Genomic DNA, 70,196 nt, shown 5'->3' with positions numbered 1-70,196 from the left:
ACTGAGACCTGGAAATTTTAAGTCATTTGCCCATGACTCAAGCAGAAACATAGGTGGCCAAGACAAGATCTCATGTGTACTTTAGAAAACCACCTTGGGATAAGGAGTGGAAGATGGATTGGAGAGGGAAATAGCATCACCAGGAGCTTACTTAGAAAGCTGTCAAAAGACTTTGAAAACAGGGGAGGAAAACTGAGCACCTGTGTATTCTGTCCCGTGTCCCAACTTCTAAGATGTATGGTATGTATGTTCTGAGGAAGCTCCTTATAAGAAAACATCTGTAAGAGGGTAAGGCTAAGGACATGTCTGTCTCTTTGATCTTTGAGCTTTATTTATTTTTTTAAGTAATCTCTATGGCCAATGTGGGGCTCAAACTGACAACCCCAAGATCAAGAGTCTCATCAATCAGCCAGGTGCTCCTCCCTGAGCTTTTAGGGAGTTCCTTCTATTCCCTCTTATCTCTCATCTCCTTTAGCTTCTGGAATGCCTTCTCTCCCAGTCTCACCTAAATTTTGTGAGGAAGAAAATGGTAGAAGGGAAGAGGTGATAAACTTATTTGCTTTAGAATATTATAAACTTAAAAGAGAACCCCCAGTAGGTGGGGGGAAAGGAGTGGTACCATCAATCAGCGGTTCAACCTGTTGTTCATTACTCAGTACAGGCCTTTGAGGGGCCATCTGAATTCTTTAACCAGAGCACTCAGAGTGGGAAGTGCCCTCTTATCTGTTAGAAGAGGTAGGGTAACAGGCTAAAGGTCACAGAGTAAGTAAAAAAAAAGACTGGAAACTCATACTTTTTTTTTCTTTTTTAAAGAGTTTATTTATTTGAGAGAGAGAGAACGATCATGAGCAGAATAGAGGCATAGAGGGGGAACCGGACTTCCCACTAAGCAAGGAGCCTGATGGGGGACTCAACCCCAGGACACTGGGGTCATGACCTGAGCCGAAGGCAGACGTTTAACCTACTGAGCCACCCAGGTGTCTCAGCTCATACTCTTTTCACCATCACATTTGCTACCTAGACAAATAATGGAACCCGATGTTTTTTTTGTTTTGTTTTGTTTTGTTTTTAAAGATTTTATTTTATTTTTTTATTTGAGAGAGAGAGACAGTGAGAGAGAGAATGAGCGAGGAGAAGGTCAGAGAGCGAAGCAGACTCCCCATGGAGCTGGGAGCCTGATGTGGGACTCGATCCCGGGACTCCAGGATCACGCCCTGAGCCGGAGGCAGTCGTTTAACCAACTGCGCCACCCAGGCGTCCCATGGAACCCGATGTTAACTCAAATCAAAGTAAAATGTTTTGGAAGGATATAGGCAAGCTCACAGAACTAAGCCGAGGCTAACCAGGCAGGCAGTGTCGGCTTTCTGACTCAGGCACACTACTTAGAGAAGGAATACATTGACGGGGTTGAAAGGATATTTCAGAAGAGGCTTGGCAGTTAGGCAACCAGGAATAATACCCCAAATTCATGCCACAGAACCAGTCTGTTGAACTCACCACTGCCCCTAGCATCTGGGCACACACAGCAAAGCTTGCACGGCAAACACCCTTGAACATGGACAGTGCTGAGCACGATTGTCACAACTGTTTCTAGAAACTGGACTCACGAGCCACCATCTTCCAGAACCACACTTCTGCTGGGCCTGGGTTTTTTGCATGACATTTCCCATTCACAGTTTGAGTGTGTTCAATTAGTGGATCCCTTTCGTGTACATAGCTCTAGCAGCAAGGAGTTCTGGAAAAGTGAGTATTTGGTATTTTCAGCTTCTTCATGGAGAGGTGGGCCTTGCTTCATAAGGAAGGAAACTAGTTAAAAATAAGAAAGTAGTTGGGCACCTGCGTGACTCTGTCGGTTAAGCAACCAACTTTTGATCTCAGCTCGGGCCTTGATCTCAGGATTGTGAGTTCAAGGCCTGTGCTGGACTCCATGCTGGGTGTGGAGCCTACCTAGATAAATAGATAGATAAATACATAGATAAATAAACAAAATTAAGTAGTTCAGGTACTGGACAATCAAAAAGAAGGACAAATGTAGGTGGAACAGTTGCAGGTAAAGGACAGGAACCAAAGAGTTTTGTAAAAGCCTTTTAAAATAATGCTTACTTTGTTCCCACTATTGCAGCTGGAGATTAAGGGAGAAAAGAGAGTGGGAGATTAAGGATTACATAAGATTATATTCTCAAATATGAAGAGTTCTTATGAATATATTATATTGCAAAGTGGCTCCTCACTGGATGACCAGTCTCCAAGCAGGGGCACAGCAAGAGGCAGAAGCACAGTGAGACCCCCTTCCCTCCCCTGGGAGGAGTGGCACAGGTGCACACCACAGGAGTCCGTAAAGTTCGGAATTACATGCCTGAGATAAAAACGCTCTATCATGGGATGCCTGGGTGGCTTAGTTGGTTGGGCATCTGCCTTCAGCTCAGGTCATGATCCCGGGGTCCTGGGATCGAGCCCTGCATTGGGCTCCCTGTCGGGCAGGAGGCCTCTCCCACTCCCCCCGATTGTATTCCCTCTCTCACTGTCTCTCCACTGTCAAATACATAAAATCATTAAAAAAACAAAAACAAACAAACAAAAACAAAACTGCCGTATCATGGGCTGGCTAAATACAATCTAGACAGAAACCAAGGAGATAAGAGTGATTGACTGCCTTTCTGTGAGGGCACACTGAAGGGTGGGGGGGGGTGAACTTTCAGCTCTGAGGCTAGAGATTGGGCGCTGCTGATTTCATCCCTCACATGGGCTCTGGAGCAGTTTAACCTGAGTCTGACCCCCTACAAGGGGTGGTACAACTCCACCCAGGCAAAAACACCTGAGAATCAGTGCAACGGTCCCCTCTCCCAGAAGACCAGCTGGAAATTCCAGTGAATATCAAGTTTCCTGATCAAAAAGAACAAAAGAACTATAAAACTCCAGATCTTGTAGAAAGAAGTATATAGGATTCATGGTCTTTTTTTTATTATTCTTTAGTCCTTCAATTTTATATTTTATTTTCCTTTTCAGCTATTTTCTTACTCTATCTGTTCTTTTTTTAAGTCTCTTTTAATTTTCATTTTTACACTTATGGTTTTATTTTTCATTTTGGCTTCCTTTCATTATATTCAATTTCATTTTTGTGTGTGTGTGTATATATATATATATATATATATATATGTATATAAAGTTTTTCTTTCTTTCCTATTTTGGGATCTAGTTTCTTCTAACAAACAGACCAAAATATACCCAGAATCTAGTTTATTGTTCTGTTCAACTTCTTTTTTTTTTCCAATTTATTTATTTTCAGAAAAACAGTATTCATTATTTTTTCACCACACCCAGTGCTCCATGAAAGCCATGCCCTCTATAATACCCACCACCTGGTACCCCAACCTCCCACCCCTCCGCCACTTCAAACTCAACTTCTTTTTTGATGTTATTCTCATTTTTCTTTTCTTTTGTTTTCTGTTCTCTTCTGATTTGTGTAGTGTGTATTTTTTGTCATTTTTCCTATTTCTCTCTCTCTCTCTTTTAAAGATTTTATTTATTTATTTGACAGACAGAGATCACAAGTAGGCAGAGAGGCGGGCAGAGAGAGAGAGGGGGAAGTAGTCTTCCCACTAAGCAGAGAGCCTGACTTGGATCAATCCCAGGACCCTGGGATAATGACCTGTGCCAAAGGCAGAGGCTTTAACCCACTGATCCACCCAGGCTCCCCTCTCTCTCTCTTTTTAAAGATCTTATTTATTTATTGGACAGAAAGAGAGCACACAAGCACAAGCAGAGGGAGCACCAGAGGGAGAGGAAGAAGCAGGTTCCCCACTGTGCAGGGAGCCTGACACAGGGCTTGATCCCAGGACCCTGAGATCATGACCTGAGCCAAAGGCAGATGCTAAACTGACTGAACCACCCAGGCACCCCTCCCTCTCATTCATCAATTCTTTTCTGGATATAGTGAAAAGATGGAAGAACTTATCTCAAAAAAGGGAACAAGAGGCAGTATTCACTGGAGGGATTTAATCAATATGAATATAAGTAAGATACTGGAACTAGAATTCAAAACAATAATTATAAAGATAATAGATGGGCTTGAAAAATCATAGAAGACACCAGAAAATCCCTTTCTGGAGAAATAAAAGAACTGAAATCTAATCAGGTCAAAATCAGAAAGCCTATTTCTGATATACAATAAAAAATGAAGGCTCTAACCACTAGAATAAACAAGGCAGAAGAGAGAATCAGTGATATAGAAGACAAAATGATGGAGAATAAGGAAGCTGAGAAAAAGAGAGATTAACTACAGATCATAAGGAGAGGATTCGAGAGATCAGCAATACCATAAAGCAAAACAATAATAGAATAATTGGGGTCCTATGGGAAGAGAAAAGACAGAGAGGGGTAGAAGATTTATTTGAACAAATTATAGCAGAGAACTTCCCTAATCTGGGGAAGGAAATAGGGATTCAAGTCCAGGAGGCACAGAGAACCCCCCTCAAAATCAATAAAAACAGGTCAACAACTTGACATATAATGCTGAAGCCTGCAAACTTCAGGGATAAAGAGAAAATCTTGAAAGCAGCTTGGGACTTAGCCTACAAGGGTAGAAACATAAGGCCGGCAACAGAACAGTCCACAGAGATGTGGCAGGCCAGAAAGGACTTCCATGATATATTCAGGGTCCTAAATGAGAAAAATGTGCAGCCAAGAATGCTTTGTCCAGCAAGCCTTTCATTCATAATAGAAGGAGAGATAAAGAGCTTCCAGGACAAACAGAAACTAAAAGAATTTGTGATCACCATATCAGCCCTGCAAGAAATATTAACAGGATCCTTTGATTGAAGAGAGAGTCCCAAAGTACAAAGACCAGAAAGTAGCAGAGACAATAAACAGAAACAGTGATTTTACAGTTAATGCAATGGCACTAAAGTCATATCTTTCAATAATTACTGTGAATGTAAATGGACTATATGCTCCAATAAGGGGCACCTGGGTGGCTCTGTTGGTTATGCATCTGCCTTCAGCCAGATCAAAATCCCAGAGTACTGGAACTGAGGCCCATGTCAGGCTCCCTGCTTAGTGGAGAGCCTGCTTCTCCCTTTCCCTCTGCAGTTCCCCCTGCTTGGGCTCTCTCACTAGCTCTCTCTCTCTCAAATAAATAAATAAAATATTTTTTAAAAAATAAATAAATGCTCCAAAAGGTCAGGAATATGACAGGAATGTCCAGTCTCTATGTTCAACACAGAAAGAAATAAAAAAGAAATAAATGGCTTCCACATTGGCAAAGAAGAGGTGATACTCTCACTCTTCACAGCTGACATGATACTCTTCAAGGATAACCCAAAAGTCTCCATCCGAAAATTGTTAGAATTCATACAGGAATTCAGCAAAGTGGCAGGATATAAAATCAGTCCACAGAAATCAGTTGCTAATAACTATACATTATTATATAATGATAACTATATATTATTATATACATTATAATAATATAATAATATAATACATTAATAACTATACATTATTATATAGTATTATTATTATATCAGTTGCTAATAACTATACATTAGTTATATATTATCTCATATACATGAGATAGAAGAAAGATAAGCAAGGAATCAATCCATTTACAACTGCACCAAAATATCATAAAACATCTAGGAATAAACCTAACCAAATAGACAAAGCATCTGTATTCTGAAAACTATGGAACACTTATAAAAGAAATTGAGGAAAAGACAAAGAAATGGAAAAACATTCCATTCTAATGGCTTGGAAGAACAAATATTGTTAAAATGTCTATGCTACCAGCGCAATCTACACATTCAATGTAGTCCCTACCAAAATACCATCTACATTTTTCACAGAGCTGGAACAAATAACCCTAAAATTTGTATGGAACCAGAAAAGACTCTGAATAGTCAAAGGAATGTTGAAAAGGAAAACCAAAGCTGGTGGCATCACAATTCCGGACTTCCAAGTGATATTACAAAGCTGCAGTCATCATGACAATATGGTACTGGCACAAAACAGACACACAGATCAGTGGAATAGAACAGACAGCCCATAAATGGCCCCTCAACTGTATGGTCAACTAATCTTCGACAAAGCAGGAAAGAATATCCAGTAGAAAAAAGACCGTCTCTTCAACAAATGGTGTTGGGAAAATTAGACAGCCACATGCAGAAGAATGAAACTGGACCACTTTCTTATACCACACACAAAAGCAAACTCAAAATGGGTGAATGATATAAATGTGAGACAAGAATCCATCAAAAACCTAGAGAAGGAGAGAGGCAGCAAACTTTTTGACCTTGGCCCCAGCAACTTTTTATTGGACACGCTGCCAAAGACAAGGGAAACAAAGGCGAAAATGAACTTTTGTTTGGGCACTCAGGTGGTGCAGTTGATTAAGAGTCTGCCTTCAGCTCAAGCTGTGGATCTCAGGGTCCTGGGATCAGGTCCCGCACTGGGTCTCGCATTGGGTCCCGCATCGGGTCCCGCATCAGGCTCCCTTCTCTGTGAAGAGTCTGCTTCTCCCTCTTCCCTCTGCCCCTCCCTTCTGCTGGTGCTTGCACACCCTCTCTCTCAAATAAATAAAATCTTTTAAAAAATGAACTATTGAGACTTAATCAAGATAAAAACTTCTGCACAGCAAAGGAAACAGTTGAAAAACCACAAGGCAACTTACTGAATGGGAAAAGGTATTTGCAAATGTCCTATCAGATACAGGGCTAGTATCCCAAGAAGGTATTTGCAAATGTCTTATCAGATAAAGGGCTAGTATCTGAGAGCTATAGAAAACTTATCAAACTCGATACCCAAAAACCAAATAATTCAGTCAAGAAATGGGCAGAAGACGTGAACAAACATTTCTCCAAAGAAGACGTACAAATGCCAATGCACACATGAAAAAATGATAAACAGCAGTAGGCATCATGAAAATACAAATCAAAACCACAATGATTTATAACCTTACATTCTCACTGCAGTCAGAATAGCTAAAATTAACAACTCAGGAAACAACAGATGTTGGTGAGGATATGGAGAAAGGGGAACCCTCTTACACTGTTGGTGGGAATAGAGGATGGTACAGTCACTCTGGAAAACAGTATGGAGATTCCTCAAAAAGTTAAAAATCAGCTACCTTACCACCCAGCAATTGCACTACTAGGTATTTACCCAAAGGATACAAATATTGGGACCAAAATAGGAACCTGTACCCCAATGTTCATAGCGGCAGTGGCCACAATAGCCAAACTATGGAAAGAGCCCAGACGTCCATCAACAGATGAATGGATAAAGAAGATGTGGTATATATATATATGATGGAATATTACTCAGCCATCAAAAAAATGAAATCTTACCATTTGCAATTATGTGGATGGAACTAAAGAATATTAGACTAAGCAAGATAAGTCAATCAGAGAAAGACAATTATCATATGATTTCGCTCATATGTGGAATTTAAGAAACAAAACGGGATCATGGGGAAAGGAGTGACAAATAAGTCAAAATCAGAGAGAGAGAGAAATCATAAGGGAGTCTTAACTACAGGAAACAAACTGAGGGTTGCTGGAGGGGAGGTGGGTAGGGGAATGGGGTAACTGGGTGATGGGCATTAAGGAAGACACTTGATATACCGAGCACTGATGAATCACTAAGTCTATCTCTGAAAGTAATATTACACTCTATGTTAATTAGTTGAAATAAAATAAAATAAAAATTTTTAAAAAGTCAAAGATGCAATAACAAAAAAAAAAAAGTTCTATTTCTTCAGGTGTACAAAATAGTGAATCGCCGTGTAAGCCAATAATTCCAGTCTTGGGTATTTACCCAAAGAAAATGAAAACACTAATTTTTAAATTATTTTCTGGATAAGATGTAGCTATTTTAAAATATGGAATTTAAAGGGTGTCTGAGTGGATCAGTAGGTTAAGCATCCGACTCTTGATTTCAGGTTGGGACCTGATCTTAGGGTCAGAGATCGAGCCCTCTGTTAGACTCTTCACTCTCATGGAAACTCCTCGAGAACTTCTCCCTGTCCCTCTGCCCTTCCTCCTGCTCTCTCTATCTCTTTCAAATAAATAAATGAATAAAATCTTTAAAATATGGAATTTAAAGGAGAAGAAACAGCAGCCTCCAACATCAGGAACTGGTCTGACACTGACATCTGGACCTCAATGTGGACAGAAGCTGGCTAATGCCCACCACTTGGCCATATTCTTCTCCTGTGGAACATAAGCCAGTCATCTCACAGAACATCAGCATCAGACAAGGACACTCTGAAACCATGACATCGCTTTGTGTCATTAGAGACAAAACAAGGCACTGAACACATAAAATACTAAATATCTCCCTCTGTTGGCAAATGTGAGCAATTGCTGCTTCTTTACCATGACTGCTTGAGATGCTCAACCATGGAATTGCCCACACATCCTGACAACATGCAATCAGGAGTGAGTCCCAGCTTCCACAGATCTTCTTCAAAAACACCCACCCAAAATGGAACTAGAGGGTATTATGCTAAGCAAAATAAGTCAATCGGAGAAAGACAATTATCATATGATCTCACTGATACGTGGAATTTAAGAAACAAAACAGAGGATCATAGGGCAAGAGAGTAAAAAGTAAAATGAAGAAATCAGAGAGGAAGACAAAGCATAAGCAACTCTTAATCATAGGAAACAAACTGAGGGTTGCTGGAGGGGAGGGGGGCGGAGGGATGGGATAACTGGGTGTTAGACATTAAGGCGGGCACGTGATGTAATAAGCAATGGGTATTATAGGAGACTAATGAGTCACTGACTTCTACTCTGAAACCAATAATACATTATAGGTTAATTAATTGAATTTAAATTTTAAAAACGGAAAAAATAAAATAAGCTGCCAAAATAAACCCCAAAACAAAAACAAAAATACACCCATCCAAAGCCCATATCCTTATAGGTTCCAACACCTTCACGTTAAGATGCCCCATGGATCCCAAAGTTCTCCCTCACTGCAACAAGTAATAGATCCAACTTAAGTGCCCACAGGTGTTACTGGTGGTCTTGAGCTAAAGAACTCTGAAGCATGTTACCCCTTTTCTCTCAAAATTGTTTTTGTGTCTTTTAGTTTGATCATGACACATGTTTGTATATTTGTGAGTGTGTGGTTGACATGCCGAAATCTCGTGTTTTTCTTTATATGTTTTCATCATTGGGCCATGCTTAGGGAATTCTTCATCCCACACTTATAAACATTTCATGTATATTTTCTCCTCATAGAAATGAGGAGCAGAGGTTTTGAAGGTGAAGGGAAACACAGAGAACAGTCTGAATTTGGGCAAAATTATGGGGAGGTGAAAGAGGTAAAAGTTTCTGGGCAGGTGAACTCTAAGATGTCCATCTTCTGCTTTATGATTTCCGCAAGTAGGTACAGGGCCTCCAAGGTATCTGATATATGTTGTGCTCAATAAATGTTTTCAGGGGCACCTGGGTGGCTCAGATGGTTAAGCATCTGCCTTCGGCTCAGGTCATGATCCCAGGGTCCAGGGATTGAGTTCCACATCAGGCTCCCTGCTCAGTGCAGAGCCTGCTTCTCCCTCTGCCTCTGCCTTTCCCTCTGCTTGTGCTCTTTGGTTCTATCTCTCTGTCAAATAAATAAATAAGTAAAATCTTAAATAAATAAATATTCTCACTTGGGCTCAGTGAAGACTTACATGCCTCCTATATTAACCACGTAGACACAGGCACCAACAAGACACCTGAACTAATAGAATGTCAGTTAGCTCCAGTGATGGGCATTTTTGAACATTGATGACCTTGATGTGATACATCGTGTTCTGGTTAATGTCTGTACATGTCAGCTGTTATAATGCATATTAGTTATACTTTCATGCTGTATTATAAGCATATGTCTCAGACCCACATAGACAAACCCAGGACTTCCATTTGAAGATAAATTTCATATACATATACCTATGAGTCTCACAGTATCTTTTTTGAGAAGAATCCTGAAAACGATGAGTGTTCTAGATGTATACTGTCTGCATGGTAGCTACGAGCCACATATGGCTACTTCAATTCCTCTCTATTTGAAACAATTAAAAATGCAGCTGTTCAGCACACCAGACACATTTAAAGAGTCACCTGTATCTCTAGAGCCCCATGAAGCTCGTGGCCACCATACTGGACAGCACAGATACAGAACAATTCCTTCCACACAGAATGTTGTCTTGGACGGTACTGCTCTCCACGCTTTCCAGACCTTGGATTATTTAGACTAGAATATTTGGCCACCAGTTTCTTAAAAATAAACATCAACCTACCCCTTCATTAAAATCAACTCACATATGACAGCAGTTCTTGTTGCCTTGACCAAATGTAAACTCTAGAGAGAAAATCAGAATTTTGGAAAACTTTTGATCCACCAAAGATAGCTTCTCACTACTGACAAACTTTCCTGTCGGCTCTGTGGTAATATTAAAACAAATGTGACATCTTGATAATTTGATTCCAGCCTAGTAAACACAGGAATACCTATAATACCTAGTGAAACAACATATTACTTTAAAACAAATCAAGCATTAGTACAAGATCCATTCGCTGTACAAGTTGGGCCTACAGATTTTAATCTAACAGAGGCGACATAGTCAATGAGATACTGTTTCAGGTGCTATTTTGCAAATAACCCTACAGGAAGTATAACTTGTGTAGTTATAGTATCAAGCATGACTATGTATGATTATCTGAAGAGATTATGAAACATACTATTCTCCCATATTTATGCAAGGCTGTAAATATTTTCATATACTTCAACCAAAACAACACAATTAGTGCAGAAGCAAATCTGAATGTCCAAGGGTCTTCTAATGAGACAGACAAGAACAAGAAAGAGACTTGCAAAACTGGAAAATATAACAGAAATCCATTCTTGGGCTAAATGCCCCAATCAAAAGACACAGGGTATCAGAATGGATAAAAAAACAAAATCCATCTATATGTTGCCTACAAGAAACTCATTTTAAACCCGAAGACACCTCCATATTTAAAGTGAGGGGGTGGAAAACAATTTACCATGCTAATGGACATCAGAAGAAAGCAGGAGTGGCAATCCTTATATCAGATCAATTAGATTTTAAGCCAAAGACTATAATAAGAGATGAGGAAGGACACTATATCATACTCAAAGGGTCTGTCCAACAAGAAGATCTAACAATTTTAAATATCTATGCCCCTAATGTGGGAGCAGCCAACTATATTTTGTTATATTAATAACAAAATCAAAGAAACACATCAACAATAATACAATAATAGTAGGGGACTTTAACACTCCCCTCACTGAAATGGACAGATCATCCAAGCAAAAGATCAACAAGGAAATAAAGGCCTTAAATGACACACTGGACCAGATGGACATCACAGATATATTCAGAACATTTCATCCCAAAGCAACAGAATACACATTCTTCTCTAGTGCACATGGAACATTCTCCAGAATAGATCACATCCTCGGTTCTAAATCAGGTCTCAACCGGTATCAAAAGATTAGGGTCATTTCCTGCACATTTTCAGACCACAATGCTCTGAAACTAGAACTCAATCACAAGAGGAAATTTGGAAAGAACCCAAATACATGGAGACTAAACAGCATCCTTCTAACGAATGAATGGGTCAACCAGGAAATTAAAGAAGAATTGAAAAAATTCAAGGGACAAATGATAATGAAAACACAATGGTTCAAAATCTGTGGGACACAACAAAGGCAGTCCTGAGAGGAAAATATATAGCGGTACAAGCCTTTCTCAAGAAACAAGAAAGGTCTCAGGTACACAACCTAACCCTACACCTAAAGGAGCTGGAGAAAGAACAAGAAAGAAACCCTAAACCCAGCAGAAGAAGAGAAATCATAAAGATCAGAGCAGAAATCAATGAAATAGAAATCAAAAAAGCAATAGAACAAATCAACGAAACTAGGAGCTGGTTCTTTGAAAGAATTAGTAAGATTGATAAACCCCTGGCTAGACTTATCAAAGATAAAAGAGAAAGGACCCAAATAAATAAAATCATGAATGAAAGAGGAGAGATCACAACTAATACCAAAGAAATACAGACAATTAAAAGAACATACTATGAGCAACTCTATGCCAACAAATTTGACAATCTGGAAGAAATGAATGCATTCCTAGAGACATATAAACTACCACAACTGAACCAGGAAGAAATAGAAAACCTGAACAGACCCATAACCAGTAAGGAGATTGAAGCAGTCATCAAAAATCTCCAAACAAACAAAAGCCCAGGGCCAGACGGCTTCCTGGGGGAATTCTACCAAACATTTAAAGAAGAACTAATTCCTATTCTCCTGAAACTGTTCCAAAAAATAGAAATGGAAGGAAAGTTTCCAAACTCATTTTATGAGGCCAGCATAAACCTTGATCCCAAAACCAGACAAAGATCCCATCAAAAAAGAGAACTACAGACCAATATCCTTGATGAACACAGATGCGAAAATTCTCACCAAAATACTAGCCAACAGTATTTTTCGCTCAAATACTGAGCGAAAATTCTCACCAAAATACTAGCCAATTGAACAGTACATTAAAAGGATTATTCACCATGACCAAGTGGGATTTATTACAGGGCTGCAAGTTTGGTTCAATATCCTCAAATCAATCAATGTGATACAACACATTAATAAATGAAAGAACAAGAACTATATGATACTCTCAATAGATGCTGAAAAAGCATTTGACAAAGTACAGCATCCCTTCCTGATCAAAACTCTTCAAAGTGTAGGGATAAAGGGCACATACCTCAATATCATCAAAGCCATCTATGAAAAACCCACCGCAAATATCATTCTCAATGGAGAAAAACTGAAAGCTTTTCCGCTAAGGTCAGGAACATGGAAGGGATGTCCATTATCACCACTGCTATTCAACATAGTACTAGAAGTCCTAGCCTCAGCAATCAGACAACAAAAGGAAATTAAAGGCATCCAAATCAGCAAAGAAGAAGTCAAACTATCACTCTTCGCAGATGATATAATACTCTATTTGGAAAACCCAAAAGACTCCACTCCAAAACTGCTAGAACTTGTACAGGAATTCAGTAAAGTGTCAGGATATAAAATCAATGCACAGAAATCAGTTGCATTTCTCTACACCAACAACAAGACAGAAGAAAGAGAAATTAAGGAGTCAATCCCATTTACAATTGCACCCAAAACTATAAGATACCTAGGAATAAACCTAACCAAAGAGGCTAAGAATCTATACTCAGAAAACTATAAAGTACTCATGAAAGAAATTGAGGAAGACACAAAGAAATGGAAAAATGTTCCACACTCCTGGATTGGAAGAATAAATATTGTGAAAATGTCTATGCTACCTAAAGCAGTCTACACATTTAATGCAATTCCTATCAAAATACCATCCATTTTTTCCAAAGAAATGGAACAAATAATCCTAAAATTTATATGGAACTAGAAAAGACCTCGAATAGCCAAAGGAATATTGAAAAAGAAAGCCAAAGTGGGTGGCATCACAATTCTGGACTTCAAGCTCTATTACAAAGCTGTCATCATCAAGACAGCATGGTACTGGCACAAAAACAGACACATAGATCAATGGAACAGAATAGAGAGCCCAGAAATAGACCTTCAGCTCTATGGTCAACTCATCTTTGACAAAGCAGGAAAGAATGTCCAATGGAAAAATGACAGCCTCTTCAATTGTTGGGAAAATTGGACAGCCACATGCAGAAAAATGAAATTGGACCATTTCCTTACTCCATACACGAAAATAGACTCCAAATGGATGAAGGACCTCAATATGAGAAAGGAATCCATCAAAATCCTTGAGAAGAACACAGGCAGCAACCTCTTTGACCTCAGCCGCAGCAACATCTTCCTAGGAACATCGCCAAAGGCAAGGGAAGCAAGGGCAAAAATGAACTATTGGGATTTTATCAAGATCAAAAGCTTTTGCACAACAAAGGAAACAGTTACAAAACCAAAAGACAACTGACAGAATGGGAGAAGATATTTGCAAACGACATATCAGATCAAGGGCTAGTGTCCAAAATCTATAAAGAACTTAGCAAACTCAACACCCAAAGAACAAATAATCCAATCAAGAAATGGGCAGAAGACATGAACAGACATTTCTGCAAAGACATCCAGATGGCCAACAGACACATGAAAAAGTGCTCCATATCACTCAGCATCAGGGAAATACAAATCAAAACCACAATGAGATATCACCTCACACCAGTCAGAATGGCTAAAATTAACAAGTCAGGAAATGACAGATGCTGGCAAGGATGTGGAGAAAGGGCAATCCTCCTACACTGTTGGTGGGAATGCAAGCTGGTGCAACCACTCTGGAAAAGAGCATGGAGGTTCCTCAAAATGTTGAAAATAGAACTACGATTTGCACTACCAGCAATTGCACTACTGGGTATTTACCCTAAAGACACAAACGTAGTGATCCGAAGGGGCACGTGCACCCGAATGTTTATAGCAGCAATGTCTACAATAGCCAAACTATGGAAAGAACCTAGATGTCCATCAACAGATGAATGGATAAAGAAGATGTGGTATATATACACAATGGAATACTATGCAGCCATCAAAAGAAATGAAATCTTGCCATTTGCAACAACGTGGATGGAACTAGAGCGTATCATGCTTAGCGAAATAAGTCAAGCGGAGAAAGACAACTATCATATGATCTCCCTGATATGAGGAAGTGGTGATGCAACATGGGGGCTTAAGTGGGTAGGAGAAGAATAAATGAAACAAGATGGGATTGGGAAGGAGACAAACCATAAGTGACTCTTTTTTTTTTTTTTAAGGTTTATTTATTTATTTATTTATTTATTTGACAGAGAGAGATCACAAGTAGAAAGAGAGGCAGGCAGAGAGAGAGAGGAAGGGAAGCAGGCTCCCTGCTGAACAGAGAGCCCGATGCGGGACTCGATCCCAGGACCCTGAGATCATGACCTGAGCCGAAGGCAGGGGCCCAACCCACTGAGCCACCCAGGCACCCCATAAGTGACTCTTAATCTCACAAAACAAACTGAGGGTTGCTGGGGGGAGGAGGGTTGGGAGAAGGGGAGTGGAGTTATGGACATTGGGGAGGGTATCTGCTATGGTGAGTGCTGTGAAATGTATAAACCTGGCGATTCACAGACCTGTACCCCTGGGGATAAAAATATATTATATGTTTATAAAAAATTTTTAAAAATTAAATTAAATTAAAAAGAAAAAGAAATCCATTCTTCTCACTGCCCTGTTTACTTGGGGAAATAGTTATTTTTCATAAAAGCAATATTTTTGTTCATGTCATGGGTCATTAATATGATTCTAAATGAATTAGTGAATGTTTAACAGTGTTTTATCCCTACTATGGTAAACATTGATAGATAAAACCCATAGATGCAAAATTATCCTTGGGATCCTCAGTAATTTGTAAGGCCATATAGACTGTGATCAAAATGTTTGAGAAAAACTGACTCAGCCACGACTCAGGGAGACTGGGTGATAAAGAGCGCTCTGTGCAGTAAGAGAGGAGTCAGGGCAAAGTCGCAGGTCCCAGGGGAGGCCTGCCTCTCAAGTCTGGTGTCTAGGGCGTGGAAGCCTAGTGTTGGAGAGTTCCCCTCTCCCTGGGTTTCACTTATCCCTCGCACCACGTGTCTGGTCCTCCTGGCGACTGCAGTTCGCAGTTCCATTGGGTGTCGGGGATCTGGCGAAGCCAATCAGCAGCACGGCGGTTCCGGGTTCTAAAGTGCTCACCAGACCCACAGGGACGCACCTACCTCAGATCCTGAAGGTCTGGACCATGGGGCCCCGAGCCCTCCTCCTGCTGCTGAAGGGGGCACTGGCCGTGGAAAAGACCTGGCCGGGTGAGTGCTGGACGGGAGGAAAGGGCCTCTGCCAGGCGGGAGCGAGGGGACCGGGGAGGGAGGAGGGACCCCCCACCAAGGCGCCTCTCCGCAGCCCCCGCCCCAGACCCCCAGCCGCCCCCCGGCCCCGCCCGGGCCTTTGCTCCCCTGTCCCTCCCTGCTCTCCCCCATTCGGTGCCCCCTCCTTTGCCCTCCCGGCAGTCTCCACCTGGTCCCTCGGAAAGGCGCCGGGAGGAGCGTTGGGCGGGGTCTCAGCCCTTCCTTTCCCGCAGGCTTCCCCTCCCTGAGGTATTTCTCTGCCGCGGTGTCCCGGCCCGGACGCGGGGAGCCCCAGTACTGGGAAGTCGGCAACGTGGACAACACGCAGTTCGTGAGGTTCGACTCTGCCAGTGGGAGGATGGAGCCGCTGGCGCCGTGGATGGAGCAGGAGGGACCGAAGTATTGGGACCAGCAGACCCAGAACGCCAGGCACCACGCACAGACTTTCCAAGTGAACCTGCAGACCGCCCTGGGCTACTACAACCAGAGCGAGGCCGGTGAGCAACACGGCCCGGGTCCAGGTCACGACCCCCATCCCCACCGACGGGCTGGGGTCTCCCCGGGTGTCCGGGTACGAGCGCCACGCCGAATCTGTGGAAATCCCAGTTCCCCGACCTTAGGAGAGCACCCCGAACTTTCAAGAGGTTTTACTTTATGTTTGGACTTAGTCGCTAGTCCACCAGCAGGGGTGGAGACAATCTGAAAGCTGACCGCGGGGGCGGGGCCAGGGTCTCACACCCTCCAGGGGATGTTTGGCTGAGACCTGGGGCCAGACGGGCTCCTCCTCCACGGGTATGAGCAGTTGGCCTACGACGGCGTGGATTACATCGCCCTGAACAAGGACCTGCGCTCCTGGACCGCTGCGGACACGGCGGGGCAAATGACCCGGCACAAGTGGGAGGCGGCAGGTGCTGCAGAGCACTACAGAAGCTACTTGGAAGGCATGTGCGGGGAGTCGCTCCGCAAGTACCTGGAGAAAGGGAAAGAGACGCTGCTGCACACAGGCACCGGGGCTGCGGGGCCTCCCTAATCTCCCACCACTGGGGCTGGCTTCCCAACGGAAAGGGAAAACGGACTCAAGGTCAGAATACCAACCACCCAATGGGTGAGGAGAGGGAGATCCGCCTTGGTGTTCATATTCCTACTGAGTGACTCACCCAGAGTCACTTTTCTCTAAAGGACAATTGAGGAATCCAGTCTCTCCAGGGAGGCAGGTGGAGACCGTTCCTGAAATAACACATCAGTGGTTCCCTTTGACCCTGGCAGCCACCTTGGGAACCATGATAACCTCCATCTGAGAATATCTCCAGATATTCTCCATCTGAGAACATCTTTGGAGATCTGGCTCTGGGTTTTCTGAGTCAATCACCAGCCACACATTGTCAGGACCAATAGTGTGTTTTCTCACTTAGACCTACAGTGTCCTACCCTGGGCCATCCCTCTGTTCTAGAACTTTGCAGGATTAAAAGATCCCAAAGACTGGCCCAAAGGTCAGTCAAAGGTGACTGGACTTTGTACTTCTTCCATCCAAACCAATTGCCTGGTCCACTTCAGGATGGTCACATGAATGCCATTTCAGTGGCCCATAAAGGTAAACCCAAGTGTGGATTTTCTGATTTTTCTTCCTCAGAACCATCCAACACACACATGACCCAATACCCCATCTCTGACAAAGAAGTCACCCTGAGGTGCTGGGCCTTGGGCTTCTACCCTGCGGAGATCACCCTGACCTGGCAGCGTTATGGGGAGGACCTGACCCAGAACACAGAGCTTGTGGAGACCAGGCCTGCAGGAGATGGGACCTTCCAGAAGTGGGCATAGTGGTGCTTTCTGGAGAGGAGCAGAAATACATGTGCCACGTGCAGCATGAGAGGCTGCGTGAGCCCATCACCCTGAGATGGGAATCTCAGGTTTGGGGGTAGAGCCTCTTCTCAGGGAAAGCAGAGACCTTCTGGAGAATTTTGGCAAAGTAAGGACTCCTACTACAGGTCTTGGCCCCTCACGTTCCTTTCCCTTTCCAGACCCTCCTCCTCTCACCATCCCCATCACCTGGATCATTGCTGGTCTGGCACTCCCTGTGGTCATTGTGTGATTGGAGCTGTGATCTGGAGGAAGAAGTGTTCAAGTAGGGAATGGAGTGGGGGGATCTGAGTTTTCTTTCCCACTGGGGGTTTCCTAGGTAGCAGATTGTCCTGCCTTGTTACTGTCAAGTACCATCCACACATAGGTACTTGCCCGGTCTGGAGCTGATTACTAACATTCACTCTATAGCAAGACATTTATGAAAAGGAAGACAAATTTTTCATTTTGGTAATTCTGGTGATGGGACCTGATCCCCAGCAGTCATAGGGCAGGGAGGAAGGTCCCTGCTGAGCACAGACCTTCAGCAAGTCTTTTGGTCCAGTGACCCCACACTTCTTGTCATGTTTCCTCATCCTGTTCTGGATCTTCAGTCACAATTCTGCAAACTTCCTTTTGGATCAGGACTAGGGAGCTTGGACTAGGATCTCATGGCCCAGCCTTCTCCGGGCTTTCGACAAGATGTTTTCTTCCCACAGATGAAAGAAGAAACCACTCTCATACTGGATGTAAGTATGGAGGGGGTGATTCCTAAGACCCCAGGGTAGTGTAGACAAGACCCCATGGGGAGCTCACCTACTCCATAGCTCCTCCTTTAGTCTCATCTCCTATGGACTCTGACCATGTCCTCTTTGTTCTCCCCTAGATGATGACAGAGGCCAGGGCTCTGGTGTGTCTCTCATGATAACTGGAGGTGAGACCTCGGAGGGCCTGAGGTGGGGAAGGTTGGGCCACTAGAAACACTTTGAGCATGCAGGGGGCTGTTGAGAATGTCAGCTCTTATGTGATTTACCTAAATTTGTACATGATCGTTTATCACAGTATGAGACCAGCTTCCTTGTGGGGACTGAGCATTGCAAGATTTATTCACACTCCCACTTGGTGACACCAACAATCCCTTTATGCAAAAGGTATCAGAACGTGTCTGTGTTCATATGAGTATAATGTGAGGAGGTGGGGAGGCTGGTCAACCCTGCCCACCATGGCCCCTTCCCTTCTCTTCTCTGACGTGCTTTCCTGTTCCAGCAGAGGCTGGGCTGGACCATCTCCATCCCTGTCTTTATTTCATGTTGGGCTAGTACAAATGACTTCCCTATTGAAAATGAGAATCCAGATATGAGTTTATGTTTTTTAACACTTGGCATGTGTGGCTGATGAGGTAATAAAAGAAATTTGTAAAGTTGAGACAGCAAATAAATGGAAGCACTGAGAACCTTCCAGAATCCGTGTGTTTTTTGTGCTGAGTCTGTGGCAGGTGGGGGTAGGAGTAGGCTGTGAGGAGTCAAGCAGAGATGGGGCCTGTGCCCAGTCTGTGCTCAGTGCATCATGGGCATGACATTCTCTCTTCAGCTGAGTCATCTCTCTGCTCTCTGTCCTGCCCCTTCTGTGGAAGCTTGTCCTACCAGGACCTGTGATCACAGGGACTTGGACATCACCTGTCACCAGGAACTTCTGCAGTCAGAGCTTGCTGTCACTGGGTCAGCCTCACCTCAGGCCTGGGTCACAACATAGCTCCCATTTGGGGGTGTTTGTTTCATGGTTTCTGTAGTATCAGGCCTGTTCTTGCTCTTGTATACTTGTCCCATTCTCCCTTGGGTGACCCTGTCAGTTACAGCAGCAGGTGTCCTTTGGCCTGTCATTCCCATAGGCCTAGGTCAGCCCCTGCACACAGGAGTCTCTGTGGTATGGAGGAATGAACTTTCAGATTCATCTATCTCTTCTCCTTCCCCTAGGGCTGTTTTCTGGATTACTATTTAGAGTCTGGAGCTAGAGAGAAGAAGAATCTGAGAGATTCTCATCCTTACTAAGCTTCAGTTATTTTCTGCCTTCCCTGCTACTCTGGCCTCTCTCCCCACCCTTAGTTTAGTGATCCTAGTGCTGGCTCAGTTCCAAGTTCACAGATTTATAAGGCAGAGTCAAACATAGATTTCTGTGTGGTTGGAGAAAAGGATACAAAAAGCCCAAGTACGGTGTTTCTGAAGAGAGAACTCTGTGTGCTGTGCTGTGCACGAGAGATGGTGTAGGGGGGGAGGGCCTAAGCAGAGAGTGGGAGGGGAGGGCAGCCCTGTGAGAAAAGAGAGGCAGCCCGGATGGTGAGGTGGGTGCACATGGGGTGGGAGCTGCCTTGGAAGAGCTGTGCCTGAGACTCATCTAGAAGAGGGAGTCCTCTATCTTCTCATTCATTCCACTGGTAATTGTCATGTGCCTCATACAGGACACACTATGTTTACATCTAGGACAGCTCAGTGAGACTAAGAAGAGGCAAAATGTGCTGGTCTTGGGAAGACTACATTCTAGTGGTAAGGGGCAGACTCCCACTTGTCTCTCAATGTGGGGATTGGGGCAGTGGCCTGCTTGTAGTCAGGAATCCAGGTAAAATTTTGACTCCCCAAAAACTTGAGTACGAAGAGCCTACTCTTGACTGGAAGGCTTAGTAATAAAATACACAGTTGCTTAACACATATTTTATATGCTACATATATTATATACTGTATTCTTCTAATAATTAAGCTAGAGAAAATAGTAAAAAATAGTAAGGAAGAAAAATGCATGGATGGTATTTACTGTATAAAAGTCCACATGGAAGTGGTGGTGCCCAGTACAAACCAGGGTCATTCAGAGGTGAACGGTGTCTTGTGTAAGCACAGTCCATAAGGGAAGGGTTTAATTAGGAAGTTGGCAGGAGCTGTGAGGAAGGTGACCCAGAGAGCACCTGTGCTGGGACGGGGACGATGGCTTCTTTACTCCAGGGATCAGGGGAGTCTCACTGAGAAGGTGACCTCTGAGAGATTTGAAGGACATGAAGGAATTGTGTAAGAAGAGGTCTGGGGGGAGTTCTTTCCAGGCAGGGAGCCTCCCGGGGCACACACACTAGGGCAGGAGCATGTCCTGCGTTCAAGGAAGGGTGAAGAGGCCACTGAGGCTGCAGCAGAGAGCAGGTGAGATGAGGTCAGAGGTCAGTCTCATCATGGAGGTCTGAGGACATTAGAAGGTTTTTGAGTTTTCTCTGAGTGAAATGTGGTTAAAAGAATGAACAGATCAACATGACTGATGTTTCTTTAGCAGCACCTATTTGCTGCTGTGCAGAATCGAGAGAGGCAAGGTAAGCAACCAGCAGAGAAACTGTAGGAAACCAGTGCAGTGTCCCAGGAGGGGGGTGTGGGCTGTACATCATGGTTGAGAGGAGGGAAGTTTCTAAGAAGTGATTGGCTGCTGGAGATATTTACAGATGGATTTTGCAGCATTTCCTAGTGGAGTCATTCTGGGTGGTGAGAAAGGAATCAAGGAGGGCATCTAGTAGTTCAGACTGCAAGTAGAAATGTGGAGTGCCTTCCTTGGAAACAGGGAAGACTCTGAAAGAAGCACATTTGGGGAAGCAGCATCGCAGTCATCCACTTTAGAAATGGTGAAACTGACTATGTCTATTAGAAATCCAAGCCAGGTTGGCGGGCGGATACAGAGTGCAGGGGAGATTTGGGAGGTGATAGCATATAAATGATGTTTAGAGTCTTCAGCAGAGATGAGGTCACCAGGGGGGCGAGGGCCATAGAAGAGAAAGCAAAAGGACCAAACCCTGGACTCCTCAGGGCTAAGCAGGCTGATCAGAGTGCATCCCCAGAGTGCACTGCACAGGCTGGTTGTGCGTCTAGAAGGCACGAAGACCAGGGAGACCCAGCCTTCAGTGAGCACAGGAATTTCCCGGACTATGAAGATCTAAACAGGCTGGAGTAAAGCGTGAGATCCTGGGTTGATAACAAGGTTGGTGCTGCAGCTGCTGGTCTTCAGATCCCACATGGAGTAGTGAGCACATGAAGCAGGATCCCCACATGGCCACGCATCAGCCCCTCCTGTAGGGCTCATTACGTAAGTGATTCCTGGGCCCTTGTCAAGCATTCTAAGATGATGGGTCTGGGGAAAGGCATGAGTATTTTGTAACAAAGCCACAAGCAATCCCGGGGCTCCTACAGGTAGGGAAGCACTGAAGTCATTGGTGAGAGCGCTCATTGTGGGAAGAGTTCTTATAGACACATTTAAATGCTTTTTGGGGTACACCTGGGTGGCTCAGCCAGTTGGGTATCCAACTCTTGGTTTTGGCTCAAGTCATGATCTGAGAGTCATGAGATTGAGCCCTGAGTCAGGTTTCCCACTCAGCGTGGAGTCTGGTTGAAATTCTCTTCCTCTCCCTCTGCCCCTCCCTCACATGGGCATGCACTCTCTCTCTCTCAAATAAATAAATAAATAAATAAATAAATAAAATCTTTAGATGTTCTTTTTGTAGAAAGAAAAATGCAAGACATGCTGGGAGAAACATATCTTCTCTCCCATGGGGCAAAGCAAGGCAGACTGAGGAAGTGCTTATCAGCTCAACATAAAATTTTGGGGTTACTAAGAATGTAGGTCTTAAATGTTCACACCTCATCAAAGGAAATGGTAAGTATGTGACATGATACAGGTATTAGCTAATGCTATGATTGTAATTGTTATCATTTTGCGGTATAGAAATAGATCAATCAACAGGTTTTTATCCTTAAACTTACTTATATGATGCTGTATGTCAATCATATCTCTATAAAGCTGGAAAAAAAATATGCCTGAATTCTTGCTCTTGGAAACTCTTCCTTGCATGGGTTTCTGACTCCTTATGATACATATGTACAGTTACAGAGAGACTTAGGAAAGAGAGAGGGTATACAGGATCTTGTTTTATTTCCAGGAAAGCCACAATAAAGGCTTGAGGCTACACAGCCAGGAACGGAATCCACACTGGACCCTAGAGGTGGGCCCACATACAGCCAGTGCCTGTTACTGGGTATTGATGCCACTGTCCACACCACTGACTCCCCTGAGGGAGGACACTGGACCCTGCAGCTGGGACTGCTATCGCTGCTGCCCCTGACAGTTGCAGGACACTATTGTGACATCACTCAAACCACCTGTACCTAGTGCATGGACGCTGTCCCTATGTGTCTGTCATGTGTCCTGAGTCAAAGTCTGGCCGGTGGTCATGTGACTATTGATGCTTCATGTCATGTCCAACTGCAGGACTGGCGAAGTGGGTTCTCCTCTCTATGGATGGAGGTAGTCTCTGCCCCATCGAGATTCTTCAAGTGTGGAATTCCTTTACTTGGGAAGAGAGGTACAAGTTCTGGGAGTAGACATTGAGGGCAGGAGTGGAAAAGAAGGACAAATTTCCACGTTTGGAGCAGTGATCTGAGACTAGAACTCAACTGGGTACACTGTAGGCATTCGAGTCCTCTTGCATGAAGGAGTGACTAATAAATGGCATCTTTCAACTTACTCCCTTGATGGTTGTTATGGGTCCAGCTTTTGTGCACTCCAGTTCCTACTCACAGGCAAGTGGAGTAGCATCGTTGGGTCATGAAGTGATTGTTCAACACATCTTCTCCTAGCCTTTATTTCTTCCTGGGATTAAAAACCCAGATCTATATCACTTCAGATGATCCACATATACACGCTGACATTTTACATCTCTTTATATGTGCACATATTTCTGAGGAGAGTGTCCATAATTTTATTAGGTTTTAGTGGCTTCCACAAAAGTCTAAAAAACTTCTCTATTTTAGACACTGTCCCACTTCATCTCTGGTCCATGAACAGCTAATGATGACAGTGTTTTAGCAGATCCAATGATGTGATATTCATGCTCATTTTTGTCTTGGCAATGACCAGTCTCAGACAGGAGAAGGGAGAGCTTCCTTGCTCACGCTCACTTCCAGTTTCTGTATGTATCTTTCTGTGGTCTGAGTAACAGTTTACCGACCAGGGCTGGTGCACGGAAGACCCAGATCACCATTGGTTTAGGTGACTTACACTCTAGCACCTACGCTGGTGCCTAATAAATAGTAGAGATGAAAAATACTCACTGAGGATTCCATTTCCACTAACACAGTAGACTAAGGTTTAAGGCTGCCTCTTCTCCTAAAACAACTAAAAATAATAGAAAAAAAAAAAAACCACAAATCATCCAAAAAGTGCAGTAGAACAATCAAGAGAATAATCATTTAGGCCAAAATTTATAAATGGGTCGTAAGCCAGACAGAAGAGTTGTTGTGATCCTTAGGGTATTTTTCAAATCTAAAAAATCTTGGTTCGGTTTCTCAGGCTCGTGAACTTCACAGAGAAGAGATAAAGCCCAGAGCTTCTTCATGTGAGCAGCAGGAGAAACATCCCCTCCCTGAAAATCTGCAAACCTAGGATTCTATCCTCAGAAGAGGGTGTCACAAACCAAATCTGTTCTATTTTTAAGTACGAGAATATTTGGGAAACTCACAAATATGCAGAATTTAACAACACACTTCTACATAAGCAAAGGGCCAAAGAGATATCAAAACGGAAATGAGAAAATATTTTGAAATTAGTAGAAGACAGAGCATACCCAAACCTAGATGGTGTTCCTAAAGCAGTACTCAGAGGCAAATATATAGCTGTAAATGCCTATATGGAAAAACTTCTCAAAATGATTACCTAAACTTCCACATTAAGTCAAGAAAGGGGAGCAAACTAAACGAAAAGCAACCAAAAGGAAAGGGAAAAAAAGTAAAGGTTAGGGTGTAAGTTAATGAGATAGAGAAAAGAGAATAAAATAATGATATCTAAAATTGACCAATTCAAATATGATCCTTTGAAAGATCAATTAAAAAATTTTTAAAAAAGAAAGATCAACTAAACTGACAAATCTCCCACTTGACTCACTAAAAGAGTGAGAGAAATGCCCCACATTACTGGGATCAGCAATGAAAGAGGGGATATTATGACTGACCACCAAGAAATAAGAAAAATTATATGAGATCATGATGAAGAAGTATATGCCAAAAAGTTAACTTACTTAGACAAAACAAATTCATAGAAAGACGCCAAAGACTAACACTGACTCAAGAAGAAATAGACCATCTGAATGTACCTATAACAAGGTAGAAGATAGACTCAATTGTCAAAATCTATTCCTCAAAAATGCCCAGTTCCAAAATGCTGCATTTGTGAATTATACCAACCGCTGAAAGAATTAGTTACAATTCTTTACAAACCCTTCCCAAATGGAGAGGAGGGAATCCTCTCTATGAGGCTAGGATTATTCAGATACCAAAACCAGACAAAGATATTGCAAGACAAGAAAACTATACACCATTATCTCTTACGAATGTAGAAGGAAGAAAGAAAGAGGGAAGGGAAGGGAAGAGAAAGGAAGGGATGGGAGGAAGAGGGGCGCCTGGGTGGCTCAGTCATTAAGCACCTGCCTTCTGTTCAGGTCATGATCCCAGGGTCTTGGGATGGAGCCCCGTATGGGGCTCCCTGCTCAGCGGGAATCCTACTTCTCCCTCTCCCACTTCTCCTGCTTGTGTTCCCTCTCTTGCTGTGTCTCTCTCTGTCAAATGAATAAATAAAATCTTTTTTAAAAAAGTAGCAAATCAGATCCAGCAACATATAAAGAGTTACATACATGCCTAATGAAATTTATTCCAGGAATGCAAGATTGGTTAAACATCCATACTAATCAATATAAAACACCATATTAATGTAATAGGGGGAAAAAGCTACCTGCTTCTCTCAACAGATAAGCAGATAAGAAGCATTTGATAAAATCAGACACCCTCTCATGATAAAATCTCAACAAACTACTAACAGAAGGGAATTTCCTCAGATTAAAGGCATTTACGAAAACCCTTAAGCTAACATCTTACTTAATGGTGAAAGACTGGTTCTTTTCCTCCTAAGATCAAATAGAATGTCTACTCTTTCCAATTCTTTTTTTTATTTTTAAGATTTTATTTATTTATTTGACAGACAGAGGGAGATCACAAGAAGGCCGAGAGGCAGGCAGAGAGAGGGGGAAGCAGGCTCCCGGCTGAGCAGAGAGCCCAATGCAGGGCTCAATTCCAGGACCCTGAGATCATGACCTGAGCTGAAGGCAGAGGCTTAACCCACTGAGCCACCCAAGTGCCCCACTCTTACCACTTCTATTAAACATTGTGCTGGAGGGGCACCTGGGTGGCTCAGTGGGTTAAGTCTTCAGCTCAGGTCATGATCTCAGGGTCCTGGGTGGGATCCAGCCCCATGGCAGACTACTTGCTCAGCCAGGAGTCTGCTTCTCCCTCTATTCCTTCCCCCGCTCATGTTTTCTCTCTCTCTTTCAAATAAATAAATAAAATCTTCTAGCAAATTGTGCTGGATATTCTAGAGCAAGAAAACGAGATATAATGCATCCTGATTGGGGAAAAAAAGAAGTAAAATTACTTCTATTCATAGATGTCTTGTACATAGAAAATCCTGGAAAATTAAAAGCTATTAGAACAATTAAACAAGTTCAGCAAGGTTGGAGGATATGAGGCCAATATAAAAAAATCAGTTATATTTCCATACACTAAAAAAAAAACTATTTTTTTATTTAGACAGAGAGAGACACAGCGAGAGAGGGAACACAAGGAGGGGGAGTGGAAAGGGAGAGGGAGAAGCAGGCTTCCCACCAAGCAGGGAGCCCAACACAGGGCTCGATCCCAGGACCCTGGGATCATGACCTGAGCCAAAGGCAGATGCTCAATGACTGAGCCACCCAGAGGCCCCTCCATACACTTGCAATAAATAATCCAACAATGAAATTAAGAAAACAACTCCATTTACAATAGCACTAAAATGAATAAAATCTATTTCACAAAAGAAGTGCAAAAGATAGACTCTGAAAACTACAAAACATAATTGAAAGAAATTTTAAGCACATCTAAATGGAAAAATGTTCACAGATCAGAAGACTTAATATTGTTTAAGTGGCAATGATCTCCAAATTCATCCATAGGCTTAACACAATCCCTATGGATACCTAACTAGCTCCTTTTTTTTTTTTTTTTAAAAGATCTTATTTATTTATTTGACAGACAGAGACCACAAGTAGGCAGAGAGGCAGGCAGAGAGAGAGAGGGAAGCAGGCTCTCCGCTAAGCAGAGAGCCCAAGGCGGGCCTTGATCCCAGGACCCTGGAATCATGACCTGAGCTGAAGGCAGAGGCTTTAACCCACTGAGCCACCCAGGAGCCCCCAACTAGCTCCTTTTTAAAAATTGACAAACTCGGGGCGCCTGGGTGGCTCAGTGGGTTAAAGCCTCTGCCTTCAGCTCAGGTCATGATCCCAGGGTCCTGGGATTGAGCCCTGCATCGGGCTCTCGGCTCAGCGGGAGCCTGCTTCCTCCTCTCTCTCTGCCAGCTTCTCTGCCTACTTGTGATCTGTCAAATAAATAAATAAAATCTTTTTAAAAAAATTGACAAACTCATTTTAAATTCACAGGAAAATTCAAGGGAGTTAAAATTGTCAATCTTTAAAAAGGAGACCAAAGTAGTGGGACCTCCAATTCCCAAAGTCAAAACTTGTTGCAAAGCAATGGTAATCAAGATGGTGTCAGGGGATTGGCAGATTACAAGGATCCCGAACCCATCTCCTTCCATGGACACAACAAAATTACAACTACAAGTGGAATAATCTCCTCTGAAAAAGACCCAAGCCTCCACAACAAAGGATAAAAGGGCAGAATCAAAACAGGTAAGAGAGGCAGAGACACTCTTGCCAAAACGAAAAAAACCCACCCCAGGCACGAGAATCCAAAATATGGTGGACTCTCAAAAATACAAAACTTTGCTGTGAGAAGCAATGGGTTTGTGCTCTACACCAGGCACTAAGCCCTAGGTCCTGCACAGGAGAGATGAGCCCCTAACACGCCTGGCTTTGAAAACCAAAGAGATGATATTTAGGAAAACCACAAAACTACAGGGAATGAAGAACCTACTCTTAAAGCCTGTGTATAGTTTCATTTACCTCAGGACTCAGTTTAAACACCAGTTGGAAAGTACCTAGGATTTAAGTAAGGAGACCCACTTACTATCTTTGTTTTGTTTTCATTGTAATTGCAGTACAGTTAACATACAGTGTTATGTTAGTTTCAGGTATGTAATAAAGTGATTCAACAATTCTCTGGTAACCATCAGTTTGTTCTCTATAGTTAAGAGTCCACTTTTCGGTTTGTCTCCTTTTCTTCTTTGTCTTTTGTTTCTTAAATTCTAAATATGAGTGAAATCATAACGGTATTTGTCTTTCTCTGACTGACTTATTTCACTTAATATGATAAACCTCTAAATCCATCCATGTTGTTGCAAATGGCAAGATTTCACTCTTTTTTATGGCTAAGAAATATTCTATTGCATATTTAGCTCACATCTTTATCTAATCATCTGTCAGTGGATACTTGGGCTGCTTCTATAATTTGGCTAAATAATGCTGCTATAAGGATGCATTATCATCTTTTTGAATTAGCATTTCATATTTGAATTAGCATTTTCATATTCTCTGGGTAAATACCCAGTAGTGGAATTATTGGATCACATGATAATGCTATTTTTAACTTTTTGAGGAACCTCCATACTATTTTCCACCATGGCTGCAGTAGTTTGCATTCCCAACAATAGTGCACAAGGATTCCCTTTTCCCCACATCCTCACCAACATTAGTTTTTTCTTGTGTTGTTGATTTTAGCCATGCAGAAGAAAAGGTGTGTGATGATATCTCACTGTGGTTTTGATTTGCATTTCCCTGATGGTGAGTGGACACTGAGCATCTTCTCATGTGTCTGTTGGCCACCTGTATCTCTTCTTTAGAGAAATGTCTGTTCATGTTTTCTGCCTTTGTTCTAATTGGATTACTTGTTTTTTTGGTGTTAAGTTGTATCAGGCTTTTTAAAAATATATTTTGGGTACTAACCTTTTATTGGACATGTCATTTGCAAATAACTTCTCCCATTCAGTATGTTGTCTTTCAGTTTTGTTGACTGTTTCCTTTGTTGTGCAGAAGCTTTTTATTTTGATGTATTCCCAATAGTTTATTTTTGCCTGTTTCTCTTGCCTCAAGAGACATACCTAAAAAAATGTTGCTGTGGCCAATGTCATAGAAATTACTGCTTGTGCTCTTTTCTAGAATTTTTATGGTTTCAGGTTTCACATTCGATCCATTTTGATTTGAGCTCATTAATCCTTAATCCATTTTGAGTTTATTTTTGTGTATGGTGTAAGAAAGTGGTCCAGTTTCATTCTTTTGCTTGTAGCTGTCCAGTTTTCCCAGAGCCATTTGTTGAAGAGACTTTTTCCCATTGCATATTCCTGCCTCCTTTATCGAAAATTAATTGACCATATAATTGGGGGTTTATTCTGTTCCTTGACCTATGCATCTATTTTTGTGCCAGTACCATACTCCTTTGATTACTACAGCTTTGTAGTATAACTTGAAATCAGGGATTGTGATACCTCCAGTTTTGTTCTTCTTCAAGACTGCTTTGGCTATTTGGGGTCTTTTGTGGTCCCATTCAAATTCTAGATTATTTGTTCTTATACAAATTTCTTAAAGATTTTATTTATTTGTTTCACAGAGAGAGACACAATGAGAGCGGGAATACAAGCACGGGGAGAAGGAGAGGGAGAAGCAGGCTTCCCACAGAGCCTGACGCCAGGCTCAATCCCAGGACCCCAGGATCATGTCCTGAGCCGAAGGCAGACGCTTAATGACTAAGCCACCCAGGCACCCCTCTTATATAAATTTCTATGTAACAAATTATAAATTTGTTAAATTAAATTATTAATTTACTATAGAAATAAAATAGTAATATTAATTTATTATATAAATAAAAATACATAATATATATTTAAGAAAAACATCCAAGATTATTTCCATAAAGGAGAGTACTCATAGGGCAAAGCTCATCATTTTATTTTGGGATGAGGACAACCATGTTTGGTTATAGAACTGTTCCTGCCCTTACATACTAAATCTACACATCAGTTCTCTGACTTCTAGCTCTCTCCTTCAGATCCAATTCGTTGACTCTACAGATTATCTACCCCAGGCTCTGAACTCATCTACTTCCTACTTACCACCTCCACGATGTCTTCATTTTCCACTCGAACCAGCCTTGAATCCAAGGTTATTATGTCATCCCCTCTTCATCCCCATAGCACCCTCTTATCAAAATCCCAACCCTGGATCCACGCAGCTCCATTTTCTCCAGACAGACAGAGCTGAGCATGCCAGGAGAACCACCCAAAAGTACCTACTGGTGTCATTTCACAACCCCCCTTGTCACCATGCCCCCATGCAACCCAGCAATCATTCTGTGTTTCCCTGGTGAGGTCTCTCTCCTATTCTTTGCAGCAGCTATTTCAAACCTTCTCCATCTTCTTCCCCTGTCCAATCCCAATGCTCTGCCTTCCTTCACAGTGATCAGAAAAGATCCTTTCCAACTTCATAGAATAAATCAAACTATCAGTAGGAAAAGCCCTCAACCTCTCTCTACCATATTTTCAGACTTTCCTCTCCAACTATATTCTATTTTTTTCTTCTCCCCTTCTGAAATATAACAAGTCCTTATTTCTCACACCCTTCCTAATGCAGAGCAAATGGCTGTTTTGCCCCCACCATGTCACTAAAACAGCTCTTCCAATGAAATCCCGGATGCTAATCCCATTGATATTTTTAGTTCTTGTCTTACTTGACCAAACAGCAAGCTTCAGCTCTGTTAACCACTCCCTAATTCCTGAAATGTTCCCTTGCTGTATGAGTCAGTGTTCTCCAGAGTGATAGAACCAATATGATATAGGCAGGTAGGTAGGTAGGTATGTAGATAGATAGATAGAAAAGAAGAAAGAAAGAAGACTTAGTATAAGGAAATAGCTCATGTGATTATGGAGGCTAACAAACTCCAGGATCTGCAGTTGGCGACTGGAGACTTGGGAGAACCGATGGTGTAATTCCAGATGAAGGCCTACAGGCTAGCGACCCAGGAAGGGCACATGTTTCAGTCTGAGTCCAAAGATGGGAGGGAAAAAAAAAAAAAAAAGCACGTCCAACTCAAGGAAGTCCAGCAGGAGGAACCTCCCACTTAACAGAGGGTCAGCCTTTTATTCTATTCAGGCCTCTCACTAACTTGATGGGGACTCCCACATAGGGGAGGGCAATCTGCTTTTCTCAGTCGACAGATTCAAATGTTAACTTCATCCGGAAACACCCTCACAGACACCCAGAATAGTGTCTGACCAAATGTCTGGCATCTCATGACCCAATCAAGTTGACACATAAAATTAACTGTCACATTTGCCCTCTGAGATATACCACCACTTATATCTCCTACCGTTTGCCTACTACCCTTACTTGGTCTTTGCAGGTGGCTCCCCTTCTGTATCACTGGTCTTCGGTGTTCTGTTTGGGACATTTTTCCTTCAGCCTCCTCTCCCTGGGGCATTTTATTCTCCCTTATAATTCCTGGCACTATCTGTACACATTTGTATCACCAGCCCAGGTGCCACCTCTGAGCTCCCAGCTCTAGGTGGAGAAGTCTCAAAGCCCTTGTGAGATAATTCCTCCATCCCCAAGCAGTAGCTGTCTCATGTCCTGCCTGATGTGGATAGCAATTTCATACAATCACTTGATAGGGCACTTCTTTTAGTCGCAAGTGTCAACCACAACGCTTACTTGAGTATACTTCACACATGGATTTTTCCACCCTTGCATGAAAGATCTTGAATCAACAGCTCTTCTGCTCCAGCACTTATGCTCTCCCAGTTTGCGAATATTTATCTTGACAGCCAATTTAGTGCATGTTGGAATGGATGTAGGTCTGATATTATGTGGCACACTGATTGCCTTCGGGCATCATGGTAAATTCTCAAATCTACCTGCTAACAGTTGAATTCCTAAAAGCAGCTATCTAGGACTACTTTATTTCTAGCCATTGCTATGGAGGATGATGTCCAGAAGACTATCTGGAAAAACTAAAATGTGTGTGGACTGTGGAGGGGAGCATACTAATTAGCATGCATAGGGATTCACACCATGCAATTTTCTTTTGGGCATTATCAAACTCAACAATCCCCACACAGAAATTCATGCTTGACCAATATGTTTCCCCAAATATTCTCCTCTTCCTAAGTTACTTCAGTGAATAATCTCACAGATATCATTGTCCAAGGCAGAAACCCAGTCACCACCTTAACTATAGCCTCTCCCTCATCCCCATATCCAATTAGAAGTCTTGCTCAACACACCTGCTAAATATCTGTGAAATTCTTCACTTCTCCCCATCCCCACTGCTAATGCCTTACTTAACTCAGGATATCTAACCTCTTGCTTGGATTACTGGAATTGCTTAAGTGGCCTCCCTGGATCCTCTGTCTTCCCACCTCTATCTAACCTACCCACCACACAGCAACCAGATTGATCTTCCCCAAAGAAAGGAAAATGTCACTCCCCAGTTCTAACCTCCAATGACTGGTCGCTGTTCTTAGGATAAGGCCCTAACTCCATACTAGGGACTGGTCACTTTGGCAGCTACATTTTCACTTCCACCACTGTGTGTCCCCTTGGACAAGTGACTTAATCTCTCATGACCTCCATTTTCTCATCTCAACAAAATGGAATTATAATGGTTGAATTAACAAGAGTTAATTCTTTTAAAGTACTGGTAACAATGTTACTTATCTATCATTAACTAATACTATTACTTTTCTTTTAGAAACTTTACAATCCATTCACACAGAATGCCTTTCACTTCTTCAAGGAGGCCATGCTCTCTCTCACCTTCATGGCTTTCCACTTATCTCTACCCAGAATACTTCCTTCTCCCCTCCCCCACCCTACTCTCTCCTCATCCTTAACCTGGTGACCACTAGTTGTCCTTCAGGTCTTAGATGTCTAATGCTTAGGAAGACTTCTATGTGCCTTAGTCTGTGCCTGTGCTCTCTTGACTCCCAGTACTATTACTTTTTCTTTTTTTTTTTCAAATGACTATGAGAACTCAGGTCGCTGATCAAGTGGGGATGCAGGGTGTGGCATGGCATCTGCCTTCTCTCTGGGCTTCCAAGATTAGGTCTAGCCCCAGTGTTTATGGGACTGACGGTCAGCAGAAGCTTAAAAAACCGGAGATTCTGAAAGTGTCCATGGTTCCAATGGTGACTAAGTGTGGCCTAGAGTTGTGGGGAGGGCTGCTCTGCCTCTGCAGGGACACCACTGCCATCCTGGAGCAATTCCAGACTGCCAGGAAGGAGATAGCATTCTTGGCCTGACTAGTGGCTTTTTCATGAGAACTGGTAAGACCCAGGGTGAGAAGGCCTTAGGAACCGTGTGGGGAGACGCCAGTGACATTCTGATAAATGTTTAACTGGCTATCCCTGTGGGGTCAGGGGGGCTCCAATTTGTGGCATTTTGCCATATTTCCATGATGTAAATAATCTTACCATGACGCGGATTTCAAACTACCAACATGACCTCACTGAAGGTAGAATTAGGAAGAGACACACACAATGAGCTCTTGTGAGTCAGGGCACCACTGGGAGAGGCCTAGGTAAGGAGCTGAGAAGAGTCATAGGTCGGGAGAGTCCTCATAGCTAGGCATAAACTCACAAAGGCACATGTCCTAGAAACCTGCCCGGTCTTACCCATCTCTAGGCTCAGTGTGGTGTCAATACTTACTTCAGACACATTTGGGTGTGCCTACCTGGGCTGAGGTCCTGTCACCTTGAAGCTCCCTCAGTGGTCACCTAGGTGACTGCCTACATAGCGCTATGATGGTCTCACACAGTTCTGAGGGGGTCTTCTGGGCCTGCATCCCATGCTGGGAGGGCCCAAACTTGCCTCAGAGACGTCCTTGAAGGACCCTGGCTAAAGCAGGGAGAGAGCTACATCTTAAGGGGAGGCAAATGGATGGAAAACACTCTGGCGACCAAGGTCCTGAAGGTATGAAATTTCAGCTTTATATCTTGGAGTGGATCCAGTCTGACGTCTGAGGAATGTGAAGACATATCTGATATGCTAGCTCCATAGGCAGCACTGTTAAACCCCTCCCACAGGAATGTAGTAAAGCCTTTCTGGGAAACTTTTGACCCCTCCTAGAACAGACTGTAGGCTCACAGCAGTTTTTTTTGTGCCATACCCCAAACACCTAGAGCAGCACCTAGTCAAAAAATGGGTATTCAATAACTATTACTGAATCTACTGGAAACATCCAGAATTCAAATGGCCACTGTCTGACAAAAAAGTTACACCAGATTAAATCATTCACAGAAGCCAAAGGGAAATGTGTAGTGGAGACAGCGAGTCTGGAAATTGGATCTGAGTGGGGATCTGCTTTAGAATTTGGTAAGGAAACACAAGCAGGAAATACGCATGGAGATTAAAGTAGTGAGCTCTGGTAACCCCTAGTGGGTACACTGCTCCTGGGTGGTACAGACAAGAGAAATATAGCATGTAGTTATGGAGCAGCTACTACAGACCCAACCCTCTCCTGGGATTTGTATGTTCTTCTAAACTGATGAAATCACTAATACAAGGCCCATCTTCTCCCCAGAAGCTCCCTACTCCTACTGCCTCAGCTCCCATTTATAGAAAAAGCTTAAAGAATTGACCAAGTGGGAAGTTTAACTTCAGAATCACAAGCCCTTGGCCTACTGTTACCAGTGGCAGCATTCTGCTCAAATGAGGTCCTGCACCCATTAATAAGACTGCATCTCTTGGTGGGGGGAAGTGATTACATGATTCTCTTTACTTTCGTAGGTTCTGAGGTTAGGACCACAGTGCAAGTTAGATGTTCCTTCTCTTAATTTCTGTGTCAAATATAGTTAATTGTTAGACTTCTTTAGAGGCCTAGAATGTGTTGTTGAGAACATTTAGGGCATCCCTAATTTCTAGGTTGCCCTTAGATATGAAGCAGGGAGCTTCTCTCCAGAGTCAGGATGTAAAAGCAAACAGGCAGCTGGAGAAAACTGCCCTTCCCAGGTACTCTGGCATCTGTGGTGACTACCTGGATAGTCGTTCAGAGGAAACAATTGTGAGAGAGAAGAGCTGGAGATAGATAACAAGAGGTTTTAGGGCATTCTGTAAAAACAGCGTCTTCCAATTGGAGAAGCAGATGACAAAGTATCCAGCTATCAAAACCACAGAGGGTAAAGTCCCCCGCCTGGGCACAGTCTGATTGCATGCCTAGAGGTAGAGTAAGCCCCTTCTAGGCTAACAGAATCAGATATATATGGGACACCTGCCACTCACTGCAAAGCACTTCATAAAGCAGGCTGGCTGCATTCATCTGTGTAATAAAGCAGAATCAGAAACAAACCCTCTTTAGTTTCTTGGAGCCCCATTGTAGAGAACATGCCTTTAATTAGAGTCAGACTACACAGTGGTGGGGCTCTGCTATACTGTGGTTTGGTGCTGTAGGCAGAAAAGTTACCATGTATTTTTCTAGGCAAGCAAAATGCAGATGATGTTTAATATCAGATATCTCTCCAGGGAAAGAACATCCTGTAGCAAAATAATGCAAAAGTTTGGGCTAGTTTTTGGTTTGTCTTTTAAAAACAGAATATTCAGGGGTGCCTGGTGGCTCAGTCATTAATCGTCTGCCTTCGGCTCATGTCATGATCCTAGAATCCTGGGATCAAGCCCCATGTTGGGCTCTCTGCTTGGCAGGAAGCCTGCTTCTCCCTCTCCCACTCCCCTCCCCCTACATGTGTTCCCTCTCTCTGTGTCTCTGTCAAATAAACAAACAAATAAATGAATGAATGAATAAATAAACAAAATTACATTCTCATAAAACCATTGCCCTTGTTTTCTGACACTGGCTAAAAGAGATTTGGGGGCACTTGGCTGCCTCCATTAGTGGAACGTATGACTTCGGAACTCTGTTTTAGTTTGAGCCCCACACTGGGTATAGAGTTTACTAAATAAATTAATAAATAAAATAGATTCAGGAACAACTTCCTGAATCCCAGCTGAGAGAGGGGAAGCTACCTGGTCCTAAAACCAAGTAAGCAGTGACCTACCTCTGGAATGAAAAGGAAAAACAGTCAGGGCCGTAACAGAGCCCATCTGCTATGGCCATGATCTTGGGCTTGGTTCTTAGGCTGACATTCACTTCAGTCTATCATCTGATACAGACACTTTCTTGGTTGCAATTTATGAGCTGTCAGTGTTTACTTGTGAGACTATGTGGGAGCTGGAAGGGAAGAAGATAAATACACCAAAGCCCAGCTGAGCAACCGATAGGCTTTACATTTTATTTCCAGGAAATGACATCTTGTTTTTACAAAGAGGTAGGCCATCCTCTCCAAGAGAGGCTGCCTTGGCTTTTAGGGGCAGCTGCAGGGGTTACACCCAACCTGTCCAAAACAAATGTCAACTGACGTGCTTCTGAGGTACCCAAATGATAACAAAAACAATAAATTTAAAAAGCAGAACAGAAATACATAACCCATTCAACACACAGTGAAGCAGTCTATCAAGTACCCAGAAGCAGCCCTCGCGGGGAGTACCAGCACGGCCTCAGAGAGCGGTGGCAGCGTGGCCGGCCAACATGGAGGCTCATGAGGAGGACTTCCTAACTCAGTCTCTGTCCCACGTGGCTCCGTCCCATGCTCTATCTCAGAGCAGCCCAAGACCTGGCCACAGATAATCCTCCAGACCATCCCAAGCTCCCATTGCCTGGCAATCCCTTGAACGCCCCTGGAGCGTGGTCTTCAGGAGAGTCTCTTTGCTTGGAAGAGAAAGAAAAGAGAATTAAAGGAGAAGCCTGTATTTCCCTCGCCTGGCCTCCCTGCTGCCATCCTCATGTCACGCTGTTCAGAGCCTGCTCCTCATCTCTCCCAGAGTAAGAGTTCAAGGCCCATGAAGGACCCTGAGGTCCTTCTGTGCTACCCTCCTCGCCCCCATGGTGTGCTCCACTGGGGTTACACTGGCTGCCTCGCTGCCCCTCCACTTCCCCCCTCAAAAGTGTTCCCCCTTCCTGTGGCCACTGCCTCCAGGGCCTTACTCCAATACTGCCTTCTCTCTGCCACCTTCCATGACTACCCTACCAAAAATGGCAATGATCGCTCTCTGATCCCTTGCTTTTTCTTGTAGCACTAATCACATCTAACTTACTAGATTTTTGCTTCTCTTTCTATTCCTGGAAACTATAGTAGCACTTGGCACAAAGCTGGCCCTCAATGCACACTGTTGAAGGACGAAGGAATTATATACATAGCACTAGGCAAGGACAGGAGAAAAGGGAGGAGCAGGAGGGATAATTTACTGCTATGTACTGTTTCTGCTTCCTTAATCCGGGGAAGCAGGGATCCCAGCCTAAGAGCACAATAAAGCTACCAAAGAGACTGTCCCGTTCCCTGAGATTGAGGTCCTGAACATCTGGCAGGAGGACCGACAGGATTATAAAATCCTACCCTTCTCCACTTAGGGGCAGCCTTGGAGAGCTGAGAGAGCTAAGCGAGTCTCTCTTGCAGCTAAGGCTTCACCTAGTAGCACACCAAAAAATAAAAAAGCCACAAGAAAGAAATTCTCTTGACTCTCCTCAAGCAAATCACCTTGCCCACCCTCCCACATTAAACCCTTCTCTCTAGATAACAGGATGTACCCTCCCACTTTTAGACACTAATTCCCCCATCTGTTCTATGCATTCCCTGCCCTGCCCTCTCCTGATTTCCAAAGAATCTGGCCCTACCCACTATCTCAACTTCCCAGCAGCTCCTCCTCCACAGGCTCAGTAACTAAACACACTCAGATCTCTCGGTGTCTTCAAAATCAAAAAACAAGGGATGCCTGGGTGGCTCAGTTGGTTAAGCTGCTGCCTTCGGCTCAGGTCATGATCCCAGTATTCTGGGATCGAGTCCCACATCGGGCTCCTTGCTCGGCAGGGAGCCTGCTTCTCCCTCTGCCTCTGCCTGCCTCTCTGTCTGCCTGTGCTCGCTCGCTCTCTCTCCCTCTATCCCTGACAAATAAATAAATAAAATCTTTAAAAAAAAAAAGTCAAAAAACAAAACAAAAACTTCCTCTTATCCCACCTCCTCTTCCAGCTATGGCCTTCTCTTGGTGCTGTCCCTATGTCTTAGTGGTAGCCAAATTTCTTGAGGAACTTGTCTATCTTACTTTACTTCCTAACCTCACACTCATTCTCCAATTCATGGCAAACTAGCTTCTCACCCCACCAGTCCCCCCAAACTTGTACCAGATAAAGTCATCAATGTCCCACACTCCTGCTATATCCAAAAGGCAGTTTTTCCTCTGATGCCCTGCTTGCTTTTATCCCCAACACCTGGCACTTAGTAAGAACTGAGAAGGAAAGGCCCAGATGACAGGAATCAAGGAAGAGATACTCTTTGTGGTTGGTTCTGATTCAGGTTTCATGGGACAAGGGTAAAAGGGGTCCAAGCTCTCCAGAGTAGGAAAGCAGAAAGCAATTCAAGCAGATGTCTTAGCCAGGAATAGGAGCATGTCTGGTCTCATCAGATTTCTTAAAAATCACAGTGGCAGGCAGTCGGGCAGGATATATATCCAGCTGGTGCAGAGAAGCCTCAACGATGATGCACCTAATTCTATGACATTCTATGGGGGGAGGGAGGAAGAAGCATAGTCAGTGACCCCAGCCACTCTCTGAGATTAGTTCATGGAGATCTAAAAATGCTCTGTGTTCATCTAGAGTTAAGTGTAGAATCCAAGAAACTCTCAAGGAAAATCTGCTTTGGTTAATAACACTCCTCTATATTTACACAGGTGGTCTTCTATAATAAGAAGTTCCTGAAAGTGTATGTCTGTAAAGGAAATCATAAAGTTACATGCTCGGGAAGGGAGAATCCATTTTTTTTAGAAAACCAAAATAACTCTATTTTATTATTAAGAAGACAAAAGGGGTGCCTGGGAGGCTCAGTTGGTCCAGCATCCAACTCTTGATTTCCGCTCAGATTGTGATCTCAGGGTGGTGGGATGGACCTCTGCCTCAAGCTCTGTGCCTCAGGCTCTACATTCAGCACGGAGTCTGCTTGGGTTTCTGTCCTAATGCCCTTGCCCCACTTGTGCGCATGCGTACATTCTCTCTCAAATAAATAAATAAAATCTTAAAAAAAAAGTCTAAAGGACTCTAGTCTCAGCAAGCAATCTGAAGTTCTAGGCCATCATGGGCTGCTACTCCACACATGGCAATTAATCCCACAGCTGACCTCTACTCCAATCATGGTCCCCTCCCCCACTGGGGAGACAGTTCCTGTGCTGCCCTTGTCGTTTCCAACTATGCATCTGAGATGCCACAAGGGTGATGGGGGAGACGCCCATCAAGGAAGAAGGAAAGGAAGGACAATAGACAAAAAAAGAGAAGGAAAGGAAAAATAAGGGGAAAAAATGGGAGGTGGTGATGGAAAAATACAAAACAGTTTCTGGGAACAAGTCTACTAATTTTCTATCCCATGATAATTTTGCAAAGGAAGAATCTTTAAAAGTCAAAAAAGTCAAAAATAGCATTACGAACTATTTGCGTGCATGCCTGTGGACACCCCAGCCCGTGGCTCCCTTGCTGAGAGCCATTTTCCCCTAGATGAACCGTCCTGTGCTGGGCAGGCATGCTGACTTCATGCGCACGACCCTTCAGACTGTCTAGGGGTTAAGGCTGGGTGGATTCAAAGTACTTGCTAATAAGTATGCTCTGTGGATGAGCTCAGCTTGCCAGACACCATTACTGCGGCCATGCCCACATACTCCTTTATGAGGCTCTGTCTTTCAGCAGAGGGTGATGGGCATCATCAAGGAAAACCTTGCAGCTGGGCAGGCAGATATTCTCTTAGGTGACTGCCAGTTTCTCCTGTCCCGTGTCTAGATCACTCTTCTCAGAGCCCACAGGAAACTGGCAAGAGACACAGACCCTGTGGTCTGACCTGAGTCTATCTCCCTAGAGACCCTCAACCTCTACAAGGGTCTCTGTGTCACAGATTCAGGAAAGCTGTGGTTCATAAACCTTTCTTCTCACCTCGGCATACCTAAAGGCCACAGCATGCTCCCACCAATAGCCTTGGTTCAATGTAATAGTATCAAGGGAGCCAGGGAATGTAGCTTGAAAAAGCCCCTGGACTGAAAATCACTCTTCTAAAGGACCAACAATTTTATTTCTAGGTAATCTGCTTTTTTCTTTTCTGAGTACAACCCAAAGAAACTGCTAGGGAAAGCTAAAAGTGAGAATGTTAACACTCTGTCAACCAACCAACATTTAATGAGAACAGAACAAACAGAAGAGGGGGCGTAGCTGACAGAAGACTCTGCTCCAGCACCCCACCAGCTCCGGAGGGAGATCCTCTGCAGGGAATGTCAAAAAATGTCTTCCCTTCAGAAAATTTCATGTCAAAATCCCAGAGAGCCACAGTTATTCATGTGACAGGCACTTACTAGATGTCTGTTATCTGCCCCACCTCCAGAGCATCCTTTTTCTAACACAGAGTCTGGTCTCCAAGCCTTCTCCTCCTCTCCTCCTCTCCTCTGTATAATCGGGCCTCACAGAGTTTATGAGGGTCAGTGGCTCATCAGTCATGTGGCATCAATCCTCCCATGGGGATATGGAACTACAAGACAACCACCAGCCAGGAAGGCCTAGAGTGGGGCTGCTCCTGGTGGAATTAGCACCCTACACTGCCACAGACAGAAGGGTTTCTCCTCCCCGAATCTGTGGTAAGAGCAACCCCTGCCCGGGAGGCAAACAGCCCTTCGGTGGTATCCGAACTCTGACAATTAAGGCCTGCCAATCCTGGTTCCCAGATTCTAAGTCAGGTCCTTTTTAAAAATTCCCATGCACTGGGGACTAAAGCAGCTTTCAATTGGCAAGGAAAGTCGGTATTTGAACTGGGAATTTCCTCTAAACCTCATACTGCAGACCAGTGGAGCTCTTGATGGCTCTGGCACATGTTTCCCTAAATCAGGACTCAGAACCTTCTGTCTCTGTGGAGAACTCCTCAGAGCTGCAATTGCTGCAATAACCACGGAAACAGAGATCAGTGTCAACGCCCCTCCCGCTAGGAAGCATGGCGGGGAGTCCGCTTCAGCTCACGAATAGGCCCTGAGGGTTACTAAAAAGGCAGAGAGGCACCCTCTGTAGCCTCTGGAGGGAGGGGGGGGGGTCTGATGTGATTTATTCTGCAGTTGTAACTCTGCGTTAGGAGAGCCAGAGGTGAACTTAGGACACGGGGCTCTTCCTTCCATTTCCAGTGCTGCATGAAGCCATCTATGGCACTTGCGCACATAAGAAGAAACCCAGTCAGTGGGCTCAGAGAATAAAGTACGTGCGTGTTCCTCACGCCCTGCTCCAGCACACTCCAGCTGGAAGGCTGACTGGGTTAAATCTGGGTCCCGGGTCATTGCCCCTCACAGAAGGCATTTACCACACCTCAGCGGAACACTTCCCAAGTTGGTGGCTGTCCTCACGTTGCTCTGGCACCACGTGGCCATTCTGTTACCTATGGGCCACAAGGAGGCACTGCTAGAACACTGCAATGCTTCTCGTGCCTCTACACTTCGTTTGCACTGCAGCCTCTGCTTGGGAAGCACCAGCCTTGGGATCCTTGAGACTCTGTTCAAATAGTACTTCCATGAAGCTTCCTACTGTACCTCCACCTGCCCAAGCCAAACTGACCACCTGCTCCTCTGCAGTGTCTCAGCACCCTGGCCTGGAACTCATCCCACTGCCTTCCTGCCTTCCTCCCTTCTCCACAGACTGAGTGCTGAGGGAGCTGCAACAATGCTGTATCTCTTTAGTCCTGTGTGGTGTGTACTGTTCCTATAACTGTTGACAGAGTGAGAAGTGAGGGGAAAAGCAATGGGATTCTGCCAGAATCTAGTGGCTCCTGTGAGGTAAAAGATCTGGGAGGGCCCAAACTGACAAAATCTATGAGTACACAGCTGTCAATGGAAAACACTTGGGTTCCAAAGAACCACCTGAGGGCTGTCCCAGCCTTCCACAGGCCAGAATGCCTTCCTTGGTAGAAGAGGCTCAAGGCCACTTCCCGCTCAGCAGCTACTTCACCTGGCTCTGCATAGGCTTGCTGCCTCGGCTTTGGCTGACCAGCCGAGTGCCAGGGTCACAGAACAAATGCCTGTATTTTAGTGGCAGATTCCTGGCCTTACTCAAAGTGGCCGACATCCACTAAAGGGCTGGCAGGAAGGAAGTAGCAGACAGATCCTGCTCTTAGCAGCATGGCTTTTAGGGCTTAAGTTTCTCTGGACATAGAGACAGGTACATTCAGAGACACATATGAGTCTGGGTTACCAATGGCCAGGTGGTGGGGGGAGCACCTGTAAGGGCAGTGAGCTTCCGGGTCTTCTTCTCTGCTTGGCCTTTATGTGCAGCCGACTGACATCACAGCACCTTGGCTCTGATGCTCTCCCACAAGGTAGTGCTGTGCTGGATTATTAGAGAGACTGGATCCACCCTGCTTCTGTGAGCTCTCACCCATGGCCAATAACCAATCCTTTTTCCTCTCCATTAGCTTCCTTGTGCCTTGCCCCAGGGTGCATCTTTTGCCACAAAAACATTTAAGTCTAAGTTGGAGGGGGTCTGCAACACACAACACAGCAAGCTCCAAGGGAGATGGGATCACTTAGTTGAATAAATGGATATTCACCAAGGAAGTGTGGCTCATTAGGGGAATTTACCCACCCATTTCCCCAATCTCTTTATCCAAATTCTCTCAAACTGGGAAATGAGCTGGTAAATATATTAGAATTCCCAAAGATTAAATTTATCTAATCTGACATCATATCCAATTTGTGTAATTAAGCTATGACTTACTATAAAACATGTATTCTCACCAAGCATTCTCCAATTTGCCAATCTCTGACTTGTTCATCTCCTGTTGATAACTGTGTACCCAATCCAAGGTTTTTGCCAACACTTAGACAGCAACTGAACTGTCTTGGACAACAGCACCATCTAGTGATCAGTACAATAAGCCTTCTGACCTTGTGTTTTCCACCCACACCCATAACCAAGGTACATACAATTAAGTCTCCCCCTTTCTTACTACTCAAATAGGCAAGTCCATTCTCCCTCAACTCTTTCTACAATGTTCATTACCTTTAACTCTCTTTCTTTTTTCCCATTTCTCCCTCCTCTTCTTCAGCTTAAGAATCATTTATCTCTCTTCCCAAACCAAAAAAACCTGCTTAAGTTTGTCAATCTTCTGTTGAGGGAACTCACCTTCTTATTCATACCCACTTACCTTTTCGTTCCCTAATGAGGACAATTCGTCGTTCTTTCACTTCTGAGCTCAGATTATCTACCATCTTATTAATGCAATTATCCAGAACCAGGGAGTGGGTTTTGGACTTGATGTCCTTCCGACAAATGGGGCATTCTACCTTCCGCTTCATCCACTCATTGATACAGTAAGAGCAGAAACTGTGGGCACAGTTCAAGGTGACAGCCTATAAAGGGAATGCAAACACACACATCAGAACCATCATGCTTACTTTTCCAAGGCTGTTGTGATCACAAATCTAGCACAGGAGTTCCCTTTTCCAAGGCCAAATGGAAATTTAACCCTAATTCCATCTAGAGGGCTTACAGATGGTATTAGACTTGTTCTTGAGGATGGGAAATTTTAAGTCAGATCTTTTCAGCTTCTTTCTCAAAGGTAAGTTCATAGATGTAGGCTGATTGGTCTGTCTTGTTCCACCAACTCAGATGACAATGCTAACGCGGCTTAGCTACCTTGAAAACAAACGTCACTGGACACAAGTAGGACTAGTACGCGTGTGAATGTTTGGTCTACATACATCACTAATTCTCTCATGGAAAACAGATGTATAACCTGCTGATGGTGAATCAGAGCTTCAATTTTAATAGACAATGGGGAGCACATTCTGAATACTCAGGATATAGAACGGTAGGAGCATCATCTATACTCAAAAGAAACAAAAAGACGGGGCGCCTAGGTGGCTCAGTGGGATAAAGCCTCTGCCTTCAGCTCAGGTTATGATCCCAGGGTCCTGGGATCGAGCCCCACATGGAGCCCTGTATTGGGCTCTCCGCTCGGTGGGGAGCCTGCTTCCTCCTCTCTCTGCCTGCCTCTCTACCTACTTGTGATCTCTGTCAAATAAATAAATAAAATCGTAAAAAAAAAAAAAAGAAAAAGAAAAATACATATAAAGACAATTAAAAAGGCTGGGGGGAAAAAGAAACTAAAAAAATGGAAAAAATGTAATGGGTTCACGGACAGTGACTGAAAATGAACCCTTAAGTAAGTCTGTGAGAGGAGGGAAAGCAGAAGGGAGTCTAAAGCTGAGGAACTCCTCCAAGTCACTCCAATGGTCAGATTTCTGCCAGGGCCCTTTTCACTTCTGAAAATATAAACTGTCCTCTTCATTACACTTGTTTATATACATCTCTTAAGACACAAGTTTTTCTGAGGCTCAAAAGTCTTCGTTCCTGCTTTTAGGATAGAAAATACCAGAAATCATGCATTTTTCAAATGCCAAATCTAGCACAGAAAGCCAACTAGGAGATATTTTGTTAACTATATGAGATAAATCCTCACAAACAGGCTTAAAAACCTGTCTGATTAACATAAAACCTCTTTTCAACACTGACTTTACGAGGTGACTGTGAAAAGGTCAGGCAGTCTATGGTAAACAAGGGACGGGTCAGGTTGTTTGTCTCTTCTACGTCTGTGCAGATGTTCCGGGTGGGGTAACTCATCACCCAGCCCAACGCCCCTTCCTTCCTCTAGAAGAAGGCCCCTTGCCTTCCTCTAGAAGAGCCTTGTCAAAGCCACACTGAGTCTCTCCAAAGTAGGCAATCAAATGACTAGAAACTATGGTGGAAACGATGACCCAAAGTCAAACTGGATCCAAGCAAAAGAAACAGACCTGCCCTTCCCAGGAGGCTAATACGCTCACCCTCCCTATAGACTACCAGAGAGAAGGAAGTAGCGTGTGCCTACATTCTCCTTTCTAAAGAAGTATGGAAAGCACTGTCCTTTAACAACTTGACTTTAAGATGAGTGGTGTAAGATGAACTGGTCACAAATGATAGAATTTGCGACAAATAAAGTCAATGCAAAAATACGACATGATAACAAATGGAAACCTAGATGTTTTTGTTTTCATAGGGAGCCTCAGAGTGTCCCTGAAATATGTTCCACTTGGCTGCTGAATTCCCAAAGTGACCACACGTCAGTGACATTTACCACCCTGTTGAAGGCTGCACTACCCACCCACTCTCAGCTCCGCACCCATTCAGAGTAAAGAGAAGCTTTGTTGAGCAGCTTTACTTGGACAAAAATCTAATGCCATGTGGCCCCATTTTCTTCCAACAACAAAGAAATAAAGGCTTTATTGTAGCTAAAAATAGCGATTGTACCAAATAAACACTCAACAACAGACGAAATAAAAAGATCAGTAAAGGTAAAGAAGACCACAAAAAACAAATGAGATACGGCCACCTCTCGAGGTCACTTTGAGGTCGAATAACTACAATAGATTCCTAGAATAAAAATCTCTTCAGAATGTTTCCCTGTAGCAGAACCTGTGCAGCTGAGGCTCTGTTCAGGGTTGAGAGGAACAAGAAGACACGAGCCACTGCTTGTCATTACCTCAATGAAGTATTCGGAGCAAATAATACACTGGAGCTCATTCTCTAGCACGTCATTCACGTGGCTAAGCACTTCTTCCTTCTGTGCCTGCACCTTCTCCTTCTCTTCCTGCAAAGACACACAACCCCAACCCCACCTGTCATTTGGGGGAACCAACAAGAATGCACAACAGGACAGGGAGGAGTGTTAACTATCTGGAATAGGATTTGGGAATCCAAGTAAAATATTCAACCTGGTGCAGCAATAGGAGAATGAAACCCTTTCCCTGGGAGTTACGGTTTCTCACTACCGCTCTCTAATACAGGGCACTGTCTGCCTTTCTTTCCTCTCTCCACTTTTTGTGTATTTGCATTGTAGGTTCTGTCTCCTTTCCCAGAACTAACAGAAGATAGCATACTCACCCCACTGACCACCCAAGATTAGAATGAGGCATTAAGTATCCTATAACTAACAGCAGTTTAGGGGGGATATAAAATCATCCCAAGCAACCAAGAATTCATTGGACACAAAAGCAGACATGAAAAACAGTCCATAGAGGCAGGAAGCCTAAATTAGTTTATAAGGTCCCCTATGTTCCTTGCAGCTGCCTCTTCTACAAAATGAGGATAATACTTATACTCCATGGACGCAAGAGGCTGAAAGAGGGCCTCTTCCTGGATCTTCGGGATCCAAGCTTTATGATGCTTGTCACCCCTCCTCCTACAAAGGTCTGCAGTCCAATTTCCTTCTGTTTTCACCAAGAGGTCAGACCCCGCTGTGGACACACTTTTTGGGAAGGATCCTAGGTATGTTCTCTTAAAGCAAACATTTATTTAAGTCAGCACCTTATCCCCTAAGCTGAAAGTGTCAAGAGCCCCTGAAGGGAAAGGTAAGGCCATTTAGGGTATATATGAGTAACTGATTAGTCTTTCATCTTTTACTGTCACTTCTAATCAAAGCAAAGACTGTCACACTGCCTAGGGCAGCGAAGGATCTGGACTCATTTTAACTAGAGTCAAGTTCCCTGAAAACTTACAAACTGCTATGTTTAAAAGATGTGGTTTTTGGAAGTTACGAAAGAAGGTACTATGTGATTTAAACAGAGGATAAGGATCTCAAACCAAAAGAAAGTTTAGTCTCCTCTTTTCCGTACTCTGCTCCAGGTCTGTCTGTGGGGAAGGGTGGTGGGCTGAGAGACACAGTAAACCTCAGACATTAAGTTCAGGTCAAAGGCTCCAAACTGCTGGCCTGTGGACTGGATCTAGGGGGCAGATTAGTTTAGTTTGGCCCTCATGGTATTAAAAAATACAACAAAAAAGCCTTGAATTTGTTGCTAATATTTAAAATTGAAACAATTCACATAAACATTTGGATTTCCATCTTCTGTGGAGAAGTCAGAAGCTCTGACAACAGTGGGCCTGCGTTTCTGGATGGCAACAACTGGCTGCAGCAGAGAAGAGCTGCCTCTTGGGGACAGAGGTGGGCAAGAAGGGTGGCGAGTGCCCCTTGCTGGTGTGCCTCTGTCCTCACAACTCCCTACTGCGGAGCCTGCACACAGGTCACTTCACTCACTTCTACTTTCAGTCTTCCCTGGTGAGCACCTGAGTTTAGAACCCCTAATTTAGGGGCGCCTGGTTGGCTCAGTGGGTTAAAGCCTCTGCCTTTGGCTTGGGTCATGATCCCAGGGTCCTGAGATTGAGCCCCACATTAGGCGCTCTGCTTGGCAGGGAGCCTGCTTCCCCCTTTCTCTCTGCCTGCTTCTCTGCCTACTTGTGATCTCTGTCAAATAAATAAATAAAATCTTATAAAAACAAACAAACAAACAAAACCCCCTAATTTAAGAATCCCACTGATGTGATGTGGGAAATAATGACATACAGGCATCAGGACGAACTGTTTCTTGACTGTATCACCCCTTAGCTTGTGTCAACGAAACATTCTGAAGGAGTGTCTACCACCACAGCCAAAGGACGAGACTGCAGGATAAGTCTCATTCCCAGTGTTTCGCTTCTAAATGAGGGAAGGAAAAAAACATCAGGCAGACCCTTCCACGGGCCTGAATAATTTTACGGGTTATTTCCCCTGAGGCAAGGAACCATCATAATCTCTCTCTTCATTCACCAGAGCAACCTTGCACTGTTGAAAATGCTGAGTTGCGCGTACTAACCAAATTCTAAACCTTCATCTTCTTTCTAGTACCTTGGTCTGTTCCAATTCTTTGTTCTTGGCTTGAATGATTGCTTCAAAGTCCTTCTTGCTGCGATTTAGTTCTTCCATTAGAGCTCGATGCTGCAGAAACACAGCAGATACACGATCAAGATGAGCTTACACTGCAACTTTCCTTTTAGCCACACATGAGCCTGCTCTCTCCATCAGTAGCTTTGGTTCAAGGTATCAATGGATTAGCAATTTTAAGAATGCCTTTGTTCCTTCAGGACAGCCCACCTATCTGCTTGGTTTTCTTCAGGGAAGGGGGCAGGTAGGGAGGGAGGTCTTCAAATCCATTAATCCCTCTGGGAATAACCCAACCTCAATGGCCATCCAAGTCAACTAAAGAATTTAAACTGCCTTCCAGGGAGTCTGATTCTGTAGGTTTGGCTGGGGGCCCAGGAATGTGCATTTTTTTAAAAAAAGCCACCCAAGTGATTCTGAGAACCAGTGTTCAAGAGTTGATAAAGTAATCAGAGGCTATCCAGCACTGGGAGTGGCTTTTAAGAATTAATCAGAGAGAACTGGAATTTCTAGATTATCATTTTCGTTGAAAAAAAAAAAAAGCCCTTTAACCTATTTATTCTACAAATCACATACTACGTGCTTGTAAGGCAGTGCTGGCTGAACTCTGTCTGTGTCTTCTGGAAGTTGGCACACTCAAGAGCTAACAGCTCAATCACTGTGACTAACTGCCTACACTGAATGTCAAGAGATTCTACCTCTATGAAAATTTCTGAGCACCCTCATGCTTACGTATAGCTTGCACTTTAATTCTCCTCTCTCAAATCCTTTCTTTAAAAACGTGGAGGGACGCCTGGGTGGCTCAGTGAGTTAAAGCCTCTGCCTTTGGCTCACGTCATGATCCCAGGGTCCAGGGATTGAGCCCCACATTGGGCTCTCTGCTCAGCAGGGAGCCTGCTTCCCGCTCTCTCTCTGCCTGTATCTTTGCCTACTTATCTCTGTCTGTCAAATAAATAAATTAAATCTTTAAAAAAAAATCTGTTTCTTTAAAGAAAAAAAAAAGATGGAAAAGCTAAATATTTCTTAAAAGATATTACTCAAGAAACAAACTTTAAAATGTGTGGTCTTCCCACAAAAAGCAGTTCTATCGGAAGGCCCGGGTAGTCATCTTGACCACTGATTACATGTATGTGCCTAACTTACTCATCTATAAAATGGGACAACAGGTACCCCTCCTACATCAGTGTGAAGAAAAAGAAAATAACAGGTATGAAAGCATTTGGGAAAATTTTTAAAGCTCTATGTAAATGCAAGATTTTGTAACTGCCTGATACATAAAAAAGAATTACTACAGAGGGACTCACAGGGAAGACCAAAACAACCACTGCTTCAGTTGAGAGAGTAGTATGTCTCTAGGCATGTTGTTATAAACCATGACCTCCAAGTATCCCATTTTAGTCTAATGAATAGAAACTAGCCAAGTACCTCATGCTAAATGTTTTCCTATCTCTCAGGAGAGGGTGAGGAGTTGTGGGTACAAGGTGGTCAAAGATCCCTTGGGGATTTCCAAGTGGCAGAACCTTACTCTTTTCCAGTCAATATCAAAACAATATCACAATACAATTTAATAATGCCTAAATGAGGCATTATTAAATTTCCCACCTTAGAAAATAAACAACCTTAGAAAATGAAATTCCAAAAAGACTGAATTTTCACCCAATTCTTTTCAAGGCTATTTGCACACCCTTAGGGAAATCAAGGCAGGCATTCCCTCAAAGCTTAACAATAATACAAGGCTGTTAGCTCTCTAAGAAGGTTGGGAGTCAGATATGCAATAAAAGAACATAAGGATAAATTCTCCTAAACAAATTCTAATGCAGTTGCTCACTATTCTCAAGGAGATTTGAACTATCCCACTAATCTCCTGACAAAACTTGCATCAAACTACTGATCATAGGGACGCCTGGGTGGCTCAGTTGGTTAAGCAGCTGCCTTCGGCTCAGGTCATGATCCCAGCGTCCTGGGATCGAGTCCCACATCGGGCTCCTTGCTCGGCAGGGAGCCTGCTTCTCCCTCTGCCTCTGCCTGCCTCTCTGTCTGCCTGTGCTCGCTCTCTCCCCCCTCCCTCTGACAAATAAATAAATAAAATCTTAAAAAAAAAAAAAATGTCCATAGCTTTAAAAAACAAAAACAAAAAAACAAAAAAAACCACTACTGATCATAAACAAATAAAGGACAGAAGGTAAAGCAGGTTTAAAAGATGCAAAAGAGCTTCTAAAAAAATTATCAGGTGATAGTCAAGTTACATGAAATAAATTACTGGCAATCTTTGAGGGGAATTTTATTCCTGTGAGCCTTGTCCTTTCAGTAAATCGCTATGTTTTGCTGACTGTTAAACTCCACTCTCAACCTGACCTAAAACGCTTAATTGGAACATTCTTGAATGGTTTCTGGATGGCTTCAGCTCAGGAACAGGGAGGTAATAAAGGCCCTTGCAGGCCCTGGCGGCAAAGTCATAGCTTGAAATTCCCCTCTGCTGCCCTCACCTTTCTGGAAGTGCAGCCACTTCCCCCTCAGAGCCTCCTAATTGCTATAGGCTCCGTCCCATCTTCACTAGAGCAACGTCTGCTCAGATTAAGAAGTAAGTTTTCATGCTGAGGTCTGGCATGTCTGTGAGGCCAAATCTCCGACCTGACGGTGTGAGCAGCTGCTCTGTCTGCAGACTGGAGATGCTATGGAGGTGTGTGCTAAGCAGAGGAGGCAGCCAGTGGCCATGGGAAGCCCCAGCCCGCTATAATCTCAGTACAGTGGCAAGAGACGAGTTACCTCCTGCAGAGCCTGGGCCAGTTGTTGCTTCAGGTCCTCTTCTCCTTGCTCCTTCTCCAAACCCTGCAAAGCCAAAAACAAAATGGAAGGCTTCCCTACAGGGAGGAGGATAAAAGAAACAAAATCTAGCAATAAGCAGAGCAGTCTGGCTTCTGTGAGCATCTGGAAACAATAGGGGGCAGGGAGCAGGTGGAGAATCTCCCGTTTTACTTCCAGCGGTTAGCAGTAAGGGCTTTGAGCAGTGCGAACTACCCAAAGACCGCACACCTCAGGGCTGTCACCTTCAAGCTACCACTCAGGTTGCTCTGGAGAGAACCCCCAGGGTAATACTGAGTCTCCTTGGCAGGCTAACACCGTGAATCCCAGAAAGATGTAAACTGAGAGCTTCGAAGCCACCAAATATCTAAACTCAGATATGACCCCCTAGGTTGACACTAACAAGTTCTGCCACATTTCTTTCCTCTATTCTGGCTGCCCTGTCTCTTAGTGTGAGTCTCCACCACTTCTACCCCATAAACTGTTTCGCCTCCTTGCTACATATTATGCTCTGTTTTCTCCATTGGCCCCTTCTGATGTGGATGCTTCCACATCATTGTTTCCCTATGTCCAGCACCTTGTACAAGACCTCTGCACCCTTCCCTCTTTAAGAATTACCTATCCATTTAATATGCCAACTGGAAATTATTCTCTAATTTAAATATATATTGACTTAAAACTGTCCTGATTATTTTATGTGTATATCTCATCTCTTCAACAAGATTTATTAATGGCAAAAACCATTTATTAAGCATCTTTATAAACACCTGAAGTCCAAGTATCGTACACCAAGCAGTGTAAGTGCTCCAAAAAAAAAAAAAAAAAATCTGTGTGAAGCAGCTACAATTAAATGAGTTTCTGAACAAGTAGTAGGAGTAGAATAAATCCTTAGGAGTTGGTGGGAGAGGGAAATACAGCTCATAAACAAAGGACTAGATATATTTCACCATGATTATGACCCTCAAATACCCTAGAAATTCTCTAAGCCAGTCCTTTCTCCCTTTACCATTTTGATACAGAAAAAAATTTTATAGAGACACCTGAAGGATGATCAAAGCAGTCACAAATATTAATTAATAATAACTCTTGTTCCCGAACATATTAGCTTTTAAAGAGGGTTCTGCTCTGGTGAAGGTGTCATACACTAAATATGTAAAGACGAACTCCCTCTACTGACTTCGAAAACTAGTCCAGGCTGGTAAGGGAAGCAAAAAAGTACACATAAGCAAGTACTGCATACCCTCAGAGAGACCTGTTTAATCCATGGCCTTCGCTCATACTACCAGTTCAAGGAGACAGCAGAGATTAGGAGGAAACTTATAAATTGTTCAGAAATAAGCCAACACTACTGGTTGTTCCTTGTCCTGAGCAAAGTAAACAAAACAGAAAAGCTTATCCACTTCAATCCTGATTGGTCCTTTTTATTTCTAAGTCAACAATGGGGAATTCTTGACATTCAGTATTACCTGAACAAGTAGGTGGGAGTAAATGTGTGCTTCTTGCCAGACGGGAGCTGACATTTTGAGCAGGTACCAGAATCAGCTCTAGCCTAGGAGCTTTGTGCAAGAGCTTGCAATCTAAGCAAATGACTCAGGGACGGGGACACATTTGGTCTTACTCTGACACAGCTAAGACAGTCATTATTCCACCTTGCCCCTAAAGGCACTGGAGAAGGTGGCTTATCACTCAGCTCAGCAACTGAGTCATAGTATACCTGTCCCCTGCTCAGGATAGAAACAAAAACATTTTCTGCCTTTCTAGCTTCCTAGGTTAGCTACAGAGTTAACTAACCATCAGAGCTAGTAAATTGCCAGGTACAACTGGGTATGCCCGACCCATTGCTGTCTTCGGGCTATATGGTTGGCTTTGACATAGCAAAGAAAAGTAATTCGTAACGACCTGGAGTGCACTGTGGTTCTGTGGCACCGTGACCTTCATCCAACCTCTCTCTGAACTTGCCTCAGTTATCAGGGGTCTCAGCTTTACATCCTGAGATCAGTTATGTCCTGGATGGCTCCGCCAGCCACCTTACCCCAACATGGCACCCAAGCTCTGGCTCTTGACCATCATACTGACGCCATAACATTTCACTCCAACCCCTTTTCCCATCTCAGAGTCCTTAGTTCCCATTCCATCTCCTGTCCCTGGCACTCAGGACGTGGTCCCTGACCCAGAAATAGAGAGCTATGGCCAGAGGCTCACCAAGAGCCTGCCCATCCCTGAGGAGCACGGGCAGGTCCTTTCCTCCTGTGTGGTACCTGGAGATGCTGTTCCTCTTCCTGGAAAGTCTTCTCTAGCTGCTCCACTCTGGCCTGTTGCTGGGCCTGCTCTGCACACAGCTGGGACTGTAAGTCCTGTAGCTCCTGCTCCATTTTCACAATTTTCTTTGAGTTCCCCTTTTGGGTTTGCTTTTTCACCTTCAGGACAGCTACCTGTTTTTCCTGCATTTGTGTTTTCAGCTTCAGAATCCTGGACATGGTCACCTTGAACAGCTCCAAGCTGCTCTGAGATACTGAAGGGTTTGAGGCTTTCTGCTTCTTATGATGAAGCTCTATGACTTTTGCAGAACCAGGGTAAACATGAGCCTCTGTGGTCTTCTCACTTGGCTCAACAGAAGTCAACTTAGGATCCAAATATTCAGCGGGTTGACTGGCCACTTCACCTTTCCCATGAGACTTCACTGGTTGACCAGGTTCGCAAGACACTTTACTTATTTTGGATTTCAAATTTGAGGGGCCTTCAGCTCCAGGACCCTCTAATTCATCCAAACTGAATTTCCTTTTAGTTCTCAATCCCCTATTTTTTCCTGTCATCTGGTCATTCTTTGGGGCAAGACAAGGATACATCCTCTCCCGGTCTTCTTCAGTAACTTCATATTCATACTCTGCATTCTCCTTATTCTCCAGAGGTACTCCGAGCTGGATGTGGTCTCCCTTATGGATAGAATAGACCTTAAAAGGTTCTAAACGTTCTCTGTTCAGCCAAACACCATTCAGACTCTGGAGAAAGGGAAAGAAAGACGAAGTGAGCTTCATGATTTTCCTCCTCTTAATGGAATTTCTCTCCTGCTGCTGTAAAACCTTCTGCCTTTTCAGAAGGTAAACCCTTGAGAACAAATAGTAAAGGTTCATAAACCATCACCCTTAGAAACAGCATTCTTCAAACAGCTTTGGCTTTTTACCTACATTTCACATTCATGTCTCCATAGAGAACTGCTCATACAACAGGCAGGAATCACCTTATTACTGGCCGATGAATTACTCAAATAAATGCAGCAGCATTAAAAGAAACCGCAATTGAATAGTTCCTATTGACCTAAAGTGGGGGCGATGGCCCAAGACTGGAAAAATGGCTATTAGCGAAGGAAGCAGCATCTAACAACGAAGTTCAAAAAGTAGGTTTAGCCAGGAAGTCACACAAGCACTGTATCTGAATGTGGCCCCCACAACACATTGGTGAATGAGCAAAGCACCTTCTAGTACATATAAACCTAAAAAGAACGTATCGGTACCTCGTACTGGGGTCAAACTACAGGTGGGATCTAACCCAATTAACAGCACCAGGGGTCCACTGGGGAACCCAGCACCGTGGCTAAGAGCTGGTGCTCTGGCCCAGACAGACTTGAGTTCACAGCCCAAATATACCTTGGCTTTATAAGTTGCCTGGACTTCAGTGATTTACTTAACCTCCATGTCCCGCTTTGTCCGCAAAACAGGGATAGTTTAATTCCTAACTCATACTGCTCTGTGAGGAATAAATGAAATAATACATGTAAAACACTGAGCACAGTGACTCACATATAACAAATGCTTGGTAAATATTTACTTTAATGATTTAAATTAAACCACAGTGTAGGAGTTGAGAGCATGGACCCTGGAGTCACACTGCCTAGACTTGTAATCTGGCTTCATCACTTAATAGCTGTGTGACTCTGGGTAACTTTCTTAACCTCTCCACACCCCAGTTACCACATGTATAACCTGGAGGATAATAATAGACCTCCCTCATGGAGTTTGTGTAGATTTAATGAGATGACATATGTAATGTACTTAGAAAAGTGCCTGGCACATGGTAAGCATTATGTAAGTGTTCACTACTATTATTATGTTCTGGCGCAATCGACTTATCAACAGTCATTTCAATTCTGTGCTCACCATCTTGCAAGGTAAATATACCCAGTGCAAAAGTAGAAGATATGAAAACAACTTTTAGCAGCTGACTATGGAAAAGAAAACACGAGGGCACACATAAGTAAATGTGGGATTACACAGCATAGCCTATAAATGCAAAGGACTATCATGTAGAGCTGGGCTACAGAAGAGATGCTAAATAGAGATGACAGGTTCTAAAACAGACTTGAAACAAATGCAGGATTTAAAGTTTAAAAAGACAAGTGAGGGGGTGCTCCTGGCTGGCTTGTTCTGAAAAGCATGAGACTCACTATCTCAGGGTTGTGAGTTTGAGCCCCACACTGGGGGTAAAGATTACTTAAATAAATAAATTTGGAAGGGAGGGAGGGAGGAAAGGAAAAGACAAGTGGGCATTTTAACCCATTTGAAGAACTTGTCTTTGGGAGACAGGCCAGAGATGAAGGTCACATGTGAACTGGGACTAAGACTATGTTCAAGTTGGTAACTACAGCTACCTCCTCACAGCTAGAAAAGATACCTGGTCAACCCAAATATGAGGGATGGAGGCTTGATCACAAGGCACAGAGAACTAAGACTAGAGATTGGATCTCAGCTCTGAATTGGTATTACGCCCTTGTTTTTTATTTTATATTATGTGGCTGGAGGGGAGAGAGGAAGAGAAAAATGAACAAGATACATGCGGAAAGGCTGACATTAACTCACTGCCTTGGGCCTAACCTGGCTTACTTGGCCAACCTTCTCCTAACCTCTCTATTCATATTCAGCCTGAGAAATTATGAGAGTGATCAGTGCTGCTGACTTCTGAAACAACACAGGCGTGGGGGGGGGGATAAAAGGAGGGGGAGGGAGGCCAAAAGAACCTGTTTGAGAACAGTTCTATAGCAGAACAGTCGATTACATATTATACACAGGAAAAAGTCCTCAGGGAAAGGAATATGACACAGGAGGCCACCTACTGCCAAGGTACAGATATTTAAGAAAAATCTCAAAGACAAAGAGAAGGTTAAATAAAAGAAGGTTACAGAAGCAGCCTAAGTCTGGAGCAAATAAGGAACCCCTAAAAAATTGGGGCAGACTTTCCAGACATACTGCAAACCGTCTACTAGATCCTCTACAGTAACCTGTCTCCTTTCAGAGCCCTTTATACCCAGAAAATAAACTCTCGATATTTTACCATCCTATTGTACCCTTGAATCCCTCTGTTTATCCGTTCACCACTCCTTGGTGACATCTAGTGGTATACTTTGCACCACAGCCCTGAGTCAGGTCTGTTCATAAGGCGACATAGAAAAGGTTGAAAATACCATGATTGTACAAGAACAATCGAGTACTGCCCAGGATATGATCTTAAATGCACTGGTTTAAATAAATCAAACTGTGTTCAAGCCTTTCTTTTTTTTTTTTTTTTTAAGATTTTATTTATTTATCTGAGAGAGAGAGACAGAAATAGCGAGAGAGAGCACATAAGCAGGTAGGGAAGGGAGAAGCAGAATCGCTGCTGAGCAGGGAGCCCAACACAGAACTCGATCCCAGGACCCTGAGATCATAACCTGAGCTGAAGGCAGACATTTAACCAACCGAGCCACTCAGGCAACCCAGTATTAGAAATTTTATACTAAAGCATAATATACAAAAGTAAAAGTGTACAAATCATAAATGTACAACTAGATGAATAATCACAAAGTGAACATCTCAGTGTAACTACAAGGTTTAAAAAAAATTCCACATTCTCAGCATCCAGACCACCACTCCACCCCTTAATGCCTGCTTCCCTTTAGTCACTAAACCCCTCCCCCCCTCCATAAGGGGACTACTAGTCTGGCTTAACATCACACATTAGTTTTGACTAGTTTGGACAATTATATAAATGGCATCATATAATAGGTATTCTTTCGTGTTTGTCTTCTTTCACTCAGTCGTGTTTGTGAAATTAATCCATGCCACTGGATTCAGGAGTTCATTCACATTCTAGTGTTTCACTGTAAAACTGTATCCACTGTTGATGAACACCTGGGTTGTTTCCTTGGTAGTGAAAATATTGTCAGAAGGTGTATATATATGTGCCACTGTAATAAATAATGCCAAATAATTTTCAAAAATTGTTGTACCAATTTATACTTCTACCAAAAGAGTATCTGCCCTCTATCCTTGCTAATGCCTGTGACTGTCGGTATTTAATTTTAGCCACTCTGGCGGGTATGTAATCGTATTCCATTGTGGTTTTAATTTGCATTTCCCTGATCACTAATGAGGTTGAACAACTTCTCAAGGATACTGAGCATTTGGATATAATCTTTTGTAAAGTGCCTGGCTCTTGCCCATTTTTAAAACTGGGTTATCTTTTTTTTTCTTATTGATTTGGAGTTCTGTACTATTCAAACATAAATGCTTCACTGGTTATGTGTGTAGCAAATATCTTCTTCCACTCTGAGTCTGACTTCCCACTCTGAATGGTGTCTTTTGATGAATGGAAGTTCTTAATTTTAATGTGATAAAGCAGAATTTTTTTAAAAGAACCCTAGGTAAGCCCAAAAACTGGAAATGGGTTTGAGAGCCACTGTTCTAGCTGCTGGAAGACCAGAAGCTGAACAGTCCCAAGCAAGAAGGTTTGTTCACAGACAATCAAATTCACCAGAGACATTAAATGCCAGAGCCTACAGAAGAATGAAGGTAGGAATCACCAGGGAGCAGACGAACAACAACATGAGAGGAGGAGAAGAATGAGAAACGTTCAAACAACATGCCTAAGTCTGGAGGACTGAAGGCAAGCAAAGCCACCCAGGCATTTCAGACTGACTCTGAAACAACCAATTTTCTGAAAGAGCTTGATATTAATATATAAGATGAGCCATCTGAAGAGCTTTTCAACTGAAATGTACACAACTACAACATTCTGTGTGTGCAGAGTCAGCAGTCCTCCAAGGTTTATTTTTTTAAAGCCAATTTAAACTAAAATTGCATTTGTTGCAATTTTTGGATCTGTACTTAAGCTTTCACTTTCTGGCCATTCCAGCATATAAGAGATAGCACTTAATGAAGAGAGAATGTAGTTCTGAGTTTTGAATTACTAGAAATCTCTACCTCTTGAAAAGACTTGGCAAGTGACTTCAAATATGACCATAACAATAATGTCCTGCACCTGAAATTCAAATCCTTCATCAGAAGAAGAGGACTGCCAAGGCATCATGCCAGAAAAAAGTCACAAGTAAAGGAGCATCTGTTAAGGAAAAAAAAAGGCAGGGGCGGCGGGGTGCTTTTACCTGTAAGAACAGTTGCTCCATCAAACACTCGAGTCACAGCTTCTCTTAAAAATCAGTTACCTCACAAATGGAATCAAAGCTAAGAGGCTTAAGCCAACAAAGACTTGGAAGAATCAGGAGCCTGCCTTTGCTTTGCATTATCTGTCTGAACCCTAAAAGAGGAGGCTCATGGTAACAACAGCCCTAGAAGAAAGGGTACATGGCAAATGCTGGAAAGCAGCCCAGAAGCAGTCATGATCTGTGGCTGGAGTGGGCTGTCTCTGTGTCCCTGAGGCTGATGTTCAAGGAACACTAAAATCAGTCAGCTGGTGGCTTCCCAACCTCTCAAAATCCACTATCCCATAAATGGAACACATCCATACTGCATATAACAAGGACAGAAGCATGAGAGAACTCACCTTTCTAATACTGCAACCCCATTTCTCAGACAGCCAATTCTGATAAGGAAAGCACCTTTTCCTAAGGTGATCTGATATAAGCTATAGCAGGGCCTTTAAAACCTGGCATCTATGACTTAGATATGCATCATTAATTTTTTTTTAATCCTACAACTGGTACAGGTTTCCCCTAATATCCAAAAGTAGAGTGTTTCCATGTCTCCTTTCTTCATAACCCAATGGTGTAAAGCAAAGCAATTATCATTAACTTATATGGAAAATTTTTTTATTGTTCCCAAACTCAAAATATAACCTCTCATAGGCTTTTCTGCTACCTTAGGACATCACCTGCTAATGGATGCACAAAATAAATCGAGATTAAAGTACAGATGCTCACGGACACAATTCAAAGCTATGGCACCTTGAAGCTGAGATGCTGAGTGTAGTTCCCTGGGAAAGAGCTTAGCAGGGCCACTCTCAAGGCTCTGGTGTGTGCTGCCTCTATCACAGCTCACTGAAAAACAAATGGTAAATACTATTTTTGCCTTTTTTTTTTTTTTGTAAAAATGAAAATCCTCTTCTGATTTCTTTTCATTAGCAAATACAGGCACCAATGCAGGTCTTTTGTAAAAGCAAAATGTAGGATAGGTAATGTGAACTTTCCAAAAGCAGGGCAAACCTATAGAGCAAATCAATGTACTTCACAGGTGTTTGACAATAGGACATAGCAGAGACTTATTTGAGTTGGAGCCCTGGCTCATGCACTCACTCAACCAGTCAGAAGGCCTGGGTAAGTCAATTTCTCTCTCTGGGTCTCCGATTTCTCTGTTCCCAGACGAGGTTAAACTTGATCATCTCTGAGGCCCTCTTTACAGCACACAGATTCCCATTCTACTCCTAATGACTTGCCAAGAGTGCCAAACCAATTTACTTAGCACTCAGACCCTCTCCTTCAACATAGTGCCAACTCAACTTCATCCTAGTCAGGAAGGTAGTTTCTCAACAGCTTAAATCTAGCAGTTTTAAGAATGCAAAATAAGGCAGGCCTGAGGGGTATCTGTGATATTGTGAATTATAATAAGAAATACATATTTGGTCTTTATCCCAGTTTCTAGCACAGAGCTACTAAAAACTCTTAGAATTTCCTAAGTAGTGAGACAGAAAGTTGTCTTTTAGTATGTTAATGAGGTAACCCTGGTCCAGCCCCAGGTTACAAAATGGTAGGGTCTATTTGCTAAGGGAAGCAAACCTATCATTGGAAGGTTGAAACTTCAGTCCCACCCCTCAACCTTCTGGGAGGAGAGAGGGGCTGGACAATGAATTGATCACCAATGCCCAAAGATTTAATCAACTCTGAGCTATGTAACAGAGCCTCCACAGAAACTCAGAAGGATGGGTTCAGAGAGCTTTTGGATTGGTGACTACATGGAGGTATTGAGGGAGTGGCACACCCAGACAGGACATGAAAGCTCTATGCCCTTTCTCAAATACCTTGCTCTACACATCTCTTCTACCTGGATGTTCATCTGTATCCTTTGTTCCTAGCCTTTCATAATAAACTGGTAAACATAAACAAATGTCTCCCTGAGTTCTGTGAGCCACTCTAGCTAATTAATCAAATCCAAAGGGGGAGGAGGTCATTAGAACCAACTGTTTCCAGTTGGTTAGAAGTACAAGTAAACAACTTGGACTTGTGACTGGCATACTTGGAGCCTCTCATCTACAGCTGTTAGTCAGAAGCATAGGTGCTAACCTGTGGAATCCCATGCTACCAGAAGTAAGATGAATAGCAGGACACTGAGCTGGAGTCTCAAGCGTTGTTTGGCGGTGTGAGGGTAACCCCTGCACCCACCCACCACACACACCTCAGAACTGGTCTCAGACCATTTACTACCTTTCCTTCTAACAAAAGCCTGTACAACCCTTCCAACCAGAGCAGAGTAAGATGGTGTCTGAAGACACTTCCTACTTCCTAATGACTTAGCTGTCAACATTCGAATTTTTCTCAGCACACAGTCTCTATTTCCACAGTACCCCTGGGTGTGCTTGTGTATCTGCACTTTAGGTGCTTCCTAATTGCTGGGCTTTACACACTATTTCACTTCCCTTAGTATTCACACCAGACCAGTGCTTTTCAAATCTGTTTAAAGCAGGAAAGTCCTATATTCAAAGGAAGTCTTCCTCAAGACATGAATATATAAAATGGATTTAAAAGGGGGTGGGAGTGTTGCTCTGATAGAAAGGTACTACTAGGAGGGGCGCCTGGGTGGCTCAGTGGGTTAAGCCACTGCCTTCGGCTCGGGTCATGATCTCAGGGTCCTGGGATCGAGCTCCGCATCGGGGCTCTCTGCTCAGCGGGGAGCCTGCTTCCTCCTCTCTCTCTGCCTGCCTCTCTGCCTGCTTGTGATCTCTCTCTGTCAAATAAATAAGTAAAATCTTAAAAAAAAAAAAAAAAAAAAAAGAAAGGTACTAGGAAGGGAAGGAGCTAAGTGCAGTCAGCTCAGCTCCTTCCTCCTCCCAGTGCTCTAAACTATAGGCGTACTCCAGAATTTGCATCAGATTTTTCCCAAGGTCTCTGTACCTGTGACTCACAAAGGCCAATTCCTCCAGTAACTTAATCTAATTTCTGGAGCAGAACCTACTGCCCCAATTCAAGAGTTTCCTTCAAAGTAATGAACTTTTGTTCATGTCATTAGAAATTATTTTGGTATAACCTAATCTCTGGCAGCATACAGAAATGGTTGTGGGGAAGACAATTGGGTGGCTAGGGGAGAAGATTTACTTTTGAACCTTTTAATTTTATATTCTGTATTATCTACGCAAAAAAAAAAAGTAATTTAAAAATAAACAAAAATTTAGTTAAAGTCATTAGGCATCTGTAGATTCCTGTACCTTATTGTCCATAATTGTCCACTGGCCGTCGACATTCTGCTTCAAAACACAGTGGTTTCGGGAAATCATCAGAGGGCAGATTTTTGATACCAGCTGGTATGTGACACCAAATCCTCGCCCTATCGTCACCTAGGAAGACAACAACGTAAGAGACAATCAGTCATTTTGCTGAAAGGGAGGTCCTTTACAATCTTGTCAAGAAGCAATACTCAGGGGCACCTGGGTGGCTCAGTGGGTTAAAGCCTCTGCCTTCAGCTGGGGTCATGATCCCAGGGTCCTGGGATCCAGCCCCACATTGGGCTCTCTGCTCAGCAGGGAGCCTGCTTCCCTTCCTCTCTCTGCCTACTTGTAATCTCTGTCAAATAAATAAATAAAATCTTAAAAAAAAAAAAAAGCAATATTCACATGTCCTGACTTATGAAACCAGACCCTCATAAAACCCATACTGTGTATCAGCTATCTCCTTCTGATACCACGGGAGCCACCAGGTAGAAAAAGGCAAGAAGTTCTGACAAGAAGAGACAGCTGAGTGAAGTTAGTCATGGAATGTCAGGATTGGGACGACCCTCAGTTTTCATCATGAGATGGAGGAATCCTTTCCACATACCCCCATCAACTAGTCTTAAATGCTGCCAAGAACTATAGCCTCTATACAAGACAGTCCTTCCAGTTTTTCAATGGCCCTGATTTGGCATCTTTCTTCCTATAAATTCCATCCGTTGGTTCTGGCTCTCCCCTGAACACCATGAAAAAATCTCCAATCCCCCTTCCACTTGACAGCTATATAGTGTCTACCTAGTCTTCTCTTTTCTTGGCCCTAGGTTCCCAGTTACTTCAAACTTAACTCCCATGACATAGGTTCGCATCCCTTTGCTAGCCTAATACATCTGTTAAGGGCTCCTGGTTTATTTTTATTCCTAGATATCACATTTTAAAAAAATAATTTTTATAACACAGTCAAATGGAAGCATCACTTTCCCAGTTCCAGATATCATCACTGGGGCATATAAATTGCATTAGCTTTCACAGCAGATCTATCATGCTGCCAATGTATCCTCAGGCTTAGGAATGATTAAATTTCTTGGTCTAACCTTCCTCCAAGAATTGCTATGCTAAGTCATGTCTCTTCTGTCCTATACTTGACTAGTTGGTACATTTGGATTCGAGTGCAGGACCTTACATTGATTCCTATTAAATTTCATCTTGTTAGTTCAGCCTATCACATGAGCTTGTCAAGACCTTTCTGAATTTTTAATCTGCCATCAGACATACTCAATATCCCTTCCAGCTTTGACTCATCCACCATATTGATATGAGGCCTTCTATACATGCACTTAAGACACAGATAAAAAGATTGCAACAGGAGGTAGCCAAAGGCAAAGCTCCCAGGGAAGCCTAGTAAACATTCCACTACACTATCTGGGTACACCTTTAACCAGTTGTAATTCAACCAAAAGTCTTTGGATCAAGTCCATATTTTCTATCTTATCCATGAGGACAGCATGAGAGACTTGGAAAAAGGTTGCAAAGAAGCCTCAGTTCTTATCTGTCACACTTTTCTGATGGACCGGTCTAGTTTATAATAACCCTGTCAAGGAAGAAAATGAAATTCCCCTGAGATTTAGATCTTAGAATCCTCTGCTGCTTCTTTTTGGTGTACAAGACCCATACCACAACCTTAGCTAAGAACAGGAAGCCAAATGGCCTGTGGTTTTCTAAAAGTTACCCATTTTGTTCTTTTTGAAAATCTTTCAGAATCATGCCAGTCCTCCTCAGTTCCTCAAAGACCATCATGACTCTCCTTGCCCCCAGTCAATGTTTCCCCTAACACTCCCATCACAGTAACTGACACTAGCATCCAAGCAACTGCTTAGCCCAAAACCCAGGAGCCATCTTTGATTTTTCTGTCCCCCCTCCTCACATTCAAATCATCAGCAAATTCTACTGGTTGTAATTCAAATATAACCCAAAACCTGTTCACTTCTCTCTATCTCTATGGCCAATACCTTAGTCCAACAACCTGACCTCCTCCAGCTGTTTTTACTCTTGCCCTGCATTCCCTTACTCCGACCAACTTCATTCTCCACACAGCAGCTGGAGTGGTAATGTAAAATCTTTAAAACAGACCATTTCCCTTCTTTCCAAACTACATTAATGATCCAAACTTCCTTCCATAGCCTAAAAGGCCTGAATGTCCCAACCCCTACAGCTCTTTAGTCTTATCTCGTATTACAGTCAGAAACACCACTACCTGAGGGTCTTTCCTCCAGTCCCCTCTACTTAGAACACTCTTCTGAGACATCTGTAGGGATGCCTTCTCATCTTTCAAGTTTCAACACCTCAAGCGCCTACCCCTGATTACCCTAAAGTTGTTGCCTGCTCCCTCCCCCACCACTGCATTCCTTCATTTTGTTAGTATGCACTTATCACAATCCAAAATTATCTTGTTTCCTTTACCTACTCCCCACCCCTTACTAAAACATAAATTTCATAAGCAGGGACTTTATCTATCTTGTGTACCACTGTATTTCTGTACCTGGGACAGTGCTTAGTAAATATGTGTGAGTGAATAAAGGAATAAAGAGCTTCTGAGAGTCCTCCCAGATTCAAGGATGAGCACTTTTCAGGTCAGAAATTGGAAACTGGGTTATTATCACTGGAAACTATAGTGCAGCAGCCAGGAACTCTTACAATTTGACTTAAGTTCTTCAGTTCTTTTTTTTTTTTTTTAAAGATTTTATTTATTCATGTAATAGAGGGAGAGTATAAGCAGGCAGAGCAGCAGGAAGAGTGGGAGGGAGAGCTGAGCCAGGAGCCAGATGTGGGACTCAATCCCAGGACCCTGGGATCACGACCCGAGCCAAAGGCAGCTGCTCAACAAACTGAGCCACCCAGGCATCCCAGTTCTTCAGTTCTTTGAACAGTTTGCCAGAAATGCCATTTACTATCCAACTTCTCCTGAATATATCTATATTATATATTTAAAGGATATTTAATTACATATATATAAATTTAAAGGATAAGTCTATTTATTTATTTATTTATTTATTTATTTAAGAGATACATATGGAGCCTGGGTGGCTCAGTCGTTCAGCATCTGCCTTCAGCTCAGGGCATGATCCCCGGGTGCTGGGACTGAGCCCCACATCTGGCTCCCTGCTCAGCAGGGAGCCTGCTTCTCCCTCTCCCTCTGCCTGCTGCTCCCCCTGCTTGTGCTCCCTTTCTCACTGTGTCTCTCTCTAATAAATAAATACAATATTTTTATTTTAAAAAATAAAGGATAAAAATGAAATGTTTAGGGGCGCCTGGGCGGCTCAGTAGTTAAGCCTCTGCCTTCCACTCAGGTCATGATCTCAGGGTCCTAGGATTGAGCCCAGCATCGGGCTCTCTGGTCAGCAGGGAGCCTGCTTCCCCCTCCATCTCTCTGCCTGCCTCACTGCCTACTTGTGGTCTGTCTGTCAAATAAATAAAATCTTAAAAAAAAAAAAAATGGAATGTTTAGGGGCACCTGGCTGGCTCAGCCAGTAGAACATACACCTCTTGATCTCAGGGTCATGAGGTCAAGCCCCAGGAGAGGCATAGAGCCCACTTAAAATCATTTATTTAATTATAAAATTTTTTAGAGATGAAATGTTTAAGGGTTTGTCTGTCATCCTGGAACAGTTAAGAATTTCCATGTAGGTAGCTTTCTTTCTTTTTTTTTTTTAATTTGAAAGACCGCTGAGCATGGAGCCTATAACGGGGCTTGATCTCATGACCCTGAGCTGAACTCAAGACTCACCTGCCTAACCAACTGAGTCACCCCAGTACCCTGGTAGCTTTATTTCTAATAAAGGAAGTACTCCACAGGCCATTTTAATACTTGAGAGGAGACAGCCAGGTTGTCATTGAGAGCTGTCTGGATAAAGTATTGAAGAAAAGGGAGATGAGTGCCTTTTTCTGGGTCTCCTACAGACTGTGAATCCAGGGAAGTAAGGAACCACTCTTTTTTGTCGTTCCCTTTATAGTCTGGTCCTATAATTTACCTAGGTACACCAAGGTTAGAGTCTGTGGTGTGCTTATCCAGATATTTCAGCATTATTTGCACATAAAAGTAAATTTCCCATGGGAACTGAGTGCCAACAAACCACCTATTCAAATGTTGGGGGCTGTTCCTATTTACAACAGTTTTGCAAGCCATTGTTCTTACCCATCTTGGTTGCTAGCTCATTTCTCCTGGGCATGATTCCTATTCTTTACCAGATGGCCAGCAAATATACTAGAACCATCCTTTCCCTTTTCCAAGACCTTAGGGCAAAAAAGCTTCATGAAAACCAAATATGAGAAAAACAAGGATAATATGGTTCTTCCCAAAGACTAGATACCTGTAAGACCTAGATAATTCACAATACATCTCTACCTAATTTGTTTTTCCCCCAAACTCTCTGGATTGGTTCAAGAAGTTTAAGGACAGGGGTGCCTGGCTGGCTCAGTTGGTGGAGCAAGCAACTCTCGATCTCAGGGTCCTGAGTTTGAGCCCTACTTTGGGAGCAGAGATTACTTAAACAAAAACAAAAATAAAACCAAAAAAAGGCAAACGAAAGGCCTCTTTGGGGGGGAAAAAAGGAAGTTTGAGTACACCCATTCAGACAGACAATTTACTGCTGTATTCCCACCAGTGAAATGAGAAGAACCTTGTTTTATTCTTTTATCTGGGAAATAGGAGACTTTGAGGGGTACTGGAAAGGCAGGAAACTGATTCTGCTGCTATAACTAAATCATATAAGTACACCTCCTAAATCTTGTGCACACCACCTTGTGTTATGGTTTCGGGCCCACTAAAATAAGTTAGACTTCATCTCTTGTCTTAATTCAGACCTCTCTTCATACACACTGCAGGATATGCTCCAACTACTTCCTAATACCAACCCTGCAGACACCCAGGCCTGGCAGGTCTCTTACACAGCACCCCGGGCAAGCCAGTCTTCCTACTATGTCTTTACCATTCACTATGGTTTGTATGTGTCTCTCCCCACAGAGGTGGCTCTACACAAAATTATCCAAAAGTTTAAAATACATGTAGGAACACTTTACAATTCCTCTTACTTTTGCTACAGGGGCTTTAATTCTTTTTGCCCCCAACTCCTATTTCCACTCCCAGTGCTATCAAGCTATTCAGAAGTAATGAATTAGGCCACATCAACTGAATATGAAAGAATGTTAACAACTGACTAAGTACTTTATAGGGCTGTGTGTGAGTGTGGGACACTTGCAGGGCTCAGATTAAGTAATACTTACAAAAGCCCAAACCCAATACAAAATAGGGAATAGCTACTAATATTTAGGTGTAAATATCTTCATTTGTTAAACTTCCCAAAGGTAAATGCTTTTGGAAAAAGCCAGGCAGGGAAAGGTCAATGTTCAAGCTAAAAGAATGTGTGCTGAGAGGTGCCTGGGTAGCTCAGTTGGTTGAGCATCGAGCTGTCAGTTTTGGCTCATGTCATGATCTCAGGGTTGTGGAATCGAGCCCTGTGAAGTGGGACAGAGCCCCATGTCAAGTCTGCACTCAGCAGGGAGTCTGCTTCAGATTCTCTTCTTCTGCCCTCTCTCCAACGGGTTCTCACTCTCTTTTTCTAAAATAAATAAATAAAATCTTAAAAAAAAAAAAAAAAAGAAAGAAAGAAAGAAAAGAATTTGTGCCTAATGTGGATTCCAGGCACTGATACCTGGATAGGAGAGAGATTCGGGGGAAGAGGTGTCTTCCTGCTGTTCTTCAAATCACAGCAACCAAGGAACCATTTAAAACTTCCTAATCTCGCAGTTGAGGCTGGACCTGACTACCATCTCTGACTTGGGGAACTACTGTTCTAGGATAGTACTAAATAATACACGTCTTGGCACTTACTGTACAGCCTGCATGGCTCTCTCAGATCGTTTCACTGTATAAAACTGTCTTCCTCATCCAAGCAATAAACTCTCTGAGGGCAAAGTCGCTATTATTTGTCCCTCTCATAATACACCAAAAAGCATAAATAATAAATATCTGGGAGACTGAACTGAAACTATGTAGCTTATAAAAAAAACCATATAATTAAACACATATAATAATCAAAAGACTACAGTATTTTTCATACAAACTATTTCCAAAACCCAAGTGGTTCCCAGTCACCACCACAAGCTGGTCCCTGATCCATCCAGCTCTCCTTCCAGAGCTGACAGCACTCCAACTCGCTCTGCTCCCTCTTCTATCACTCTCTCTAAAGCACCACACCAGCGGCCTCCAACTGGAACCGTGCCTCACCCTTCCTCTTTTTCCTTTTTTGCATTCATGCATTAGAAAACATTACAAGCGACCTCTGGAGAAAGCAGCTCTAATATTTCTGAATCCCTACCCCCAACCCACCTCAGGGGGTGCCACTCGGCCCGTACCAAGACTCACAGGATAAAAATGGACCCTCCCAAAGCGTCAATTTTCCTCAAGAGTTTTAAAGGAAGACATTTTTACATTAATATTTACGGCTTTTAAAAGGACATGACCTAACCTCACAGTCTTTCTCAAAAGAAACTCTAGAAAGTTCATGCTTTTCCGCTCCCCACCCCCCACCCCGGACACTGGCGCTTCGGGATTCCGTGTGGAAGTTGGGGCAGCTCCGCCGCCAGAGCCGGACACCACAGGGCTCCGTCCGATCCAAACAGGGGCTGCCTCAGTCCCCTCCCCAACCCAGTCGTCTCCTTCCCCTCCAAACGCCAGCAGGTCCGCACATCCTCCAAGCCCACCCCTCGCCCAGCCCCTCCAACAGCTCCTTCCCGCAACCCTGACTCCCGCCCGAACTCGCACCTCAGGCCCAGGTCTCTCTCAGAGGGACCATCTTTCCTCCCCAGCGGTCCCCACGTCCCCCCTTCAAACACTTAGCACCTCGACCCCCCCAACCGCTCGCACCAGAACCCCTTCCTCCTCTCCCTCAGGAACCCCTCTTCACATCTCTCCCCTCCCGCCGGCTCCCACCTCCTCTCTTCCATTCATCCCTCCCGCCCGGACGCCCCGACTACCTCCCGGCCCTGCTTCCCCCAACCCCCTCCTCCTGCCCAAGGACTCCTCCCCCTCACCTCGTTTCCGTCCTCCAGCAGCAGCCATTCGGCGTTCATCCCTACCCGCCGCAAGCACCAGCTTCGGCCACCGGCGCGGTCTCCCGTGACCAACGAGCCGGGCTCCTCCATAGCCCACTCAGCCCTGGGTCGCCGTCAGCACAGAGCGAGACCCCCGCCCGGGTTCCCGCCGCCTCTCAGCTTCGTCGCCGGCGCCATACCTAAACAACAGACAGAAGCAATCGCTACGCGCTCGCGATCGATGTGAACACCCGCTCGGGCTTCGCGCCCCGCCCGCTCCGCCACTAAACCGGCGTCACTGCGCCTGCGCCGGAAGGAGGCGGTGGCGAGGGCGGCACAGGTGTGCGGTGTGTTAGGCCCAGGTGGACCAGGGTCGTCCGGAAGCTGCTTTTCTCCAGAACCTCCACCCGAGTCCTAGCCGCGGGTAGGTGGAATCTCTCTTACCTTACTCACCCCCACCTTTTGAATTTTGATTTTGCGGGGCGCCTGGGTGGCTCAGTCCTTAAGCGTCTGCCTTGGGTTCAGGTCGTGATCTCAGAGTTCTGGGGTCCAGTCCCGCATGGGGCTCCCTGCTCAGCTCGCAGCCCACTTCTCCCTCTCTCACTCCTACTTGTGTTCCCTCTCTCGCTAGGTCTCTGTCAAATAAATAAAAATCTTAAAAAATATAATTTTTTGCTTTATGATGAGTTCTATGTTACCTGAAACTTTAACCAACTTTTAAGCAACTTTAAACTTGTGATAATTTAAAAATATGTTAAGTCTGGGGGCACCTGGCCGGATCAGTCAGTAGAAGAGACTCTTGATCTCTCGCTGTGAGTTCAAGCCCCACCTTGGGTGCAGAGCTTACTTAAGAAAAGAGGGAGCGAGTGAGCACAAAATGTGTTGAGACTTCCTAAATAGCATCTGTTTTGCATGACATCCTTTTACTACTGAATTTTTCAAAACTTATAGTAGATAAATCTATGGAGGCAGAAATCAGTTATCTGGGGCAAGGCGTGGGAGCCAGGACTAAAGGCAGAACAGACATTAAAAAATTTCGGGAGGTGATAGAAATGTTCTGAAATTGGATTGTGGTGATGATTGCACAATTATATACATTTACTGAAAAGTCATTGAAGCATTACATACACTTCCATTGAACAAATTTTATGGTATGTAAACTATCCTCAATAAAGCTATTAAAAACACCACCACCACCTGAAATTATTGTTTTTTTTGGGGGGGGGGTCCTCCAGCATAGTGTGGTAGCTGTTCCCTGTAGAGAGTATCTCCATCATAACTCAATACCCCCTCTTGTCTTTTCCATTTTCCAATACCTGGTAAACGATTTTCTTAAATTCTGTCAGGGGAAATATATATACTAAATGAATTATACAAAGCACAACAGCAAAGGGCTAACATTGAGAACAAAGTGCCAAGAACTAGGCCAAGCACCCTACATACTTTATCTTATATGCTCCCCACAAACGCTATGATGACAGTGGTTACAACAGTAATTCTTATTTTAAGGTTGATAAGAAAAGAAGCACAGAGAGGTTTAGCAGTCTTCTCCAAGGAACAAGTTAAATGGTAGAGTAGAATACAAATTCAGTTCTAATTTCCTAATCATAGTTGCAACCCCAGCCTGGAGCTTTATCTGTGTGATGTGGTCAGGTCAAGAATTTCAGCCTAAGGGGCACTCAGCTAGTCAAGCACGTGACTCTTGGTTTTGGCTCAGGGCAGGAACTCAGGGTCTCCACACTGTTTCCAAGCTCAGCATGGAGTCTGCTTGTCCCTCCCTCTCCCCCTCTACTCTTCTCCAACTCCCCCTCAAATAAATAAATAAATAGATAAATATCTTTAAAAAGAAAAAGAATTTCAGACTATGATGTCAAAGAGGGTCAGGAAAATGGGTGGGAGCCACAACTGTACTCATGCAAATGCTTCCCTAGGCTTTGGATTATATGTCTCTTGGTGCCTCCATCCCCCCTTAGCATTCCATCCAGGAACAGCAAATACATCCAGAGGCT

General features: G+C 43.5%; 1 protein-coding gene and 1 pseudogene across 2 annotated transcripts; one reads left to right on the top strand and one right to left on the bottom strand.

The window, feature by feature from the left end:
- Positions 1-15,705: 15,705 nt before the first annotated feature.
- Positions 15,706-17,998, top strand: LOC122907512 (annotated as a pseudogene).
- Positions 17,999-36,055: 18,057 nt separating this feature from the next.
- Positions 36,056-68,452, bottom strand: RNF8 (ring finger protein 8). 2 transcript variants are annotated; one of them, XM_044250312.1, is made up of 8 exons: positions 68,188-68,452; positions 61,102-61,230; positions 52,680-53,420; positions 50,386-50,448; positions 47,587-47,676; positions 45,409-45,516; positions 43,036-43,240; positions 36,427-36,545 (listed from the first exon to the last, which is right to left on the bottom strand). In XM_044250312.1, the coding sequence occupies exons 1-8, from the start codon at positions 68,296-68,298 to the stop codon at positions 36,529-36,531; spliced, it is 1,464 nt and encodes a 487-aa protein (XP_044106247.1). In that variant the 5' UTR covers positions 68,299-68,452; the 3' UTR covers positions 36,427-36,528. The 2 variants fall into 2 exon arrangements, with proteins under 2 accessions (XP_044106254.1, XP_044106247.1); XM_044250319.1 differs by lacking the exon at positions 43,036-43,240 and having other exon boundaries at positions 36,056-36,545.
- Positions 68,453-70,196: the final 1,744 nt, after the last annotated feature.

Source organism: Neovison vison, chromosome 1 (assembly GCF_020171115.1).
Source record: "Neovison vison isolate M4711 chromosome 1, ASM_NN_V1, whole genome shotgun sequence".
NCBI classification, from domain to species: domain Eukaryota; kingdom Metazoa; phylum Chordata; class Mammalia; order Carnivora; family Mustelidae; genus Neogale; species Neogale vison.
This window is presented reverse-complemented; position numbering and strand designations above follow the sequence as displayed.

Coding starts and splice junctions, on each gene's coding strand:
- RNF8 (XM_044250312.1), bottom strand. CDS start 68,298: ATGGAGGAGCCCGGCTCGTTGGTCACGGGAGACCGCGCCGGTGGCCGA. Junction 47,677..50,385: donor TGGCCCAGGCTCTGCAGGAG/GTAACTCGTCTC, acceptor GTGTTTCTGCAG/CATCGAGCTCTAATGGAAGA. Junction 43,241..45,408: donor GCTCCGAATACTTCATTGAG/GTAATGACAAGC, acceptor TTCCCTTTATAG/GCTGTCACCTTGAACTGTGC.